This window comes from Spinacia oleracea, chromosome 3 (genome assembly GCF_020520425.1).
Source record: "Spinacia oleracea cultivar Varoflay chromosome 3, BTI_SOV_V1, whole genome shotgun sequence".
Taxonomy (NCBI): domain Eukaryota; kingdom Viridiplantae; phylum Streptophyta; class Magnoliopsida; order Caryophyllales; family Amaranthaceae; genus Spinacia; species Spinacia oleracea.
The window spans coordinates 67681798-67753886 of NC_079489.1; the positions used below are offsets into that span (position 1 = coordinate 67681798).

The window sequence follows — 72089 nt, forward strand, 5'->3', positions numbered from 1 at the left end:
CGTTCTTAGAGCGTTGAAACTATAAATTTCAAAATCCCTAATCATCCCACCATGAGTTCCAACCATTAAAGACTTAAAATTCTCGCTTTAACTAATTCAAATACTCGTTTCAATCAATTTATGAAATCTGAAAATTAATAAATCGATTATGAAATATTAAAATCTGAATTTCATGAATAAGTTATAAAAATAATAAATTTAATTAAATCAAATATAAATCATATTAATAATATATAATTAAAAAATTTAATTTACTTAAATTAGGGTTTAAGAAATAACCACGTAGAGGAGGAGAGAGGAAAGCTCCGGCGAACGCAAGGTGGCTGGTGGCGGCAGCGAGGGAGGTTGGTGTGCGAAGTGTGAGGAGGCTCGCGCAAAGCTGATGAAAATAAAAAAGAAGTAATTGAGGTGGAGAGCAAGAAACGACCAGAAAAAAGAACGAAAAAGAGAAGGGAGGAGGAACGAAAAACTACCGTGCAGCGGCGACGACGGTGGAGGTTTCGCGGCGGCTGTGCTGGTGGCGAGGAAAGACTCACGGAGCTGCTGTGAGAGATCTAACAAAGGGAGGGGGGGAAAATGGTGAGAAAAATGACGAAAAGAAAAGGGGGACGGCAGAGAAAGAGAGGACGACGGAGAAGGAGAAGAAGGAGCTTACCGGCGGCGACGAACGGTGGTGGTCCGGCGGCTGGCAGAAGCAGCAATGGGGCAGCGCGAAGGAGAAGGAGAGAGATGAGTTTTGGGTTTTCACGTGAGTTTTAAAGGGGAGGGCTTTGCTTGAGTTTTACGTGAAATAGAAGAAGGAGAGGGAGGATTGATTTGGGTTTTATTGTTTTGGGCTTTACCCAATTGGGCTAGGAGTAGGATTAAGGTCGTTTGAATCCGAAATGGTTAGGATTGTTTTCTAAATTCAAACGGTTTCGTAATTCGAATTCTTTTCAACGTAAGATTCTGAAATTATTTTGATTTTGTAAATCGTTAAAAATATTCAAAATGTAATAAAAATAAATATACGTTAATTATATATATTTATTTCTAAAATCCGTAAATTCTTATTTAAATATAACTAACTATACGTTAAAATATATAAATAATGTTTCTAAATTTACGGGGGATTACAATCTACCCCTCTTAAGAAGTTTCGTCCCGAAACTTGACACGAAAATTCACATATTTTTCCAAACTTTTCAACTTATTCTTAGTGGAGAAATATTTTGTGCCACTCATGTTCACTCTTTTGCCAACTTAAAGTTACTTTTAATATTCACGAACACATTTCCTTATGCAGAGAATCTATTTACGTGCATCAACATGTATAATTTGCTAAAATAAGCATAAGAATGCATAAAAACACCATAAAAATTATGTAAAAAGCACGAATTTCTATCGCATTCTACCCCCCTTAAAGAAAACGAGTTACGCCCTCGTAACTCACCTCAGAAAATAACTCTGGATACTTGATCTTCATTTCAGCTTCGGCTTCCCACGTTGCCTCTTCGTACTCGTGGTTCAACCAAAGCACTTTCACGATGTTGACGTCCTTATTGCGTTGCACTGGATATCATTACAGAGACTGGCTTGTTGGGAGCGAAACCTGTAGACTTTCCGATGGAGCAGAATCATAAATTTGCATTAGTAGAGGGAAAGGATTTGGTAGGCGGTGAAAAGTATAGGCGTTTAGTTGGGCGTCTAATATACTTAGCAGTGACACGACCCGATTTGGCATATTCTGTTAATATTTGTCACAGTTTATGTAGGCACCAGAGGAGGAACATTGGGAAGCAGCTCTTCGGGTTGTGCGGTATTTGAAGAAGTGTCCGGGTCAAGGGATACCTCTTTGTTCGGATAGTGAGTTGACATTGGAGGGGTGGTGTGATTATGATTGGGCAAGTTGTCCGTTGACACGTCGTTCGTTGACCGGATGGTTTGTGTTGCTTGGTTTGTCTCCTATTTCCTGGAAGACCAAGAAACAACATACTGTTTCTAGCTCTTCCGCAGAAGCAGAATATCGTTCGATGGCCGCATTAACATGTGAGTTAAAGTGGTTGAAGCAACTACTACAAGATTTGGGAGTTGCCCACAAACAAGGTATGAGTGTGTTTTGTGACAGTCAGTCTGCTTTACATATTGCGCAGAATCCGGTGTTTCATGAGAGGACGAAACATATTAAAGCAAACTGTCATTTTATTCGTGATGCGATTAAGGAGGGAATTATTTGTCCGTCATATGTGTCGACAAAGGTACAATTAGCAGATATTTTCTCCAAAGCATTGGGAAAGGTGCAGTTTGAGTTTTTCCTTGACAAGATGGGCATTCGAGATCTTCATGCTCCACCTTGAGGAGGGATGTTACGTACGATAATGTATGTACGGAGTATACGGAAGATATTGTGTTAATATATTGTAGAGTTCTAATTAAGTCAGGTTTCCTATTTAACTGTTTTAGGTTAAATATGATGTACTATATATTGGTGGAGATTGAATGAGAACGTAAGACTTGAGCCGTATTTGACACTGCTCCTCCTCCTTTATATAGAGGAGATAGTACAACTACTAGTTTTTTTTATTTTTTAAAAAGTCGTTGTTAAGCAGGGGTATCTGGTGAAATGATCATAAAACATAGGGATACATGGTGAAAACATAAGAAACCACAGGGATATCTGGTGAAATAAAGTTTTTGAAATACAGGGGTATCTGGTGAAATAAAATTTCTAACGACCATTTAACGGCAGGGACAAGTCATGCGAAAAAATGAAACCTCAAGAATATTTGGTGAATTACTGAAACTGCTAAGGTATTTGGTGAGTAAACATAAACCATGGAGTATTTGGTGAAAAATCCGTTAAAAGTAACATCTAAAAATTTTGGATTTAAGTTTCATTGTATTTGGTACTACTGTACAAACAAAAAAGGCCAAATAAAATTGGACATATGGACCAATATTAGATAAGACGTTTACATCAAAAGGTAAATGTCATGTCCACTTTGTCCTTGTCTTCACCAAATTTTTACTTTTTAGTTCAAAGTCAATAAAACACGGGCCTACTCCCCTTTATACTTTAGGACAAAGTGGACAATGTATAAACTATAGTCTCCCATTTAATTTCTACATTTGCACATGCTTACCCCGCAAACAATGTCTTTTATTCCAATTTTTTTTTTATCCCAATGAATTATAAGGGCAATATAGTTATAACTAAAGAATGAGAGGACGTTGTTCAAAAAAAGGAAAAAAAAACGAGTATGGCATTGCGTATATAGCGGCTTAGAATATTTGTCAATAGGCTAAGACTTAATTGATAATTTGAATGAGTCTACACCAAAAATAAATAGGGTAGTAGTTGACTTGGCAAACTTAATTCATATGATTTAGTGTATGGCAATAAAAACAACAGCGTAATTATAATAAAGTACCTATATCGGACTAAAGATTGATAAATGACATTAGACACGATCATAAAAGTCATTTGTATTCATATGTGAGTTATAATACATTGAGGAGAATAAATATCAACTTATAAAATTGAGAAGTTATACTATTAACTAGCAATTTTACCCGTGCAATATGAAATGCACGAGAGCACTATATAAAGTGTTTGAAAAACTAAATCGTTCGACATATAACTTTTAGGTATCACAAAAAAATAATATATATATATATATATATATATATATATATATATATATATATATATATATATATATATATATATATATATAGTGTAAATAGAACCATTTTATGTCTATTGGCCTTTCTTTACATTAAGGTACGATTATTATAAAATTAACGACAATGTTTTTTTTTTTGAGGGATAATGTAACATACAATATAATTTCTCTAAAATAACAAAGGAAAATAATTAGCAATTAAAATAATCAAAACAAATGATAACATTTGAGATTATACCGTAGAAAAAGAGGACATACATAAAGTAAAAACATTTTACCTTCCTTTAGAAAAATGTATGATGATTGATAATATAGTTTGCTGTGTGAATGATATAACGAATAATAGTTGGTAGTCAAATTTATTTATAAGGGATGTATGAAAGATGAGAGGTTGATGGTTACTGGGAACAAATGTGTAGTTTTCTTGTATTATTATTATTTTTATAAGTCAAATTTAAAAATAAGTAATAACTTATCGGTACTAATCTAAACTATTATTGTTATTGGTATGAAACAGTAATTGATTAATCACAATTATGTTAGCTCATTGATTAGTGATTATACATTTATACCTACATTTTTATTATGAGTGTCTTTTGAGTTGTTTATGTTTTTCTTTATATATATGATCGTGTTTTGATTTTTCTCTATTTTAGTACAAGTATTAATATATATATAAATTAACATTAAAATGAGTGAAAAAAAAAGAAAATGAAAAAAGAAGGAAGATGATGAAGAAGGTGACCATGTCATTGATGACTATGGTTTGAGTTTTTAAATAATAGGATAGATTATTTAATATGAAATCTCCTCTAAACTTATAAATGAGCCGATATCTCTTGTAACTTGTAAGAGTCTTAAATATTTTATGGAAAGTATATTCCCCGCAAGTTTCTTCTTTTCCTACCTTTTGAATCATAATATTAATTATAACATTGATGTAAACACAGAATCATAATATTAATTCATCATTTTGTCATGTGACCAAAAAGGAGTTCATAATTAACCCATATAATTCAAGTATTCCGTAGGTTAATTAGGGGCTGAAATGTTTGACTTATCCACAATTTTAAGAGCTTTGCTTAGGATGCCCATGCAAATTGGCTGCTCACTTTCTTTTTTCTTCGATTTCTTATTTTTTTTTATTTATTATGGCTGTCTTTTGCAATATCATTGACTTTTATGGAGACCTTTTAAAACAAACATTTTGATGTGCATAAATCACTAGAGCATGTTTATAAAACATCTAAAATTTGGACTTTAACCTAATTAAATATAATATTTTATCTTTTATCTATTCCTAACACCAAATTCAACACCAACAACATTTGAGCATGTTAACAAACACCAAAATTAAAAGGAGGTTGCTTTGAGAAACTTTCTCCCCAAGTATTCTTTCGGTGCATGTTAGCATAACGTGCGCCGACGCCATGGCAAGGAAAACTGGGGCAAAATCTCCAGCAAACAAGCATGGAAATGGAACTGGAACTGGAAAACCTCAAGGTCCTTCTTCAGATTCACAAGCGCTCAAAACACGCTCGTTGGATGAAGTTTTGGGGGTAGAGGCGTTGGATTTTGGATTGGAAAACGAGGTTTTCACTCTAAAATCTTCATTGCGACAACTTCAAGTTCGATCGGAGGTTCGAAATTCATTCAATGAATTCATGGAGGTCGTCCATGGAACGCAGAGTCGAGCTCGATCTTCAAGTTCTCGTCCAAATATGGATGTAGGTATGATCTCTATTCCCATATTGCAACATTTCGAGGATGAAATAGTTGTTGATAGTAATTTGGATGATTCATCTGGGTTAGCTGATGATAATATCATGCCAGTTCAGATTGAATTGGATTATATTCAGAGTGAAATAGATTTTTGGAATTCTGCAGTTGTGTGCTATATTGTAGGAGCTAATCCCCCAATTAATGTGATGGAGGGCTATGTTAGGAGGATTTGGGGGGGGGGGGGGGTTTGAAGGTGGATAAGGTGGTGTTAGTGAAGAAGGGAGTATACCTGGTTCGATTTTTGTCTATGGAATCAAGGGATAAAGTTCTGCAGGGGCATTATTTCTTTGATAGCAAACCCTTGATTGTGAAACCCTGGGATCAGGATTTGGATATGGACAAAGAAGAGGTGCAAGTTGTTCCCATCTGGATTCAATTGAAGTTGAACTTCAAATACTGGAGTGAAAAAGCATTATTCAAAATTGTGAGTCGGGTGGGGAAACCAATTAAGAGAGATTATGCTACCACATGTAGAGATAAAATTCAGTTTGCTAGAGTTATGGTGGAAGTTCCTATGGCAAAAACCTTACCTGACCACTTATTCTTCATGGATGAACATGGAGAAAAGGTTAAGGTGGAACTGAGATATGAATGGAAGCCTACTCTATGTAATAAATGTAAGATGGTGGGGCATGCTGAAGCAGAATGCAGGCAAGGTAAGAGTAGGAAGGTGTGGGTGCAGAAACAAAAAGAAGGGGATGTTCAACCTCAGAAAGTGACTATAGCTACTGAGGTGGATCAGGAAGGATTCCAAAGGGCTTTGAGACCAATTAGGGTCAAAGCTGATTCAGTGGAACCAACTCAGATTGCTAATCCCTTTGCTATACTGCAGAATGAAGAGATGATTGAAACTGGTGTTAATTTGACAGGTGAGGGAGGGAACTTGAGTAGACAGGAGGGTAGACAAAGTGGAACGGGGGACCCTTCACCACCTCATGGATAGAGTACTTAGCTGGAATGTAAGGGGCATCAACTCAATGAAGAAACAGGATGAAGTGAGAAGGTTCATTCAGAAGTTTGATGTTGAGTTGGTTGGGCTCCTTGAGCATAAGGTGAAGGGTGCTAATCTTGGCAAGCTTTACCAAAGAGTATTTACAGGCTGGTGTTTTACAGGAAATGTTAGTTTTCACAAGGGAGGAAGAATAGTGGTAGCTTGGAAACTTGGAAGTTTTACTGTGAGTGTTGTAGCTGTTACAGCTCAGTTGATACATTGTCATGTCACCCCTATTAGTGGTAAAAATGGCTTCTATTGCACCTTTGTATATGCATTTAATGACAGCAAGCAGAGAATTGAGCTATGGAGAGACTTGAAGGTGTTAAACACACAGGATCCTTGGATTATGTGTGGAGACTTCAATTGTGTTATGGCTAGTGATGAGAGAATAGGTGCACCTGTCAGGCAAGCTGAAATCACTGATATTAATAATTGTATGCATGTTTGTAGTATGGAAGATGTGAAGAGTGTAGGGAACATGTTCACTTGGAATAACAAACAGCAGGGTTCTGCTAGGGTGTTTTCTAAGTTGGATAGGGTATTAGCTAATCCAGCATGGCAGAGTGAGTATGTTGACGCAGGAGGTGTGTTTTATGAATGAAGGTGATTTTGACCATTCCCCTGGTTTGCTTACAGTTTATCCAAGATCTGCAGGAGGGAGGAAGCCATTTAGATACTTTACAATGTGGAAGTCAGCTCCTACTTATAATACCATCATTCAGGATGTATGGAGGGAGCAATTACCTGGAAGTAAGATGTATGTCTTAGTGACTAAATCGAAGAAGGTGAAAGTTGTTCTGAAAGAGCTCAATAAGAAGGGTTTTGCTGACATTCAGGCTGCTGAAATTAAAGCTCATCAGGCAATGTTAGAAGCTCAGCAAGCCATGCACTCAAATCCTGCAAATCAACAGCTAGTTGATCTAGAGTTAGATGCCATCAAGGAATACAAATTGCATCATCAAGTGTATATGGACTTTTTGAAGCAAAAAGCCAAGCTGGATTGGATCAAAGCTGGTGATGAGAACACTTCTTTATTCCATCAGAGTATCAAGGCCAGAAATGTTCAGAATCATGTTTACAGCATTCATGATATATATGCATGGAAAATGGCAAGATACTCCAGAGTCAGTTTCTGATGCATTTCTTGAGTATTATAAGCAGTTACCGGGCACAACTCAATCTGGAAGAAGATCTGTAGTCAAAGAGGTGGTGTTGGCTGTGTAACACCCTAATAATTCCTTGCTTTTATAAAACCATTTTCCAACTTAAAATAAAGGAATTACTAAAGCATTACCGCCACCGTGATAACGGTTAAGGCTATTACCAGAATTACGCAGCGAAATTAAATGTCAACTAACTTTTAAAACCATAATTAATGAAATATTGAGGCCTCCTACAATTTGGAACCATAATGGCCCAAAACCCAAAATATAAATAATTCAAACATTTCAAACATAGTTAAAGTATTAAATTAAAATAGTTTCAAAGAACGAAAGCATGCAACTCTCTTAATCATCCCAAGCCACATGATTTCGATCGTACTTGATCTACCAACCTGCTATATTATTCTACTCCCCAACAATGCAAGTGCAAATGATGGATCATCATAGGGTCATTAAGGCAAAGGCCATGACCAGAAACACACAAAGCACGTAGTCAGCAAAAGCTGAGTACTTACAAGCATAGAGTAAATGAAACTAAAACATGCATCACTCACTAAGTACTAATCAACATGCAAAAGCCATATAATACTTAACAAACAATCATGAGACACAAGACTCGACCCTTGACTCGACTCTTGACTCACAATGATTAGAATAAGCTTCGAACGGGCCAAAAGAATAATCCACAAAGGGAAAAAGGTGATGGGAGCCAACCATACACCAAATATAATAATAATAAAATCGGGCCATACCGAGTGTCGGGCCATACCGACGGAATTCTTACGCATAATATAAATGAAACAACGTCTTGTATCATTAGTAGGAGTACGAGCTTTCCGGAAAGACTCCCCCCATTGTTCATACTCAAGGTATATACGTTCCAAGAGTTTTGAAGCTTGTTCCGGTTGCACTTTACGTTTATTAATATTTTAATAAAGGCGACTCAAGACTCGACAACATGCATACATACAATTAATAAACAACAACCAAAACAATCTTATTTTAATGCTTTAAGACTTGTGATCAACCAAGCAAGACACTTGTGATATTACTACCATGTTCCTCCTCACCAAAGTGAGACTCCACATCATGCACATTAACATGAGGGTTGTGCCCTTGCACGACAAATCCTAATTCATTTCATACATAATATTCCCAACTGAACCCTACATGTGCGGTGGCTTACGTGAGCTAACCCTTCACATGTGGTAAAATAAATAGTACAACGAGGTACAAATAAATGGCTCAAAGTATGCTAGACATCCCGTACAATAGCATACAAATAAATAATCAATCCCTTGCATGTGAAATAAACCATACATGCATAAATATTGAACAACATGATTGACGATGAAATCCGTACTCATAATAATTTCAACATGCTTGTTCAACAATTAATCCAATAAATCCAACATCACAAAACACATGCTCGTTCCCCAAAATAAACATGATTCCACCTAATGTAATTCACATCATCAACAATCATGTAATGCCATTGACAAAAGGTGTGGTTGCCCTAGACTTGTACGTACCTTGAATACCTAAGCGTAGGGGCCACTTTGCAATAACGAGCACTCAACTAGAAATCACCTCCTATCATCAAAATAATGAAACTTAAATTATTTCCATGTTCATTAAATTTCCAGCAACTTTATAAAAATTAAAACCTCCTTTAGACTTTAGAATTCAATCGTTTTCAATAATAAAATCGTCTCAATTTGCAAAATAAATCCCTAGTACGAAAACATACTTTTTCCGCCTTTAAAATCAATAAAAATCGACACTTTAAACCTTTATTCAAATCTGAAAATATAATTGATTATCATAATTAAAATCATCACCTAATTATGCTAATCAATTGACTCATTAGGTCTTAAAACCCTAACTTGAAAATCCCAATAACACTAGTTTAATATCATAAAAATCAATGCTTTATTAAATAAACAAATCTGAAAATTAATCCTTTAATAATTAAAACAAACCTAATGAATCACAACACACAAATCCTCAAACCACAGTATTCATAACCGGTTCCCAGCATTTTAATTACTCAAAACAATATTAATATAATAATTTAAAATACGGAATTTAAATAGAATAGGTAAGGAAGAAGAGAATTATACCAATCCGGCTTATAGCACGGAACAACCACGAATTAATGTGATTGGGCGAAAAAGAAATCGAATACGAATGAATAACACACACACACGACCGTGTGTGTGCGCAGCAAGGGCGACGAGCGCGAGCGAGGAGAGGGGGCGCGCGCGCGCTGGGCGCGAAGGAGAGCGAGAGGGCGAGCGGATGTAGCGCTGTGCGCGAGGGCACGAGCGAGAGAGAGGGGCAGCAGGGGTGTGCACGAGCACACGAGCAAGGGGACATTAAGGGGTGCACGAGTGCACGAGTGCACGACAAGGGACAGCAGCAGCGCACGACTCGCTGCGGCTGCGGGCAAGAGAGGAGAGGCGAGCGCGAGTGTGTGGGCGAGGGCGGGGGAGCACGGGCGAGCACGAAGGCTCGAGGCCGAGGTCGTGCGGGTGCCGAGCAAAGAGGGGAAGAGAGGAGTGAGGTGCAAAATCAAAAAGGGGCTTTATGAAATTTTAGGGGTTCATTTAATGATGGGGGAGTCTATTTATAGGCTCCCTAATCCCTTGATGGGCTAGGCTTAGGATATTTGAGTTGGGCTTAGGAATTAAATAAATTGGGCTAGCTTAGGATTTAAATTAAACTGTTTGGATTGGGCTTGATTAATAAAACAAACTGGACTTTTTATTTAAAACCCGAAGCTTTAAAAATCATTTGCAACTCATTTAATTTCCCGACTCAAGAATGAAATTCGTTTCGTAATTAATTAAAATAATAAATACTCTAATTAATTAAAATACATTAAATAAAATGCATTTAAATATTATTTAAACGATAATAAATCGTAAAATGCATTATAAATATATTAAAATATATTTATAAATATTATAAAAATACGAGGTATTACAGGCTAGTCCATTGATTACTGAACATCACAGAACTCTCCTCAATGCACCTTACACTAGAGAGGAAGTGAAGAATGCTCTATTCTCCATTCTTGGAACTAAAGCTCCTGGACCAGATGACTTTGGTTCTTTCTTCTATAAGGATTCTTGGCATATAGTGGGAGATGAGGTAATTGATGCAGTTCTTGATGTGCTGAATAGTGGTAAGCTTTTGAAGGAGATTAATCATATAGTCATCACTTTAATTCCTAAAACAAAATGCCCCAAAAATGTTAGTGAATTTAGACCTATCTCATGCTGTAATACACTTTACAAATGTGTTACTAAGGTGATGTGTGGTAGGTTAAGACAGGTGTTGCAAGATTTGATTCTTGAGAATCAAGGGGGGTTTGTGCATGGAAGATATATTGCTCATAACATCATGGTAGTGCAGGATTTAGTAAGGCATTATGGAAGGAAATCTGTTAAGCCTAGTTGCCTGTTAAAAGTGGATTTACAAAAGGCTTATGATACAGTAGATTGGTGTTTCCTGAAGGAGATGTTGGAAATTTTAGGATTCCCTACTACTTTTACGGAGTTAGTGATGACCTGTGTTACAACCCCTATGTTTTCTCTCATGATAAATGGGACTATGCATGGGTTTTTCAAGTCTAAAAGGGGTTTGAGACAAGGTGATCCCATGTCACCTTTGCTGTTTGTTATATGCATGGAGTATTTGTCCAGAATTTTGCATAAGTAGATTGATTTGCCTCAATTTCAGTTTCATCCAAGGTGTAAAGATGTAAAGCTCACCCATCTTTGTTTTGCTGATGATCTTATCCTGTGTTGTAAAGAGGAATATCCTTCCATTTATTCCTTGCTCCACTTGCTTTATTTTCCAAGACTTCTGGTCTGATGGCTAACAAGAGTAAGTCTGCTATTTATTGCCATGGCATGCCTGAGTGTGATGTGAAAAGAGTAGTGGATGCATCTGATTTTACTAGGAGTACTTTGCCTTTCAAGTACCTAGGAGTGCCAATATGTTCTAAAAGGATCTCTGCAAGTCAGTGTGATGTATTGGTGGACAAGATGACAGCAAGGATTAAAATGTGGAGCACTAGGAATTTGTCCTACACTACTAGAATGCAACTGGTAAATTCAGTTCTTTTAAGCCTGCATATGTACTGGGCTCAGATTTTCATCCTTCCTAAGAGTGTTCTGCATGATATTGCTAAGATCTGTAGAGCATTCTTATGGAGTGGGCGGGCATATAGTTCTAAGCCAAGCTCTGTTGCCTGGGATAGAGTTTGTTCACCTAAACAGGTTGGTGGTTTGGGTTTTAGGGATGTGATCACTTGGAACATTGCTAGTTTGGGGAAATATGTGTGGGCTATCACCACTAAGCAGGATAACATTTGGATTAAGTGGATTAATTCAGTTTACATCAAAGATGGGGACGTGTGGGAGTACCAACCAAGTGCCTCTGCAAGTTGGTACTGGAAAAGGATATGTGCAACAAGAGATCAACTGAAACAAGTTTTTTCCTATGTTGAATTCAGGAATATGGCTCAATATTCTGTCAAGCAGGTTTACAACAAGTTAGTGGGTGATAAACCTCATGTTCAATGGGATAAGGTGGTTTGGAACAGATTGAATGTGCCAAAGCATAGGTTTATATGCTGGCTTGCAGTGCAGAATAGGTTACAAACTACAGCCAAGTTAGCAAAAATAGGGGTGAGCTCCTCTGCTGATTGTTTAATTTGTAAGCAAGCTGCTGAAGTTCATGAGCATCTGTTCTTCAGCTGTCAGTACAACCAATTGTGTTTTCAAGATCTGGCTATATGGCTTAACATTAGAAGCACCAATACAGGTCTACAAAATGTCATCAATATCATCAAGAGAGGGAAGCATTCCAAGTTCAGGAATCAAGTATGCTATGCAGGGGTGGCAGCTCTAGTTTACTTGATCTGGAAAAGTAGAAATCAGAGTTTTTGGGAAGGGTCAGTTCCAACAGTTAATTCTGTTATGAGTAATTTGAAACGAATTGTAAAAGATAGGATTAAATCAGTCATGTGTAAGAAAGTAAGTAGAAGAGATAATACTTGGTTCTTGAGTCTGTAGTAGTTAGTGGTTCCTAGAGCCTGCTGGCTGTTAGGTGTTGGTTGCTTTCTGCTGTTGGCAGTTTGTAGTAGTGTGTGTTCATCTCTGTGTGAGATGGCTAAGCTGTATTGACGTTGGTTGGTAATAATTATAATAGCTTGCTTACCAAAAAAAAAAAAAAAACAAACACCAAAATTTTACAAGTATGCATCATTTTTCACCATCTCTTTTACAATTATAAACAAAAAAAACAATTGTTTGATCCCTATATTTGTAACATGTCAAACATTTTTTGTATCAAATTGGTTTTTCATTTGGTATTCATGAACCCTAAATGTTGCATGATTTCACTCTTTCTTTTCCTTTCTTTCTCATCTCTTTACCTATTTGGTGCAACAACAACAACAACAAAGCCTTAGTCCCAAAATAATTTGAGGTCGGCTAACATGAATCGTCGTAGGATATCGTCATTGTCACCAATCAAACCAGAGAGGAGCAGGAAGCAAAAAGAAAAAAACAAGGAAGAATAGTGGAATTAATGAAAGTAACATAAGAGAAAAATGTATACATATATTATAGAAGAAATATTGTAAGAAATAATAAAAATAAGTAAAGTTTAAATAAATGAATAAGTAAAATAAGTACATTTCAAAATAGCATGTAAAATTAAAAAAAATTAAAAAGAATTTTAAAAATAAAATAAAAAATAAGAATAAAACATAAAATAAAAAATAGAAAGAAACAGAAACATGAAAGTTGTATAAGTCAAATGAAGTCATCAATGTATATTCTATCCCTCCACTCCGTCTTATCCAACGCCATATTTTCCTCAATCCCAATAAAACTCATATCGTGCTCAATCACCTTCCTCCAAGTTTTCTTAGGTCTTCCCTTACCCCTTGCAATTCTATCACTTTGCTACCCTTCAATCCTCCTAACCGGGGCATCACTTAATCTTCTGCTTACATGTCCAAACCATCTTAAACAATTTTCCATCATTATATCTTAAACTCAATCGGTGCAACCCCTACTTTCTTCCTAATAATCTCATTCCTCAAACGATCCTTTCTTGTATGCCTACACATCCAACGTAACATGCGCATCTCCGCCACATTCATCTTGTGCACGTGACAATGTTTTACTGCCCAGCATTCCGTGCCGTATAACAAAGCCGGTCGAATTACCGTGCGGTAAAATTTTCCCTTCAATCTTTGGGGCATGCCTGAATCACAAACCCTGTGGCACCTTTCCACTTCAACCAACCTGCTTTGATTCTATGGGCCACATCGTCATCCAATTCTCCATCCTTTTGGATAATAGATCCTAAATAACGGAACATTTCAGAGCCTTGGACAATTTTCCCATCTAAGGTAATCCTATTTGGTGCATTTAAAAAAGTTAGGGGTATATTATATTTTTGAAAACATAAGAAGTATTTGGTGCGTTATGTGAAACCTCTAAGATATTTCACGAAAAACCTTAAATTTAAAGTTTAAACTTGAACAAAAATTGATCCTCATTTCTAATTAGTTTGACAAGTTTTTTTAATTTGATCTTACTAAGAGCCTAAGTTTCTTTCATATCCTACAACCTTTAAAAGCAAAAACTTAGTTTTCACTATTCATCCAATAGTGCATTGCCTAAAGTGCCCTTAAGCTTCTCCCATTTAGCATTTGTGCCATCTTGGTCATCTGTTGCCACGTTGCTTTTTGGGCAGCCGTAACCCCCTCTGTCTTGTTTTCTTTTCTCTCTCCCTTGCCTCTCCTTCCCCTTCATCCTTTTCTCTCTTAAGATTCACTGCCATCTCCCATGGCGTCGGCGCGGCCCCGCCGTTTTACCCGGCAAAAAATCTATCGGCTCTCTCTCCCTTGCCTCTCCTTCCCCTTCATCCTTTTCTCTCTCAGGATTCGTTGCGATCTCCCATGGTGTCGTTGCGTCCCCGCTGTTCTTACCGGAGAAAATCTATCGGAGATGTGGAAGGCATGAATTGAGCCACCAAGCATACAACATCATGCAAAAGGTTCCAGTTCATTTCGTTCCACATTTCTAGGAGATTTTCTCCCGGGTTTTGGCGTGTTCGTTTCCAACATCGCTGCGATCTTTGGATCTTGGTGCGTTGCTCTTACATTTTTTCTGGTGTTTCACTATTTATGATCTGATATGGTAGTTTCCCCTGAGTTCCTTTATTTATTGAACACGTGTCCTTGTTTTTTCCGTCCTAAAATCGCCCTAAATTGTTCCAGATCTGGATTTTGGGTTGACGTATTTGAATTTTACAATTACTTGAGTTCATTAGTCTTTTCCAGATCTGTTTGCTTTAGTTACTGATATTATTACATTTTTTGTGTTTTCCAGATCTGTTTCCTTTAGCACCACCAAATTGTAGTGAAGTTCTTAGTTCTTATTTGTTCTTACTGATATTATTACATTTTTTTTTATTGTCGTTGCTGTTTTTTTTCGTGTGTTCTTAGCAAACCCATTTATTAGAAAAGGGGAAAACAATTTACTTTGTTAGTTGTAGATAATTATGGACCATATTATTTCCCTAAATAAATGAATAAATTCATTGCCATTTAGAAAAGGGGGAAACATTTTAGTTTGTTAGTTGTAGATAATTATGGGCCATATTATTTCCCCAAATAAATTAATAAATCCAGTGGCATTCTATAAATTAAAAAAATACCCCGTAGTCATAGTTTTGATAGTATAAATATAATATAACTTGAGGAAATGTTCGGTTTCAATCCCGAGTAAAGTCTGTTTGGGTTAATGTTCGGTTTCAATTTGAGGTAGATGGTCATTTAGATGCTCGTTTCCTATTTTAAATGCTCGGTTTCAATTTGAGGCGAATAGTCATTTAAATGCTCGTTTTCAATTTTAAATGCTCAATTTCAATTTGAGGTGAATGGTCCTTCAAATGCTCGGTTTCAATTTTAAATTAATAAATGTTAGTCTTTTAATGTTTGGGTTTGGTTTTGTATTGTTATGAATGTACACTTTTTTCTAAGCTTTTACACCTTCTTTTGTTGTGTTTTGAGGATATTTTTTTTTGGTGTTAGCACCCGGTTCACCCTTAGGGTTAATCCGGATTCGGGGCGAGTTCTGGGTGGTTAGGTTCCAGTCCCCTCCCAATTGTTGTTGCGGGGGATCGAACACGAGTTCTCCCTACCAAGTTCAGCCCCAATCACCACTGAACCAACAAGCAACTGGTGTGTTTTGAGGATATGAATATGTGGTGTACATTGGAGGGAATTGATGCACATTGGAGGAAATTGGGGGCGGTATGAGGGCTATGTTGTAGGCCTCAATTGCTGAGCAAGGACACTGTTTGTAACAGTGTTTTCAGCCTAGGTACTGTTCTTGGCCCTCTTCTTGATGTTTATTAGTTTTAATTGAAAACAAGTGTACTTCCTTATTCTTTTTGGTCCTTTTTTCGTCTGTAGTTGTATATTCTCAGTCCCAATGTGCTTAAGCCCATTAGTTTTTGTACTTTTTAACACCTCTGCCTCTTAATTTTAATATTTTAGTTTTGGATTTTTATTATCCAACCCGTTTCTATTTGGCTTATGTCATGTTTATATATATATAAATATATATATATATATATATATACATGGGTTCTTTTGCTCTTGGTTCATTAGGTATTTTCCCTCTTCTGTTTTTTATCTCACACTAGAAAGGTATTCTCTCCTCTTGTTTTTTAGCTTACCCACTTTTGTTGGGTGTTTGTGAACTCAAATTCTCTACATATAATGATATGATACCTAATGAAATGTTTCCCATGGACATTGTTTCACTCACTGCATATAATTAATGTTGGCATCCCGTTATGACTTATTGGTTGGATGTGATTTTCCGTATTCTTGTGTACATGTTCTCGAAAACATGAGCTGAGTATGTTGTTTGTGAAGCCCATGGTTCCGTTGTTTGTTTGCTGGCCGTGTTAGATTTTAGCTATTGGATTTTCTATTTGGTGTACATTTGGAGACATATCTTTAGTCTGTTATGAGCTAAACATTAATGTTGTGTCTTTGAGTGCTAGCAATACTGATTCAAACGGTTAGATCATTGGGGTGTTGTATGTTGCTGTGGTAGGGATTATAACTCGCACATAAATGTTCCAAGATTTTCGGAGTAGGGTCTGGACTATATGCAGGGATTTGTGTCTTCTATTTGTATGTTTTGTGTTGCGTGTGTTATATTTACATTTATAATTTTATACTCTGTTTTGTTGGCTAGAATCAGTTAATTAAGAGATATTATTTTTTTTGGATTTTGAGAATATTTTGGACTACAAGCTTGTTTATTAAGAACTTTGCTATTGTTTGGATGAAATTAATTTCAGGTGGTTTAATGAGTACTGGTCATCTGTGTTTTAAGTCACAATTTGTCTCAAATTTTTCCTGGTGTTATCAATAATCACGGTTTTCAATATGCTAATTCCTCGTTTGTGGCTTAAGATTTTGGATTGGGAACTTGTTCTTAGGAGCCGACTATTCTTTTGTTAGAGAAAGGTTGTAGACCTTAAATTTGGAAAATTGATTGTTGTTTCTTTTTTCTATCTGTTAAAATATATGGCACGCCTAAGTAATTTCTGAGGTATACTACAAGAAATTTATGTTCTCCGTTGAAATATGTGGCACACCCAAGTCTTCAATGCCTTACTTGACTATGTTTGCTTCCCTTTCAGAGTGTGTTGTTTGTGGCTACGGAGGTTGTTCTGTTCCATCTGCTGGCAACTGCCACAAGGTACCGCTTTGATCTGCTGCCTTACTTGAATTGTGTCTTTCCCTGCATCAATTAGTTGCTTCAGTTTCAGTATCTTGATTTCATTTAGTGTTCTGGTTGTTTTATTCCGTGTGTTGTTTGTGGCCGTGGGGGTCTGCTTTTACTTCTTAGTGTAAAGTTGTCATTTAGGCTTGTTGTACTACCGTGTAAGTGGCGCTGAGTCTAGGATTGTTACACGTGTGTTTGATTCGAGCATTTGTGGTTTATTCGGACTCCTCTTTATTTTGTTGCCTCTCCTTTCCAGTCCACGCCTAGGGTTTGTGTGTCTTACACCTTTCACCTCAGCTGCTAGCTGTGAAACGCGAAAATTAGGGGGATCTGAACCAGAATTAGGAAATCATACGTTACCCATCCATTCTACAAAACCCAACTTCTAGCTCTTTCAACCTGCTGCAACCATGTCCTGTGCTTACATTGTTAGTTTGTAACCCACTTGTACCAGGGCCATTTTATAACGATGTGCAATTCATGCTTGCCATTCGGGTTTATTTCATGTCAAGGTGGTCTGTGGTTTTTTGGTGGGCCCAACAGATTTTCGCTATCGTATAGCCTCCTTTTCCTTACCTAAGCTATCTTTCTGTTGCTGGCTTGGTTGGCTTCTTGGTTGCCACGTCTAAACTCATGTTTTGCAGCGTTACAGGTCATGGTTTCAGCATACACCAAGTTCTTGATCCCTTTCCACCCTCTGCCTATGCAGATTGCTCAATGCCTGAACTTCCCTGAGCTAGTCTACCAGTTTCTGGATATCTCTAAAACCAACTCCACTGTGGTAGTTAAGACAGATTGTGGTCCTATTGCATACATTTATGTTGGTGGGCCAGCTGATAAGGTAGCAGAGTCATGTGAGAAGGCAGCACAAAAAACCATGCGTGACCTCATGAGGAAATACAAAGTGACTGTTGAGGATGTCACATCTTTGAAGAGGCAGATCTTTGCTCGCTGTGGTGGGTTGTTTAGTCTAAAGAGGACTGAGTTCCAACGTATGGAGCAAGGGGAGCCAAAGGCTGCTTTGCCTGAGGAATTGGCTGAGGTTTTCGCTGCTAGCGTTAAGCAGGTGCCTGTGGACTTCATATCCATTTTACGCGCTGTGTTCAGGAAAATCACGGTCCGTAGCACTCCTATCGAGATTTTTGAGCATTCACCTTCTCAGTTCACTGCATGGTTCACTGTCACACCGCCATCAAGCCCCTTTGACTATGAGTGCATCTTTAGCGATCAGTGCTCAACTCTTGCAGCTGCTAAACAAAACCTTGCAAAGAAGGTCGTTCACTATCTTATGGCTGTCTATAGTTTCGAAGTGGTTGATGCAAATTACAACCCTTCTGACTCAAGGTTCGGTTTTGTGCTCTGCACTTTAGAAAGAGAGAGTTACTTGACCTTAAAGGAACGTGTTTTGGGAATTCAGGAGTTGCTGGAACCTTCGTTGTTACTTGTGGAGCAGGATTGTATCACTCCTCGGGCTTCGGCGTACCGAATCCCTTCTATTCTGTCTGTCCCGCTCCCCCCTAAAAAGCCCAAAGCATACCTCGCTATTTCAGGGCCGTCCTTTATTGCTGCATCAAAGACTAAACTGCCAGTTTTTTTCTCGGTCCCTTCTGAGCTCGACTTTGTCTTCAAGCGGCAGAAAAACGCCTAGGTTGTTCTGACCCTTTAGTCCTAATAGGTAGATGCATAGTGCATAATTACCTTCTTAGTTTGTGCACTTAATAGGCCATGTGTTTTGCTATCAAGCACTTATGATGCCTTTGCTGCCCGCCTTTGTCACTGACAAGCCAGGCTATGAACATTGGGGTCTATGTAAGCTTTTGTGGGTTTCTAAGGGCCTTGGGGTTTTTGTAAGGGGTTTGTGTAATCTATAATGTAATTCTTAAAGGCCAAAATGAAATAAAATAAGTCCCTTTTGAAGTTATGCGCTGACCTTTATTTTCACTTCAATGTTACCTAATTTGTGAAGTTTTGAAATCACACAATGTTGACTGGGAATATGTTGTTTACTTCTGATGTCTATACTTTGTTTGAATTAAAAAACCCTTAGTTATAGAGGATTTTTAGTTTGTATTTTAAGTGTATAAAATGAATTTTTGGATCTCACTAAAGTGAAATTGCCAATGTAGCTGGATGTAATACTGACTAAAGTGAAATTGCCAACATAGCTGGATGTAACACTAGTTTTTCTGATTATCTCCTTCAGTCAGAGGAAGATTTTTGCATAACAAGTGCTCTAATATAAATGTTGAGTTTCTGCATAACAAGTGAACGGATATAAGTGTTGATTTGATTCATATAAAATTTATGTTTGTTTCATAATCAGACATTTCCACTTTTAACCGAACTCATATTGTTGTTGGAGATGTTGAGGGCCTCCAAGGATGTTACATTTCCGAATTGGGTTGACAGACTGACTGACAGATTAGTAGCTGCTAAAACCATAGTATTCAGATTAGTAGCTGCTAAAACCATAATATTCAGGTGGCAAATTGGGTTGAAGCTCTCTATTTTCTTTCTTGTATACTTGAAAAGGTTTCTTAGTGTATTCTTTCACTTTGATACTTACCTTGAGCACAAATACATCATCATAGACGAAATGCTTCTGTGTGACTGAACTGCAAACCATTTTGTATTCACATGGTTTAGGAAGTTCCAACGTTGTCCTTTGTGATTATAACCGGTGTTTCTTCGTGCAAACAAATAGGGTAGATCTTCTAATTAGCTCTTGGAAGTTCACTTAGGTATTTTAGATATAAAATGATTTTACTTGTTTGTTTGCTGGTTCACTGCCCTTACTGGTTTATACTCATCTGTAAGTGTTCGTGTTCTAACTGCAGGTCACCACTTGGCTTGTTGTTTGGTGTTTGAACATGGTTGTCGGAACTGCATAAATCATGGGTAATTTCTTGCCTTTTGTTGTTTACCGTGCCGTGGTTACTTGTCTGTTCAGGTGTTACGTGCGTATGCCTGACATGTCTCCTGTTTATTATATGGTGCCTACATATTATGCTCACAAGAGAGGCTCTTGAGCTCACCACTCCCCGGTGCAAGACAGAACAAACGTCAACGACCTACTGAAAACACGAATGATCCTAGCTCGCATAGGTAATGCGTTCACTACGAACAACTGCTCACATTTTTTTTCATTCCCACCCTTCTAACACGAATTGTGACCAATTTAGCGAAGCTGAACATATTAGGCCAGGCTCATCCAGTCAACATGGAATACAATGTCACCTGCCCAACCCACAAAGTAAGGCACCTATATCTCTCCTGTTGCATACACTTACCAGACCCATAAGCTTAACCCCGTTAGTTTTGTCCATCACTGCAGGGCCTGTTCCACATCCTTTATCACAACCAGCAGACACTTTTCCGTATTACTCAACACACTCGGCACCTGGTACTGTGAGCCGCATGCACCCTTCTCCAAGGCTATATACGAGTAGCCTCACCCCGCCTGCGGAAACCCTTACTCTTGCCAGTCCGCATAGGTACTGCTATCATGTCTGTCCCTTCTGCATCTGCATTGCATGGAAACAACCTAAATCCTTGTTTTGTCGTCTATAGTGGGTTGGGTGAAACTGGCCTGGGACCATCCCACAGACCCCGGAAGGAGCGCCGAGTAACACGGAGAGAAAGTAAATATATTATAACTTAGTTAACTTATATTTGTTGACCTTCATGGATTGAATCCCTAACCCTTACGGTCATTCTGTAAAAAAAAAACAGAGGTCCCTCTAGCGGTTATTGGTGAGCATATTCCCCACGAACCATTAGCGCTGCCTCTGCCTCAATATTTCCCTAAATGCAATGCAAAGAATTTTTCTTATGAGTCCTTGCATTTCTGTTGCGGCAATGGAGAAGTCGAGATAGCTTCCAATGCTTATCCCGGCGAACTTGTGCGGCTATTCACTTCTCAAGATGAAGATGCCCTGCATTTCAGGAAGTAAGCACGACTATATAAAAATATGTTTGCATTTAGTTCACTTGGTGGGGGGGGGGGGGGGATGCAAAAACTAAAAAAAGATCTATGTCTTTAAACTACATGGCCAAATTTATCATTACGTTCCGGATTTTCTCCCTGGTAAAGACAACCCTATATATTTGCAACTTTATTTTTATGATCCACAACATGAAGCTGAAAACCAATTAGGATGTTTCCTAGAGATACGTGAAGATGTTATCAACATCCTCATGAATGTTACCCAAAGGAGTCCTTACGCTAGATTTTTCCGCTCTTTGAAAGAGATGGAAATCAGAGAAAACACACATACAGTGCTTAATAAAAACACAGCCTGACCAACGTGTGTATAACGCTCCTACATCTTATGAGATTGTTGTCATATGGCCTGAAGTCACCTCCTCAAGTGAATCTAGCAGCCCACATATTGTTGTTTCCGGAAAGTTTAATGAGTCTCATAGGATTATGCATTTTTATGGCTGCTATGTGTGAGGGGGTCGAAAAAGAACGAGGCTAATGCGTGACCTTGTCCCTCGTGGGTGTGACGTTTCTTTTTTGTCAAATCAAGTGTAATTGGATTTCCTGTGAGTTTACACCCAATTGACTAGTAATATAGGAGTCGCCATTCAGTTTTTAACGACAATGAGAAAAACTGACAAAACCCGGTTATCGTGACATAAAGGGAGTGCAATTATGTTTGACCACGACGGCCGTAGGTTCCCTTGTGATCCCTGGTGTGGGGATCTCTCAACATACACCCGCAAGGTAGAGATTGAGGCTTCGGGGGACTGTAACTACCGAGAGGAGTACTCGCTCTTCGATAACTCCAGAGGCAGGATATCCTTACTAGCTCAGCATAAATAATTGAAGGGACATGCGTTAACTATTAAACTAATCTGAGTTGATTTTAACAATATGCAACATATAGTACTAGATCGAGCGCGATCATCTGGTTTAGATTGTTTTAAGGGACCTAGCATGATAATCCAATTTCCCAACATATTATGTTTATTAGGCGTGATAGAACAATCAGATTTGATTAGTTTAACGGTTCATAAAAGGGCGAGGAAAGCAATTAAACCATGGAAAAGGGACACATTACGACGCACCCTTGAGAGGTACGTCACGGTTCTCAGAAAACTAACCACTTTGACTTTGCTATTTCTCCTTTTATTTAACGAATCTCAAATTATAGGACAGGATACGTTCTGTTCGATTTTTGGATCGATTGCGACAGAACGCGTGATCAGTTTTGCAGCGTGAGGCTTAGGCTTAGGGGTTTAGAGTCAATACTCAGAATAATAATTGTGTGTTGTGTCCTTTTCACGTCGAACTTAGGGCCCTATTTATAGAAAAGAGTTCGTGGAAAGATAGAATTGTAGAACTCTAATCCACGAGGAATTAGGAAAGAACACGTCCCAGGTAATTTCAGCGCCCAGGGCTGGACGCCGAAGATTTCGGCGCCCAGAGCCAGGCGTTGAAAATAGGGTCTGGGCCGTTTCTTTGCCAGATTAGGATTCTTAGAATCTGGAGTGTATGAGACTTTAACCAAGTCTTTTAGTGCGTATTAATTTTATGATGGAATGCATCTGGGCCCGTTACCAACTCTAGGCTCGTTAGGATTTTAATTAATACGTAACTCTTATTTTCGAATCGTATTAGGAATAGGATTCTCTCGCAATTTCTATCTCATTTAGGATTTATGTTGGAGTGCAACACCTAATTCTGACAGGTTTCTATCTTTTATGACTTGCCATTTTTAACAACTACCCATTACGACAGTTACTATTTTTAGCAGGTTTCCATAAATAGCAGGTTTCGGGTGAAATGAAAAGGGGAATTGAGATTTGTTATTTTATAGGAGATGCGTTGTCAAGTGGAGATTTATGTTCTCATCATCGAACCTTCCCTTTCGGGAATGGGGACAAAAGTAGGTGTCTACAGTTAGCCCCCACTTTGACTGAGTCTTGGAGTAAGACGATGGTCAAAGTACTAGACGGAGTGCGTCACACAAGTCATGGTGACCTGCTTTTGCGAGGGTCTCACGAGCCCCCGAGTGATAACATTTGACTTAAGGGTCATCACTTGAAGTGTCGACATATCCCTCACGTGTCATTGGGATTTGTCAACGGATAGTATAAAAACTCCCTCACTTTGTCATTGGAAGTATCTAAAGAGGCGTAGAAACTCCCTCACTTTGTCATTGGGAGTAGCTACAGATGTTTTCGAAATCAAAGCTATAAAGTGTAATTGGGCCTGGCCAAGCCCAACCATGAGGTAAAAATGTTTTTAAAGATTCTCATTTTCAGGGCTAGCTAAACGAGAAAACCCCTTTGTTTTTATGGGACGTAAAACGAAGGAAAATCCAGCACATCGTCCTTTTTTGGAAAAACGGAAAACCAATCCTTTAATTTTTGGAAAAAGGGAAAACCGATCCTTTAATTTTTGGAAAAAGGGAAAACCAGAAAAAGTTATCGCTGCAGCGACTAAGGACCTGCGCGGTTAGTGACGCAGACCCCGCCGGCTGAAGATGGCTAGCCTGTCCGCTAAGGGTGGACACCCCGTCCGATAGAAGTGGACGAATCTGTTTTTGAAATTTGAAAATAAGGACCTACGTGGTTTGTGACGTAGACCCCGCCGGCTGAAGACGGCGAACCTGTCCGCTAAGGGTGGACACCCCGTCCGATTGAAGTGGACGAATCTATTTTGAAATTTGTTTGTGCTTTTTGAAAATATGGACCTACGCGGTTTGTGACGTAGACCCCGCCGGCTGAAGATGGCGAGCCTATTTTAAATTTGAAGACTTTATTTTTCGAAAACTGAGGACCTGCGCGGCTAGTGACGCAGACCCCGCCTGTTGAAGGTGGGCGAGCCCATTTTTAATTTCTTACTTTCTTTTCATTTTGCCTATGTAGAAGGGCTTTTGTGTTTACAACCTGTTGGTGGGTCGCAGTATTCCCTGATTAAGTGTGTCCTATAAGTGGGCCCACACTGTGTATATTTCTGTTAACGATTTTTTTTAAAATACCGTTTTTTTTAGGTTATCCAAACACGGGACTGTGTATAGCGTAGTCCGGGAACATGATTTTAACCTTGCACACTCTTTGTTGGAGTATATATTTTTTCGCGAGCCCCCAAGCAATTGGGCTCCTCGGTCATTTTTTGCCAAGAGAGGTACGTAGCTTATAACGTCTTTTAATCATGTCAGGGGTCATGCTCGTATGTGTGAGTGACCTTTATAGTGGTATGCTATTTTGACGAAGTCGTGGAGTGCGACTTCCAGTAAAGAAATCGGCAATTTTCAAGTCGAATGGATACGGCAGGGCCCTATAGAAGTCAGGCATGTTTTTGGGTCTGGGATCATTTTCGGCGCCCATGCCTGGGCGTTAAAGATTTCGGCGCCCAGCGCTGGGCGCTGAAAATGATTTCTGGCGAGGTTTCTTGATGACACAGTTGGCTTATTGTTCGTTCGTTTTCTTTTTTTCTTTTGAACACGTTCGTGAATGTTCGATACTTAGATAGATGATATGTATGTGCGAACGAGCGTTCATAGAATGGCCGTTGTGTGCGGTCCATTAATCAGTTTGCTTGAATCATTTTTTTTTGAGCAATGACTGATTTTGAATAGTTTTCTTAGAAGCTTGATAGGGTTCAGGCCCATTCATGAAGTGGGCTCAAGCATCGTGCCTTTTCGGTCGTTCACACATTTGTTTCGAGATTTTTTATTTTGCTATGGTCGTTTCGTAGCTTGGAGCCCCAAGTATGCATGTTGGGATGCTTCCTTTTGGCGTACGATTTTTGTAGGTTCTTTCTAGAAAGATGCCTTGGGGTTCCGCTCGTGTAAGTGCGAGCTATCCCTTCCTTGGTAGGTAATGTTTTGCTAACTTTAATCCTTGATGTAGAAGTCGTGTGGCTTGCATTTTGAATTTGGGCGATAGGTAGTCTTTGTCTCTTTTACACATGCTCTTGGTTGTGTCTGCATTAGTGCAATATGCCTTACTCTTTTTTAGACTTGTACCGTGGGATGGTTGAACTTACGGTGCGACGTAGGCTTGTGTGGCCTAACAACGTGTCTTAGAACATTCCTCCAGGTGTTGGGATATCATTATTATTTTTTGCATTGGAGTACTTCATCACGCCTCGTTCAGGTGTTTGAACAAGTGTAGCGCCTTCTGCGTGGGTGTGCACGGCTTATTACTTCGTTCGATGCGAGGATTCATAGATGTTTCTTTCTTTTTATTTTCTTATATATCCTTGATTTTTCTTTCGCTTTTGCTTTGGAACGACTTAGACTGTGTAACGGGCGCTTGTAGGGCGAGCGTTATGTGCAGTAGTTTGATCGGAGTTTTGGTGACTCGTGATTTTCAGTTACCCTTGTTAGTGGGGTGACTTTATATATTCTAAGTAGTGCTTAGAATTTGAGAGGGGTTGTAGCCATTCTAAGGTTCGTTTTACACGATTAAAGCTTAGGATTGTGCCCCTATGACGTGTGTATAGCATTAGCGTCGAGAGTTTGCGATAAAATCATCATTTCGAGCATTTTTAGAGTGTTTTTCTCAAGCCCCCAATTGTAGCTACGGGATTGGCTCGGTGCTATAATGCTTGGCATACGTTTTTATGCATTCATGGTGACATACATCATGAATAGTTTGAACCAGACTCGTTTAGTGCGAGGTATGTTCGAGTAGTGATTTGCTACTTCTCTTGTAAATGTCGTATTTGTGCGACATTGCCATGGTCAAGGTAGTCACATGTTGAAGTGTGCCTTGAACAAAAGCTAGGTGCCTTTCTTTACCCATAATCATATTTAAAAATCTTTTTGACTCACTTCCAACATCGAGATAAACGCATACTAAGCTTAAACCAACAACACTTTATTATGTTCGAAGAAGTCTTTGAAAATTATTTGAAGTCCGAGTCCTACTGTGTACAATCCGAGGTGTCCTAAGTAAGTTGACTTATAGAAGGGTTCGTACAGGATTACATGAGTGAATCAAAATACTGTTTACGTTTTTTGGAATGCTGTCTAAGGATTTGCTGGAAGCCAGGGTGCAGGCGTCAAGATATACTTGTGCCCGTTTGGCTTATGCTTTAGGCTTTTAGGGCCATCTTTTCCAGAATTGCGGGAATATAAACCGTTTTCAAATTGTCTTAGATTTACTTGGTGTATGTCTGCACAAAAGGTCAAGGTATACTTAGTTCTTTTCCCTAGCTCTTTCATTTCAATTTTTAGCCCCCAGTTGCTGTTATGTCTTCCCATTAACGATGCTTTCAGATTTCGATTTTAGATGCCCGTGTCATATGTCTGAGTAGGGTGAGCCTTGGTTAAGTGCCAAGTCCTATTGACAATGTCCGATTTTTTCAAAAGGGGATTCGCAAGCATTTGAATTACCATGAACAGGTGCCCTGAGTTCGAAGGAACGATGGGGCGATGCCGTAGAACACTCCTCTTTATTGCAAGCTTACTGTCTTTACTACTTGTTGGCGATTATGACTGTGTCTAGTGATGAAAGAAGGTCTTTAAGAGAACGACTATGTCTGGTGGTGAAAGAAGGTCTTTAAGTGAGTTAGTTCGCTTTAGGGAGGGTCAAGTCGAGTACTTTAGAGGTCATGGACGCTTGCGCTAGCCCCCATTCAATTGAGGCAAAACGATCTTTTGAGTCTTGGCTAAGTGCCAAGGAGTGTGAGTGCTTCTTCTGGCAAGGGTACGTGCCCTTATTATTTTTCGATGTGTGCTCGTTTTGGCATCTTGATGACTTGGATTCTTCCTTTGACTTAAATTTTTTCTTTCGACTTGGGTTGCAAGTAATTAAATTTCAATAAGGGACCCTATTTCTTATTCTTGTTATTCTATAGGCTCTAACATCTTTGCAAATTGGTTGGACCGAATCATGGATTGCCTACGTATCCGCCTTAAATAGATTTAATTTGGAATCAGGTCTTGCGTAGTTCTTAGCCTAGAAAATGGTTTCTTAGAATGCCGATTTTAAACAAGTACGTTCTGAGGTGGAAACATATTATTTGAAACGGTAGAATAAGTGAAGTTTATTATTATTTTAATCTGCTGCCTTGCCGTAAGCCAAAAATTTGTTTTATATTTTTTGAGTACATGTGTTTTTTGTGGTGGTACGTATATCTGAATACGTGTTGTACCCCTCCAAGTGTTCGTTATTGTTCCGTGTATGTGCGGATAAAATGACGAGCACTTCTGGACAAATTTTAGCAAGCAGAGAGATTCAGCGCCCAGGCTTGGGCGCTAAAGATTTCGGCGCCCAGCTCTGGGCGCTGAAAATGGTTTCTGGGCGGATCTTTTTTGGTGCGCTAAATGCTTCTTTTTCTTTTTAGACTAACTTTAGAGGCGCTTTGCAAAGTTTCTTTTTTTTATTATTTATTATTTTTTGTACTTATCATTGGTCTTCTTTTTTTATTCGTGACTCAAGACAGCTTGAAAGATGGGTTGAATGAGTTGTATAGGTATTAGTCAAGCACGAGGACTACATCAACCAAGGCCAATGAATAGCATGGGGACGGCTCAAGGGTATATCAACAGGATGTATCCAAACAAGTTATATGGTCATTATGCTAATGGTGGTGTAAGAGCAGGTTTGGGCTTTGGAAATGATGGGTATGACGCACGTGTCAATGGTCGTACATGATTTGCAGTTGACAATAAGTTCAAGAACAAGAGTCGAGGTAATGGTTTCTTGGGTTATGGCAATGAGAACATGGATGGTGAAATGAGCTGAACAGGGGCCCCAGAGCGAAGGCGTCTAAGAACATAAGGATTGGAAAGGGTAGACATCGTAGAATTTTATGATTTGGATTGGTTGACTCAATTCTTTTCCTTCGTTTACTTGGGTAAATTTCGCACTTTGGGAGGTACGGGCTAAGTATTTCATGGCTTGCTCTTTTCGCTCTCCCTTTTCTCTTTCTTTTTAAGTATTTCATGGCTTGCTCTTTTCGCTCTCCCTTTTCTCTTTCTATTTTTTCTTTTGCTTGGGATTTCTCCCCAACATAAATCCTTCAAAATTTCTTATTTGGGCTAAAAGGTAGATGGTTGTGGTCTTTGAGTCACGAGGCGAGACTGAGTGAGCCTCGTTTGGTAGGCCTATAGTGGACCTTTAGCTTTAGTAGGCCTAGGGTGGACCTTAAAATTGTCTTACTTTGCAAGCGTATTTAGTCATTTCTTAAAATGTGCAAATAGCGTAGATTCAAAATGTTGTTTTCACTTTATTGAAATTTAACAAAAGAATTACATCGAAGATAATTTTTTTTGTTTCTTTTCAGACTCCAGTTTCTGGGATTTAATTGGAAGTTGTGATTTAGACTCGAGCTTTCATTAATCTTTCTGATTATAACCCGTGTATGAATACAAGGAGGTGGCCTAGACTCAAAATAATGACGTGGCGTAAGACTATAATACTTGACCAAGCGACTCTCAGATTTAGGCTAATTGGACCATAACTTTCGTTGGTTGACACTTCAGATTTTAACCCTTGGGTGTTCATTTGTCATGCGCCATTTTGCATAATGTTGGCAAGGTAGTTAGTTGGGGAGATCGAGTTTTTATTTTGCAAGACTGGAATCATTAGTGCGGCTTCCCTCTTAGTGTGTATTGGTTTACCCCAATGGTAGCCTTATGGTATGCCGATTTGGGTATTTTCATGGTTGGTCATGTTGCATTCATGGAAAATCTTTTAGTCCGTACTTAGGGGTATTTCAAGGAGCGAGTGTGTTATTTGGATGGAACACTACAAGAGGGGGGGTGAATTGTAATATGGAACTTGCTAGCCAATTTTTGCGGAATTATAAAGAACATAAGCAAGTAGAGAAACAATGCAAGAGAGATTTTACGAGGAAACTTTCCAGGGCCCAACTGGAAAGAAAACCTCGACCCACTAGGGATTTCAACTCAAACTCTTTTCACTATAGGGCAACAACTCAGTTACAATCCTATAAGAAACTTGGCCATTACTTGAGTTCCTCTACGAACTCAAGTTCCCAATAGTTGTTCCCTCAAATAACTACGCTCTCACTGACTTCCCTAGAAGTCTCTCTTGACTCTTAGACTTCACTCAAAGCCTCTCTGCTTCTCTCTCATAGACTTCACTCAAAGCCTACCCAAATACATATCAGGAACTCACTCAAGTTCCTGCCCCATACACATCAGGAACTCACTCAAGTTCCTGCCCAAAACTTGATACAAGAATTCACTCAAACCCTTGACCAATTCCCCATTACAAGAGTTCACTCAACCCTTGACCAACTCTTAAAATATTGATGATTGATAATTGATTAGTATCCCTCTAGAATGTAGCACGTGAAAAACCAATGGGGAACATGTCACTCGTAGGAACTTGGAACTCGTAGGAACTGACTCAAAAATGTGGAATGAAAAACATATTCTTCTATAACATTATTCCACAGGCAACCCTTATGGAATGACACAAGTCAGACACTTTGGAATGAAGATATAAGCCTCTATTTATAGCGTGTACAAGACTTAACCATAATCCCACTAATTCCTCCACTAACAGTAAGTTTCCTAACTTCTAGGCACTTACCCATGATCAGTTAGTTGGGGAGAAAGCAGTCAAAGTCTTGGGCACAACTTATACCACGTTTACAGTAAAACAGTTAGAGTAAAAATAGGAAATAAAAAGAAAATAAATACTTGGAGAAAAAGCAACGTTTTATCAAAACATAATCCAGGAGATATTTTTCCAAAACTCACTTTTTATTTATTTTCTTATGCAAAAATATTTTACTGAAAACCTTTTCATAAACGTGAAATAAATACATGAGATTTCGTTCGTGCAGGAACTTTCATTACAAGTTCCAACACTCAAAAACTCATTATACGTATTTTAAATTTTGACTCTTTATTTTCCAAAAGCAGGTAAGATAAAAATAAATAAAAGATGAAATTAAAATCAGAATCCTAATTAAAGTTGATTTAATTTAAAACTTATCTTTATTAAAACTAAATCTTATCCTAAAATAACTAGTGCATATTATCTAAAACACTTAACCAAGTAGAGATTTATTAAGAAACAAAACTCTAAATAAATCCCTACAGATTACGATAATAATATGCAACATATTCACTGACTCTTAGATGTTTTTGACTCTAAGTTCCACGAGTTCCTTTTGACACCTTGTTCCATTACCTTTCACGCTACTACATACTTACATGAATCCTAGAAAATAAACTCTTATTTCCTGTCTTCATGTTCCATGCTGCTCCGCATGTTGGTTGTTCCACCTCTAGAACTTCTCGAACCATGTTCCCATCAGGAACTTATTTATGCCTGCTTGATCAGTTTCTCTGATTAGCTTTGGCCTTCTCTTGTTCCTGCTCTGGAACTCCTGGTTTTCTTAGCATAGAAACTTAAACATTTATTAGTTAAGTTTGCCTGTCATCATCAAAACCCTGTGGGTCAACAAATTCCCCCTTTTTGGTGATGACAAACCAAGCAAACTTAATAGAGAAAATAAATCCAACATGCATAGAAATCTTAAAACAAAATATTTACAAGAGTTAAAAGAATATACATAGTTGTAACATACTTGAGAAAAGCAGATATTTGAGACTAGGAACTCAAAATATTTTGCCTTCAATGTTTGCCTTTCTTTTCCCCCTTTTGGCATCATCAAAAAGGTTTAGCTAATAGTATTAATTTAATCCCATCACAGCACCATACTAACGAGAATGGTTAGTCAGAATCAGAGACAAAGCAAAATATCTCCCTCAATGTTGTACTGTTTAGACAATCATACTCAAGCGAATAGAATTCAAAGTGAAAAGAAATTATCATAAGCCAATGTTCCTTAGCAACAAGCAGAAAAGAAAGAAATAAGTTCACCCAAAAAAAAACAGAAAAGCAAAATAAAAATAATGAAAAATTATTTCAAAATACATAAACACCATCAATTTGTATTTTGCAGGGATAGGCAATTTATGAGGTAAAGGTTAGGCATGGCTCATGATTTTAATGAATGTATTCCTTTGTCACTTGTTTCTCTGCATGTCTCCTTCTTTACGGACTTTCAACTGAAGATCCTCGCCATAAAATACACCGTTGTTCCTTTCTTTCTTCTATTCTTCTTTAGCAGTACGTATAAATTCTTTGAAGCTTTTTGATAGTTCCTTGATTCAATTTTTGTAGGAACTTACATTTATGGTGTAAGTTCCCATGTGAATCTTGAAGGAACTACATAATTTTTGAGATAATTCTTTAAGGTATAGACAGCTTCATTTGCATTTCAACTTGGAAACTTGAAATGCTTGTAGGAACTTATGATCCCTTCTCTTTCTATTTTCACATATCTCTCCTTTTATTCCCCTCTTTTTTTTCGATTTCTTTTGTCTCCTTTTTTTTTTTTTTTTTTTTTTTTTTCATCTCCCTTTTTTTTTCAAAATGTACATTAACGCTCTATTAATCACCTTCCTCATTAGTTCCCCCTCAGTTGTTGCTGCATCGATTTCGTGACAAAGGAGGAATATTTTGTAGAGGGTTTTTGTATAGTGATGAATTTTTGAGAATGTTTTTGAAGAGAAAAAATAAATCAACGTGTGGTATTGATTTGGCTTTTGTGGTTTCTAATAGGTTGATATGGTAAGAGAATATTGGGAAACGTTTTTGTGAGGAACAAAACTTAATTGGTGCATAAGTCTTTTAGGATATAGGTGAAAGAGATTTTAAGTGTTTTAGGTGTTTATGATAGATTGAAACATTTAAAAGATAAAATTTTATTTTATTGGGTGTAACTTAACAAAAGATGGAACATCCTTAAGGAAAATTGAGATCGGCAAGGAGTCCTTTCATTAAGCAAATACGAAAAATTGTAAAGGAAAAAGAATAAACGAAGATTGAATCAAAAGAAAAAATATAAAAAATTGCTTGTCGTACTAGTAATAGGAACACACAAAACAACATGGCTTATGACTCTTCTTTTTACCTTTTCATCAGTTAGCACAAGTAATTATGAACCAAAATACGAGAAATTAGGAGAGTCCTTCACAATGTACAATTCTGATCTATGTTCACACACAAGAATTGCGTGGGATTAATTTTACCAAAAGCTAAATACTTACAGTTTTGCCATATTTGGGGAACTTCAAGGAAAATATATCCAGCTTGAATATACTGAGTTCCAGTCACATTTTCTCGTGCTTCTGATCAAGAGTTATAGGATGGTAAAATGCGACTTTCGGAGATTTGATTGGAACCTCTCGCTTAGACCTATGGATATGGCAATATTTGGTCTATTAGCGGTTAAATATTGGACAATTTAACAATCATACCTCTGAAGCTTTGTGTATGGCTCACAATCATCCCTTAGGAACCTTCATCCAGTCTTGCTCGTGTTCCTGTGGGAGTGTGATGCGTCTCTGCATTCTTACGCTCATATTACTTTATGAGTTTAGTAAAGTACTTACACAAAGATTTGTTAGTTGTACCAAAGAATATATAATCAGTGATAAATACGTACAACAACCAAATTATAACATGCATTCATATGAAGGATTTTTAAAGAAAATTCATGATGCATGAAGAATAATTCTTTGGAAAAATAAGCTATAATGCGTTTTCCTTTTACAGCACAAAATATAAGTGTGACACATTTACTTTAAGCATACATAAGTGCCTTATTTAAATATGTGTATGCGTTCCAAATCAACAAAACTCTTGTTAAAGACTATGTTATGCTCATGTCATGCTTCACTAAGTCTTGATCCTCCAAACAGTCCATGAGTAGATGAAATCATAAAGAAAGCATATTCACATAATGCATTGCAAAACTTGTACACTTGTATTAATAAGTTAACAATATAACGCATTAAAACATGCTATGATATGAATAAGAAAAATTTACCTTATATAAATTTTCACCATGTATATGATTTCTTTGAAGTGCTGGACTGATTTTGATGACTTTATGTTCGAGTTCCTAGAGTGCTAGTTCCACCATCTTGATGCCCTCACATCTTATGGAAACATTCATGTGTAATCGAATATTGTCAATCATTCTTCAGAAGTTCCTTGACATGCTTTTGTCATTTGATCATCTCAAATATCACTCTCTATTTAATTTTTATAGAAATTAAGAGAGTGGTTGTTGTGTTCTTTTATCATGTTTATATAAACACTTATGATAATGAAACCTTATAAAACAATTCGTTAGGTTCAACATTTATGTATATATATCACTAATAAATCAGTTTCTCTTGAAAACAAAATATGTTAATTTTAAAATCAGTTTTCAAGAAGGGACTTGACATTGTTCTTTATAAGAAATAAAAGAAGTCATCTTCTGTTTGGAACAACCTACGTCCCATATGTGCAACAACATAGGATTATATATAATTACCTTATAAACAAGCTACTGGAGAAAGAGTCTCCTAAAAATCAATACCTTTCTGACTGGTTGTTCCTTTCAAGAACCAACCTTCTCTGAGTTCCTTTGTCGATGTCATTGATAAATTGATTGAATGAATGTTGTAGTGCACACAGGAACTCGATAAATGAATCTGGCAATTTCTCTACTACTAGAGCAGTCGTGGAACTTGTTGCATGATATTGATTGATCGAGTTGATCTTCAGCTTCATGAACTGGAACTTGAACCTTAGTTTGAAGTTCCTCGACATGAGCTTATGTAGCTGGCTACTGTTTCTTTTAATAGTGACATATTTTATCATTAGAAACTCGATTAGTTCTACAGGAACTTGCGAGTTCAATATTGAAATAAACTTTAACCTGTTGCTGGGAATAGTCATGTTAGTTTCAATCACAAGTAATATATTCACTTATTTCAACGCACATTTTTATATTTGTTGTAAACTCTGGATCATCTTCAATAACCCCTAGAAATATCAAATTATTGTTAGGAACCAAATTGTGATCCACAAAGTATGTGTTCCCTCTTTGATTCCCTTCAACTATGACATTTATTACTGATGATGTAATTTATTTTTAAAATTACCAGAGAAAACATAATTTTGGAAACTCTAAACAAATGTGCATTAATTACTCGACAATAAAAATTCACAATGGAACAGGAACTTGACTTACCAACTTTTCATTTGGAACCAATCTTACCTTAACTGTCAAAAGTTATAAGTTTCCACTGTAGGTAGCAACCAAACGATAATAGTGAATTTTCTTTCATAGAACAATCATTGTCGAGATATAACGAGTTGTTCCCCCTTAGTTGTAGCCACCTCATTTTTCATGTTACAAGTAAGCTAGAACATGTTCCTATGGTCTTCATGACCATTCTCCATCTTGAGTTATTTTAATATGAGTAATCTGGGAAAAAATAACACTCAAGTGTAGTACTTTTGTGCAAAGTTATGATTAGCAGGTTAGTCTAAAATAAATATATATATACTCAAACATAATAACAAAATATGATGTTCCTGAAAAAGTTACTTCACGAAAGAAACATGAAACATATATTTTGTTCCATGGAACTTAGGTTAACAAGAACCAAGAACTTGTACATGAAAAACTTTGACACCAAAAATTTGCTATCAAATAGTTTATGCACCATTTATCAAGTTACTGTAACCTTGAGTTCGCTGATTGTTTCACCAGAACTTAGGAAGAGTTCCTTTGATCAATGAAACTTATTATTATGCATTTTATACATATTAAATTCCAAAACAAAACCTATAACACAAATAAGGTTAGTTTGCACAATAATTTAAGAGAAACAGGTTTATAAAAAAATTCAACATTAATTAACACAAGTAAAATGAGGGAACAACCTTACTAGCATTTCACATGATTGAGTTCCTTTGAGATGTTCAAAGTGACTTCCAATTATATAGTGCATGTGAGTTGATTCGTTGATATGACCCATCATATTTGGAAGGAACTTACATGCTGGTGGAACTGGAACTAGTTTACATCTGAAGTTCCAAGTTCCGAGCCTGAGTTCCTCTTCACTATTCCAACGAATCTAATGGATTTCCAACTCATTTTTCCTTGGTGTAATTCTGATGTTGTTCCTTTACTTCATACACACACTCAATCATGAGTTATAAACCTGTAAAAATCATTTCTCTTCTACTACGTTCCATAATCATGCATTAGTAGTAAATATATTTAAGTAGCATAATTTAGAAGATTAAAGTATACAAAAATTGTAAACTAACAAACCTGTAAACAATTAATGGTCTTGGGAACCTGACATGATTTCAGTTCCTTTCTTTTTAGCATTAGCATCTTAGAAAATGATTATTTTAAACTGCTGGATCTAAGATTCAACATGCATACATGTAATAAATATTCAATATACTCATAATACATGGAAAAATCGTTCTTTGGACAATAAATGATATAACATTAGATTATGTAGCCCAAAGAATAAAGTTCCCTTCGCAGGGAAACCAAGTTCCAAGAGTGGCTATATGCATTGTTCCTTTGTCTTGTTCCTTGAACCATTCTTATTAAACAAATAATGCATAAATGTAAAATAAATTTTAGAATCTGAAATTTGTCTCACAAAAACATATTTGAGAAGATCCAAAATCGATTAAACAAATTCAAAATACATTTGAATAATTTTCATAAAACGTTGTCAGGAACTTGAGTTAAATAAATAGCGTATGCATATAAAGATCTCAAAAATTAGATGTTTACCTTAAATATATCATTAAGGATCTTTTAGTTGCAGCCTTTATCTGTTCCTTGGAATGGTGCTGGAATGAGTTCCTTTATCTAGAAGTTCCTCTTCGGATTTTGATCCTTGTTCCGAAGTGGGGTGCTGATGTAATGTATCTTTAATAATGTCACACCCTCATGAGTTACTAAGTGTAACTCGTGGGTCAACAGTGATCCAGTGAGTTCCTCAATACTTATATTCATAGGAACTCTGACATATTAATGTGCATCTTTGTTTGTTCCTGTACCAATTTCTTTGTCAAGGGAACCCAACAGATTTGGGTCCCTTCTTGTTAGTAGTCACTGTTAAGAAAATAATCAACACAACAACTACTACCAAGATACAATAAGCCTTCATATAAATGATATTCAATATATTCATGAAGCATATAAAATAATAGTTCTTAGGCAGAGAAAAAATAAGTAGGATATTTTGTTGCCTAAAAATTAAAAACTCCGAGTTCCACAGATATGCATTTTTCAAAATACGTTTCCTTGACATAATTTTAATGTACTGAAGTTTGAAAAAATAAATTGAAAAATCATTTATTAAATATAGATTTTAGATTTTTCAAATTTAATTTTAAATCAAAACAAAACAGAAGTTCCATTAGAAACAATGCAAGGAACACGCAATAAATTAATGTATGCACACAAAGAAGGTCTAAAGGAATAGATATTTACCTTATAAGATCGCCTATTACACCTTGACTGACTTTTATTCAACAATAAAAGTCAGATCTGCCTTGTTCCTTTGAATGGGTAGGATCGAGTTCCTTTCATCAAGTTTCTTGTAATTGTTCCTCCTTCCAGGAACTTAACTCAGCAGGGTTGCCTGCTTATCAGCGAGTTCCGGCTCTGATACCAATTGTTATTTGGACGGAACACTACAAGAGGGGGGGTGAATTGTAATATGGAACTTGCTAGCCAATTTTTGCGGAATTATAAAGAACATAAGCAAGTAGAGAAACAATGCAAGAGAGATTTTACGAGGAAACTTTCCAGGGCCCAACTGGAAAGAAAACCTCGACCCACTAGGGATTTCAACTCAAACTCTTTTTACTATAGGGCAACAACTCAGTTACAATCCTATAAGAAACTTGGCCATTACTTGAGTTCCTCTACGAACTCAAGTTCCCAATAGTTGTTCCCTCAAACAACTACGCTCTCACTGACTTCCCTAGAAGTCTCTCTTGACTCTTAGACTTTACTCAAAGCCTCTCTGCTTCTCTCTCATAGACTTCACTCAAAGCCTACCCAAATACATATCAGGAACTCACTCAAGTTCCTGCCCCATACACATCAGGAACTCACTCAAGTTCCTGCCCAAAACTTGATACAAGAATTCACTCAAACCCTTGACCAATTCCCCATTACAAGAGTTCACTCAACCCTTGACCAACTCTCAAAATATTGATGATTGATAATTGATTAGTATCCCTCTAGAATGTAGCACGTGAAAAACCAATGGGGAACATGTCACTCGTAGGAACTTGGAACTCGTAGGAACTGACTCAAAAATGTGGAATGAAAAACATATTCTTCTATAACATTATTCCACAGGCAACCCTTATGGAATGACACAAGTCAGACACTTTGGAATGAAGATATAAGCCTCTATTTATAGCGTGTACAAGACTTAACCATAATCCCACTAATTCCTCCACTAACAGTAAGTTTCCTAACTTCTAGGCACTTACCCATGATCAGTTAGTTGGGGAGAAACTTGGGGAGAAAGCAGTCAAAGTCTTGGGCACAACTTATACCACGTTTACAGTAAAACAGTTAGAGTAAAAATAGGAAATAAAAAGAAAATAAATACTTGGAGAAAAAGCAACGTTTTATCAAAACATAATCCAGGAGATATTTTTTCCAAAACTCACTTTTTATTTATTTTCTTATGCAAAAATATTTTACTGAAAACCTTTTCATAAACGTGAAATAAATACATGAGATTTCGTTCGTGCAGGAACTTGCATTACAAGTTCCAACACTCAAAAACTCATTATACGTATTTTAAATTTTGACTCTTTATTTTCCAAAAGCAGGTAAGATAAAAATAAATAAAACATGAAATTAAAATCAGAATCCTAATTAAAGTTGATTTAATTTAAAACTTATCTTTTATTAAAACTAAATCTTATCCTAAAATAACTAGTGCATATTATCTAAAACACTTAACCAAGTAGAGATTTATTAAGAAACAAAACTCTAAATAAATCCCTACAGATTACGATAATAATATGCAACATATTCACTGACTCTTAGATGTTTTTGACTCTAAGTTCCACGAGTTCCTTTTGACACCTTGTTCCATTACCTTTCACGCTACTACATACTTACATGAATCCTAGAAAATAAAATCTTATTTCCTGTCTTCATGTTCCATGCTGCTCCGCATGTTGGTTGTTCCACCTCTAGAACTTCTCGAACCATGTTCCCATCAGGAACTTATTTATGCCTGCTTGATCAGTTTATCTGATTAGCTTTGGCCTTCTCTTGTTCCTGCTCTGGAACTCCTGGTTTTCTTAGCATAGAAACTTAAACATTTATTAGTTAAGTTTGCCTGTCATCATCAAAACCCTGTGGGTCAACAGAGTGGCTCGAGAGGACTATGATGGTCGTGACCCAATGTGATCATAAGCCTTGAGGCCATTAATTTTTTCTTGCCAATGGTATTGACACCTTAGGTTCACTTTGGGGGTTGTGCGACTATCGGGGAATGATTTTCAGAATGAGACTGTTTCCATTTTGCAAATACTATAATATATTCTTTTTATTGGTGAGAGAGAGTATTGAGGCCGTAGATTCTTAGCAAGGGATGACAATTACATATGGGTGCTTATTGATTTAAATGTTAGGAAGGGAGACTCAATATGGTTTAACCTTTTAACTTGCAGAACAACACCAAGCATTAGGACCGATTCTATGGATAAGACAACTAAGACTTAGGATTTAGATTGTACTTTGGCATAGCCTAGTCTAGACTCGGATTTATTTTTTTTATTTGAACATTATTTTTTCTTGAAGACTTTATTCGAACATCATTTTTTGAATTCTTTGCCCATGTGACATTCAAATTTTTTTAAATTAGCATGCTCGGTTTTGGTGTCGAACATTGTCGTCATAGGAGGCCTAACAATGACACAAAGAGTCATTTATTTTTTATAAGTCGCTTTTAGAATCGAGTGCTTTTTCATACGCCCTCGCAACAATTTTTTTTTTTTTACGAAAAGTTTTTTTTTTGCTACGTATTTTTTATGCAAGGGCACCGAGGCTGCTGCGCCTGACCAAAAGGCCAGGCAGCAACATCAGCTCCCGGCGTAGGGCGTGAGAAATTTTGGCGCCCAGCCAGGGGCGTTGAAAATGCTTCCCTGGCTGGTTCTCGTTTTCTGTTCGCGTATATTCTTTTGTTTTATGCGACTTAATTTTGCGTGCTTGCCTAATAACGTCCTTTACGCGTTGTGCAGCGTTGTGGGATCCGTTATAGGCCATCCCGAGCGTCGCTTATTTTTGTGGCGATCGTTCGGGTTTGCGGAACACGTATTTCGGTATAATTCTTTGGCCAATTGGTTTATGAATGTTTGGGCAATTTTTAAGGTCGTTGGTTTTCTAACGTTATTTGTCACACACAATCACATAATTCGCTACACATAACTAACATTACATCTTGAGGCAAAATAATAATATGTCATGTAGTTTATGATAGGCTTCTATGGGTAGTATTTGCGCCGGCTTGGTACCGCTTCTATCGCAGATCCAACACATGCCCCGGTCGAGGTAGTGCCTTCAACAGACGAATTTCGCCCAAGAGGCCAATCACGATGTAAGCCAAGGGGGCATGCACCAATGAGAGGGACCTAATGGGCGAGCGATTAGGTTTGGGACGGGTGTACTACTAGCGAAAGTGCCGAGTGGACAACATTCGAAGCGTATGCACCCCCCGGTTGGCGATGGGTATCCTTAGTCCTAACTCCCTGAGGGAGCCAAGATTCGTTATGCGGTTCTGTCCGTTCATATTAATATGCTGATTTTCAGGTCGTCCCAACTTGATGGGGAAATAAACGCGGGGTAGGATCGTTTCACCTTTCGGCTATTTTGATTACCTACGAGCACGAGTATTTCCTTCACTATCCCCAGTGGAGTCGCCACTGTGAAGGGGTCGAAAAAGCATGAGGCTAATGTGATAGTCTAATAGGAACACGCACAAGAGGGGGGGGGGTGAATTGTTTTCGGAACTAGAATGAGTTCCTTTCTTTTTAAGGTAATATAAAGAACTGAAAAAGACAGAAACGAATGTTGATCAATTTGAGGAAACTTCTTGACACTAATCAAGAAGAGAAAACCTCAAAACCCTTTTTATATTAAAATAATTCCTCGATTACTCTCTGATTCTTTTCCTCTCTTTCACGACTTTAACTCAAAAACCTTTACAATATTACTCAATCTCTACTCACTCAAATTACAATTTGTTTTGAAAACTCTAGTTAATAATAAAGCTCTTCTGATATTTGTGGAACTTAGGAACTTGAATATTGCTAGGACACAAATCAATTTTATAATCGCTTTTGAAAGCGTTTTTCTAGATAGGAAAGTAGGTAGAATGTTTGTGTAATTTTACCAGAAGGAAAATGACTCTTTATATAGAGATGATCCTTAGGGTTAGTTCCCTTTAAATCTCAACTGCCCCCACTCCTACAAACTTGGTCTCCACGATCCATGACTTGTGGGTCAAGGGAAGACCTCTTCCTTTAAAACGGTTTTTAAGAGAAAATCGTGGTTTAGACTTTGTCAACCACTAAAAGATTTGTAAAATTATTTAGTGAAATCAAATCAGATATTTAGGAGAAGTTTTAGGAAAAGTAAAACTGTTTTAACAGAAAGGATAAAAACAGATTTTATTAAAGAAAATAAAACGACACTTTAGTTATGTAATTTTCCCTTAAAACTTGCTGTTAAATATTTTGATAAAATCTTAATAAATATTAAATCAAGCATCCTAGTTCCACAATTTATCTTTATAGTTGTTATTATTTTACACACAAATCTAAGAGTATTTAACTACCTAGGTTCGTGTTTTGCTCTTTTACTGGAGCTACAACTCAGCAGCTGCAATGGTTCCTTCTCTGGAACAGGTGAGTTCCTCTAAAGGGACAGAGGAACTCATCACATGAAAACTTCATCCTCCTTTGCTTTGTTGTTCCTCTGTTGTGTATTAGGTTGGAGTTCCTAGCTTTGCGCATTCCACCTCAGGAATATCAGCAGCCATCTCAAGTTCCTCTCTGGAATAGAAACACTTTACTTGTAGACACACCAGAAACTTTAATCAGGAAGTTTGCTATTTGTCATCAACCAAAATCAGGGTCAACAATATTCCCCCTTTTTGGTGATGACAACATCCGCAAACTTTTTACCATAAGAGATTAAATCACATGGGGTTGATGAAGTGTGGATAGTAACAAAAAAATAAACAAGATAATAAAATTGAAAGCAAAAAAAAAAAAAAAATTTAAAAAAATTTTACCCTTACAGTGGATAGAACATGAAGAGTTCGAGTGTCAAACCAAGTTTGATCTCCTTAAGAAGTTTGCTCAGTGATCTTCCCCCTGTTGACATTAACAAAAAAGAGCAATGCAGATACATATATTCCAAACACAGTGCCCTACGATCAACGTTTGGCAAGTCAAGCTAGCCTCAAAGTATTGTACCTGCTTACACAACATAATAATCCGAGAAGCAACAACCATATAAACAGCAATATGTAGATTTTCAACCAAGCAAGTTTGAAAAATTTAAGCAAAGAGGGAGGATTCCCATTGTTTAGTTATACAAAACCAAAAAAAATTGTTCCATAACAGCAGTTAATATAAAAGATATGAAGGGTTGTTTAGGCTTGGTTAGGAGAATCTGAGGCAGCAGTTTCTTCCACCACAACTTCCTCAAAGGATTCAAGGTTGTTGATTTTCTGCAGAATCTTAGTGCGAGTGGTGTTGGCTTGATCAGCATATTGTTGGAGGTTGGTTTGGAGTGTTTGAACTGCATTGACCAAGGTGTTCAATTGTGTCTGCATCTGTTGAACTCGAAGGTTAGATCCCTCCTGTAGTGCATTTAAGCGCATCACTAAATCCTGGAGTTCCTGAAATTTTTCAGCAGTAACTGGTGGTGTTCCAAACCCAGAGGAACCAGTGAAACCAGCAAAACCACCCAGAGAGCCTGGAGTTTTAGTAGAAACAGCTTGAAGAACAGGAGTGGTTCCAGTTCCTTTGGTGAAAGGAACAGACGCAGGTTTCTTAGGAACTGGTGATTTGGTCCTAAGAATCTTTGTCAGTTCCTGTTTGTCCTGTGGAACTGGCTTAGTTCCTGTGTCCTCTTCCTCCTCTTCTTCACAGGTGATATCCATATAAACAGGTGGAGCAGGAACTTTGCGAGGTCTGGTAGCAATTCTCATACTTTTTCTATGACCCCTCTTAGGAACACTCTTTGTTTTTAATGACACAGTTTCCTCGAAGATAGGAACTTCAGGTTCTACCTCCCTTTTTCCAGAGAAACTTAACACCTTATCCACTACAACCAACTTCAGATTTCTTAGGATTTTTTCTTGAATAATTTGAGAAGGGGTTAGGGGTTGGGATTCATAGGAACTCAGGTCAACTGCGAAGTTGTTGAATATGGCAGTGAGTAGGGAACCATACCCAATTTTGTATTTACCAGAAATGCAGTGGGCTAGGTGTTTGATCATGATGGCTGGAAAATTGATTGGAACATCAAACTCAAGGCAGTAGATTAGACATGCATCATAAAAACTGACATCATCCCTCTTTTGAGTCCTAGGAACTACCCCCCTCCAGACAAGGTTGAAAAGCAATTTGTGGAGTGGTGAAAGAAGATTGTGGTTAGTGATAGATGATTCTTTGAGATTTCCCCCTATGTTTGCCACAATTTGATTACTATCAACTTCATTTATTGTGATTGTGGTTTTCTTTTTCACATATTCCTCAAAACCCTCATTGGGTACACCAAACAGATTGGACAAATAAGTTGCATCAAAAGAAATTTGAGTTCCATTTACAATGCTGGAAACAACCCCATCTTTGCACTCGAAATGATCACAGAATTCATTGACAGCTAAGGGATAGATTGGTAGTCTTGCATGTATATCAAAGAGGCTTACCCATTGTTGGTGATCAAGAATCCCAACGAGCTGTTCCAATTTTTCCGATTTGCACCACACATAGTTGATCGCAAATCCACCAGTGAGACCCTTTGCCAGTTCCTCTAGCTTCTCTGTTTCCCCCTGAGTTTCAGCCTCCTGTTCCTCAGACTTGTCGATTTTTTGTCTCTTGGTTCTTGTGGAAGATCGACGGCCAGGTGGTGGAGTGGGACTTTGGGTTTCCATTGGTTGGTCGGTCCAATCGTCGTAGGTGAGAGCGAGTACAGGGGGTGGTTGAATTTGGAGTGGTGATGGTGATTTGGTTGGTGATTGAGCGGGTGAGGTTTCCATCGGAAAAGGAGAGTTAGGGTTTCTTTTTCTTTTGAGTTGGAGAAGTTTGATGGTGTGATTTGAGGTGCTCATGGTTTTAGGCGTTTTATAGGTGTAGGGAATTTAAGAGGTTGAGTGGGAGAAACCGTGTGGGAGATGAGGGAATTTGAGAAAGGGGAATGGATGGAAGGTGAAGAGTTTCTTTTATATTGCTGATTTGTTTTTGGAACGAAAAAATAGGATTTTGTTTATTTAATAAATTAAAATCGTAACAACTTTTTAATTAAAAAAAATAATAAAAATTGCTTGGTTAATTTTCTAATATTTACTGATTTGTTAGGGAGTTGCTTACCTGGCTTAAGTGTTGAGTGAGTCGATCTTTTACGATGGTAAGCTTCAACTGTGTTTGCACACGAAAATTGTGTTTGAAATAATCAGTATCATACACCATTGTTGTTGTCTTTGTCTTCAGAGGAACTTCACTTTTGCATTTATCTTATTTTGATCATTCCGAGTTCCATCCTCATTTTCTCATGTTTTTCCCTGTTTAAGGGCTTAGTCAAAATATCAGCAATTTGATAATCAGTTTGACAAAAATCTAATTTAATTAAACCTTTCTCAACATTGTCTTTAAGGAAGTGGTGTCTAATGTGAATGTGTTTGACCCGGGAATGATGAACCGGATCTTTTGAAATACAGATAGCGCTAGTGTTATCACAAAATATAGGAACACAATCATAGATAATACCAAAATCTCTTAACTGTTGTTTTATCCATAGAATTTGTGAGCAACAAGCTGCAGCAGCTACATACTCAGCTTCAGCTGTGGATAGAGCAACAGTGTTCTGTTTCTTGGAACCCCAAGAAACCATGCATGGACCTAGGAACTGTACCATACCTGATGTGCTTTTTCTGTTTACTAGGTCACCTGCATAATCAGCATCAGCATATCCTTTCAGCTCGAATGATCCACTTCTTGGATAGAATAGGCACAGATCATCAGTTCCTTTGAGATATCTAAGTATTCTTTTTACAGCAGTTAGGTGAGACTCCTTTGGATTGGATTGGAATCTTGCACATAGTCCTACACTAAACGAAATGTCAGGTCTACTAGCAGTTAAGTATAAGAGTGATCCAATCATACCTCTATATTTCGTTTGATTTACACTTTTCCCATTAGGATCTGTTTCTAATCTGGTGGGAGTTCCCATGGGAGTGTGATTTACTTTTGCAGAATCTAGCTCATATTTCTTTAGGAGTTCCTTCACATATTTTTGCCGGTGGATCATGATTCCTTCTTCTGTTTGTTTGATTTGTAGACCAAGGAAAAAGTTGAGTTCCCCCATCATGCTCATTTCAAATTCACTGCTCATTAGATTTGCAAATTCCTTGCACATATTTTCATTAGTTGCCCCAAATAATATATCATCTACATAAATCTGAACAACTAATAAGTCAGTTCCTTTTGATTTTAGAAACAAAGTTTTATCTATTCTACCTCTTTTAAAATTATTTTCTAAAAGGAACTTTGAAAGTCTTTCATACCACGACCTAGGAGCTTGTTTTAGTCCATAGAGTGCTTTGTCTAATTTGTATATGTGGTTTGGAAATTCAGGATTTTCAAATCCAGGGGGTTGTTCCACATATACATCTTCTTCTAGGAACCCATTTAAGAAGGCACACTTAACATCCATTTGATAAAGTTTAAAACCCATAAATGCAGCAAAGGCAATTAAAATTCTAATGGCTTCTAGTCTAGCAACAGGAGCAAAGGTTTCTTCGAAGTCAATACCTTCTTGTTGATTATAACCTTTAACAACTAACCTTGCTTTGTTCCTTATGATTGTTGCATGTTCATCCTTTTTGTTCCGGAACACCCATTTCAGTCCTATCACCTTTTGATGTTTTGGCTTGGGTTCCATGTGCCATACCTTGTTTCTTTTGAATTCATTCAGCTCTTCTTGCAGAGCAATTATCCAGTCAGCATCTTCCAAGGCTTCATTGTGGTTCCTTGGTTCAATCATGGAGAGGAAAGCATGAGTTGCACAGAAGTTCCTTAGTTGGGATCTCGTCTGAGTTCCTTTTCTAATATCACTCATAATGAGTTCTATTCGATGGGAACTCTGATGCTTCCAAGGTTTGGGTTGAAATTGTGCAACTGGTGTTGTAGTAGCTCCTTCTGTTCCTTCTGTGATCTCAGTTCCTTGTTGTGAGCCATAGAGTTCCTCGGGTTCAGATGCTGTTTCTGGTTCTTCTGGAACTGGACCTTCTGGTTGTTCCTCTTGAATTTGAACTTGTTGATTCTGTTGAACTGTTTCTTTAGCTGTTTGTTTGATTGGATGAACCTCTTCATCATTATCTGAGATACGGGACAAACCAATTTCAAAACTTTCTTGTTCCTGTGCTGCATCAAATTTGTTAGATTCATCAAAAATTATGTGAACACTTTCTTCTACACACATTGTCCTTTTATTATATACTCTGTAGGCTTTGCTATTTAAGGCATAACCTAGAAGCTCTGCTTCATCACTTCTTTCATCAAACTTTCCCAAGTTTCTTTTGCCATTGTTGTGAACAAAGCATTTACAACCAAAAGCTCTAAAATAAGAGATGTTGGGTTTTGTACCTTTTAGTAGCTCATAGGGAGTTTTGTTTAGGATAGCTCGAATCATAACTCTATTTATAATATAACAAGCTGTGTTAACTGCTTCAGCCCAGAAGTTCCTGGGTAAGGTACTGGCTATTAACATGGTTCTTGCCATGTCTTCTAGGGTTCTATTTTTCCTCTCAACAACTCCATTTTGTTGTGGAGTTCTGGGAGCTGAGAAATTGTGGTCCATACCTTGTTCCTTGCAGTATTCATCGAATTTGTAGTTTTCAAATTCTGTTCCATGATCAGATCTAATGTGGATCAGTTGATGACCTGTAGTTTTCTGGATTTTCTTTGAAAATGCAACAAACTCATCAAACGTTTCGTCTTTGCTTGTTAGAAATATGACCCAAGTAAAACGGGAGTAATCATCAACAATAACCAAAACATATTTCTTCCCACTTCTGCTTTGAATTCTCATTGGGCCACACAAGTCCATATGGATGAGTTCCAAAGGTTTTGTGGTGCTTACCAATTTCTTAGGCTTAAAGGAACTTCGGACATGCTTGCCTTTTGCACATGCATCACACACTTTATCATTTAGAAACTTGATTGAGGGGAGTCCTCGAACTAGTTCCTTTGATCTTAGTTTGTCAAGCAGTGAGAAACTAGCATGTCCAAACCTCCGGTGCCATAGTAGGGAATCTTCTTCAAAGGCACTGAGGCAGGTTAAATTGTTCCTGGGAACTGTATTGAGATCCACAGAATATGTGTTCCCTTTACGAGTTCCTTCCAAGATAACCTTCCCAGTGTGATTATTAATGATTTGACAATTTTCAGAAGTAAAACTTACAGAGTTTCCTTTGTCACAAAATTGTGAGATACTTAGTAGACTGTGCATTAAACCCTCGACTAAAAATACATTTTCAATTGCATAGGAACTTGATCTTCCGACTTTTCCAATTCCGACAATTTCTCCTTTCATGTTGTCTCCAAAAGTCACAGTTCCTCCATTGTAGGCTTCTAGTGAGAGGAATTTTGATTTGTCTCCTGTCATGTGTTTGGAACACCCGCTGTCGAGATACCACGAGCTGTTCCTCTTCACTAGAACCTGTAAAGAAATCAAAGATTAGTTACAGGAACTCGGGTTTCCTCGAGTTCCTTTTCAACTACAATGTCTGACTTCTTAACCCACTTTTTCTTTACATAATCTATGTTCCTTTGATCTAGTTCCTTCATTTTAGAGCATTCAGTGCTCACATGATTTCCACTGCCACACGAGAAACAGCCTTTTACACTAGGGAGTTCCACATACTTTTTCTTATGACTGGTTTTGTGATTGTAACCTAGACCTTCTGTTCTCTTGGATTGAGCATTCTCAATCCACTTGGGGGGAACTTTAGGTGGATGTTTCTGTGCCCTAGCCATGGCCAATTCCCTCTCTAGTTTCTCTTTCTGTTCCTTTGTGGTTATCAGATCTTTGTTCAACCTTTCTAAGTCGATGTTGAATACTCCCATGTTAATCTCCAGGGACTTTGTGGGATCTAAACTTAGGTTAAACATCTTATATTGACTGAGTTGCACTTGTAGAAGTATGTTCTCATTTCTAATTTTCTCAAAAGATTCATTAATGGTGGTATTTCTATCTAGCAACTCAAAGAACCTGCCTTGAACATCAGATCTAATGTTGTTCAAGTAATTTATGTGATCTTTACTGAGTTCTAAGGCTCTATCACTTTGCGCTTTCAAAATACTTAGCTTTTTATAATCATCTAGGGTTTCTAGCAATAGTTCAATTAGTTTTGACTTTGAGAGACACTGAAGAGTGGAGGAACTTACTTCTTCTGATGGAACTTGTTCAGTTCCTTCTGTTCTTGCCATAAGACAAAGATTTGCAGTTTCTTCATTTGGTTGTTCCTCATCATCTTCTGAATCAGTTTCTTCGCCCCATGCAGCTATCATAGCCTTTTTGAAGTTAGGCTTGTTGAAGGTGGATTTATTGTAGCGTTCCTTGACCTGTTCCTTCCCTTTTCTTTTGTCGTTTTCCCACTGAGGGCACTCACGAATTTGGTGATCAGTTTCTCCACATTTGAAGCAACCTTGCTCAGTTTTGGAACTGACAGTTTTCCTTGCAAAGTTCCTTCCTTTCTGGTTGCCAGGTTTGAAGTGCCTGTAGAGTTTTCTCATTCTTCTGACCAGCATAGCAGCCTCCTCTTCATCTGGTTCCGAATCATCGAGTTCCTCAGCTTTTAGAGCAAGCCCTCGGTTTCTGGAGCTCTCAGGAACAACAGCTCTAAGGTGCAGTTCATGAGTCATCAAGGAACCAGCAAGTTGTTCAATGTTGAATTTTGTGAAATCCTTGGTCTCAAACAGTGCTGTGACCTTTGTTCTCCAACGATCATCTTGAGGCATGCTCCTTAGGATTTTTCTCACTTGTTCATCTGTGGGAATGATTCTACCGAGGGAAACTAATTCATTTGTTATGTTAGTAAAACGAGTAAACATCTCTTGAATAGTTTCTTTTGGAAGCATTTCAAATCTCTCATATTTAGACATTAACAGATCAATTTTGGAACGTTTAACTTCGTTAGTTCCTTCGTGGGTTACTTGTAGTAATTCCCAAATTTGTTTAGCGTTCTTGCACCCCATGACCCTATTGTGTTCATGGGGTCCAAGTCCACAATGCAAGATTTTAACTGCCATAGCATTCATCTCATATTTATCAAAATCTTCTTTAGAGAATTCAGACATTGGTTTAGGAACTACCTTGTTTTCTGCATTGGTTTTTGTTACCTCGAAGTCTCCAACTTCAATCACACGCCATACATGGTAGTTTTCTGCTTTGATGAATATCTCCATTCTGTTCTTCCAGTATGAGTAGAATTTGCCGTTGAACATAGGTGGCCTTTGCGTGGAGTAGCCTTCTTCCAGTTTCTCTTGTGTATTCATACTATCAGGAACTAGACTCAAACAGGGTTTCCTGTGTTTTTATTGAGTACTGGCTCTGATACCAATTGATAGTCTAATAGGAACACGCACAAGAGGGGGGGGGGGGTGAATTGTTTTCGGAACTAGAGTGAGTTCCTTTCTTTTTAAGGTAATATAAAGAACTGAAAAAGACAGAAACGAATGTTGATCAATTTGAGGAAACTTCTTGACACTAATCAAGAAGAGAAAACCTCAAAACCCTTTTTATATTAAAATAATTCCTCGATTACAATAATATAACAACTTGAGTTCCACTCAATCTCAAGTATCTCACAGTAATCTGCTCTGATTACTCTCTATTCTTTTCCTCTCTTTCACGACTTTAACTCAAAAGCCTTTACAAGATTACTCAATCTCTACTCACTCAAATTACAATTTGTTTTGAAAACTCTAGTTAATAATAAAGCTTTTCTGATATTTGTGGAACTTAGGAACTTGAATATTGCTAGGACACAAATCAATTTTATAATCTCTTTTGAAAGCGTTTTTCTAGATAGGAAAGTAGGTAGAATGTTTGTGTAATTTTACCAGAAGGAAAACGACTCTTTATATAGAGATGATCCTTAGGGTTAGTTCCCTTCAAATCTCAACTTCCCCCACTCCTACAAACTTGGTCTCCACGATCCATGACTTGTGGATCAAGGGAAGACCTCTTCCTTTAAAACGGTTTTTAAGAGAAAATCGTGGTTTAGACTTTGTCAACCACTAAAAGATTTGTAAAATTATTTACTGAAATCAAATCAGATATTTAGGAGAAGTTTTAGGAAAAGTAAAACTGTTTTAACAGAAAGGATAAAAACAGATTTTATTAAAGAAAATAAAACGACACTTTATTTATGTAATTTTCCCTTAAAACTTGCTGTTAAATATTTTGATAAAATCTTAATAAATATTAAATCAAGCATCCTAGTTCCACAATTTATCTTTATAGCTGTTATTATTTTACACACAAATCTAAGAGTATTTAACTACCTAGGTTCGTGTTTTGCTCTTTTACTGGAGCTACAACTCAGCAGCTGCAATATTTCCTTCTCTGGAACAGGTGAGTTCCTCTAAAGGGACAGAGGAACTCATCACATGAAAACTTCATCCTCCTTTGCTTTGTTGTTCCTCTGTTGTGTATTAGCTTGGAGTTCCTAGCTTTGCGCATTCCACCTCAGGAATATCAGCAGCCATCTCAAGTTCCTCTCTGGAACAGAAACACTTTACTTGTAGACACACCAGAAACTTTAATCAGGAAGTTTGCTATTTGTCATCAACCAAAATCAGGGTCAACATAATGCGTGACCTTGTCCCTCGTGGGTGTGACGTTTCTTTTTTGTCAAATCAAGTGTAATTGGATTTCCTGTGAGTTTACACCCAATTGACTAGTAATATAGGAGTCACCATTCAGTTTTTAACGACAATGAGAAAAACTGACAAAACCCGGTTATCGTGACATAAAGGGAGTGCAATTATGTTTGACCACGACGGCCGTAGGTTCCCTTGTGATCTCTGGTGTGGGGATCTCTCAACATACACCCGCAAGGTAGAGATTGAGGGTTCGGGGGACTGTAACTACCGAGAGGAATACTTGCTCTTCGATAACTCCAGAGGCAGGATATCCTTACTAGCTCAGCATAAATAATTGAAGGGACATGCGTTAAATATTAAACAAATCTGAGTTGATTTTAACAATATGCAACATATAGTACTAGATCGAGCGCGATTATCTGGTTTAGATTGTTTTAAGGGACCTAGCATGATAATCCAATTTCCCAACATATTATCTTTATTAGGCGTGATAGAACAATCATATTTGATTAGTTTAACAGTTCATAAAAGGGCGAGGAAAGCAATGAAACCATGGAAAAGGGACACATTACGACGCACCCTTGAGAGGTGCGTCACGGTTCTCAGAAAACTAACCACTTTGACTTTGCTATTTCTCCTTTTATTTAACGAATCTCAAATTATAGGACAGGATACGTTCTGTTCGATTTTTGGATCGATTGCGACAGAACGCGTGATCAGTTTTGCAGCGTGAGGCTTAGGCTTAGGGGTTTAGAGTCAATACTCAGAATAATAATTGTGTGTTGTGTCCTTTTCACGTCGAACTTAGGGCCCTATTTATAGAAAAGAGTTCGTGGAAAGATAGAATTGTAGAACTCCAATCCACAAGTAATTAGGAAAGAACACGTCCCAGGTAATTTCAGCGCCCAGGGCTGGGCGCCGAAGATTTCGGCGCCCAGAGCCAGGCGTTGAAAATAGGGTCTGGGCCGTTTCTTTGTCAGATTAGGATTCTTAGAATCCGGAGTGTATGAGACTTTAACCGAGTCTTTTAGTGCGTATTAATTTTATGATGGAATGCATCTGGGCCCGTTACAAACTCTAGGCTCGTTAGGATTTTAATTAATACGTAACTCTTATTTTCGAATCGTATTAGGAATAGGATTCTCTCGCAATTTCTATCTCATTTAGGATTTATGTTGGAGTGCAACACCTAATTCTGACAGGTTTCTATCTTTTATGACTTGCCACTTTTAACAACTACCCATTACGGCAGTTACTAGTTTTAGCAGGTTTCCATAAATAGCAGGTTTCGAGTGAAATGAAAAGGGGAATTGAGATTCGTTATTTGATAGGAGATGCGTTGTCAAGTGGAGATTTATGTTCTCATCATCGAACCTTCCCTTTCGAGAATGGGGACAAAAGTAGGTGTCTACACTATGACCCTCTTCAATATCCACTCTTATTCCCGTGTGGTGACTTTGGTTGGAACCAGGGGCTGAGGAAGATGTCCACTGGTGGAAGGCACCAACTGCGAACCCAACAAGATCCATTCGTTTCTTGTGCTATACACACTGCTGAGGAACTCTTGTCGGAGGAGGCCATACGTATGTTTTGTATTGTTTCCCCATTCTACTGTCTATGCTTACCTATGGTTCTTTTAGCTGTTGTTCGGTTGTTTTGACCTATCATTTTTTCTATTCAGTTTACGGTCATTCTTCCGGCCTTTCATCTCCACATGGTTCATCGGTTGTTAATTTGTTATAATTTTGTATTTATACCATGCTCCGCTGGGTATTTTTGATATACAAATGTAGGCCACTCTTAGATCTTGTTGTGTTCAACTCTGTTTGGTTTAATACGGTCTAATTCAGATACCCAGTGATTGTTCTTATAATGCTATGAATGGTGATCGACGTATATAGTTGTTCCTTGGTAATTCAGACATGCACATAGTTTCAAAGACCTTATCTTGCTTCTATCCCATTCCCTCTGAAAAAGTGCAAGTTCTGGATGGTTATTATAAAGCCTTCTATTGTTGCAGCATTTGATTTTGAGATACCAACCTTTTTTTCGGTTCCATCTGAACTCGAGTGTTCATATTGGTGAGTTGTCATCTGTGTATCTAACTGAACTTTTCATCCCTATAATTCCTATGCTACATGGTTCCATATACAACCCCATATGTGGTAAATGAACTGCTCCTGAGCATACATATAATGTTTTTCCTATAGGATTGCATGCATATTCTCTTAATAAATAAGTATACATCATTAGTCTATAATTGTTTGGTGCACACCTTGTTTTGTTCCTTGTGTTTACAGAGTGACATAATGTCTACTATCCATTTCATACATAGATCTTAGCATATCGTGCTGATGTTTATTTACAAGTCATTATAACTTCACCTACTTACATGGAATTGCAATATACACCCTTTGCTTTTCCTCTTGTTTACAGTTTCTTATCTTCCATACGTGCTCCTTTTGTTTGCAGGTGCCAATGAGGCCATACTAAGGCAGATAAACATATCTCAGCAAGAGAATACTATGCGTATAAACTCCAAATCCGGCCAAATAATATGCTTCTCAGAGTTGGCCGTTGTTTTCCGCAATATATCGTGGATATGTACGTGAAGATTGAAAACACTCGCCTAGATTTTTCCGAAGGAACCAGGCCACTATACGGGCATACCTATACAAGGGGATCCTGGACACCGTAGAGAGCGGGGAAACAAATGCAAGAAATGTGGGGCATCGTGTTGTGCTTCCCCCAACTTTTATTGGTGGACCTCGGGATCTTAAAAAAATGTATTTAAACGCAATGAAACTGGTGCAACAATATGGGAAGCCATATTTGTTTGTCACAATGATGTGCAATCCTAATTGGCCAGAAATAAAGCAAGAGTTAGGCATCGGAGAAGCAGGGAAAAACCGGCCTGATCTGGTTTCGAGAATATTTAGGGCCAAGTTGCTAGCCCTTAAGAAGCAGATAATGGAGAAGCACGTTTTTGGAAAGGTTGTTGTAATGATTTACGTGGTTGAGTTTCAGAAACGGGGACTTTCTCATGCACATTTCTTGATCATTCTCAAGCCTGACTTCAAAATTAAAACTCGTGCTGATTATGACAAGTTGTATGTGCTGAAATCCCCTCTGTGGACAACCCCCGGCTCAGGAAGATCATCCTCAAACATATGATGCACGGGCCTTGTGGCTACCTAAACCCTCAATTCCCTTGCATGAAACATAAGGGCCATACAGGCCATTGTAAAAGTGGGTACCCCAAACAATTCTGCCCTGAAACGACAACCAGTAAAGATGGTTTCCCGTTGTACAGGAGAAGGGACACAGGTGATGCAGTTTCCATCCGCAAGGCAGATCTGGATAATAGGTGGGTCATTCCCTATAAACCATATCTATCATCTCTGTTTTATTGTCATATACAATGTTATTAGAATCGCGATCCGGATCGTAGGATCGTACGATCCTACGATCCAGAATTTACAAATCGATCCGGGTCGTAGCGGAAATCGTAACTGCATCAGGATCGTTAGTGGAATCGTTCGGGATCGTTCAGAATCGGTAGGATCGTATTGAATCGCGATCCTATCAACGATTCTAACGATCCAGCTTTTAACCTTTTAAACGTAGCCCGAGTTTGAGAGAAGCCTGTTTGAAGCCCAATACAAAACAAAAGAAACCTACGCGACCTTTCTCAGTCGTACGATGGCACCCTTGAATCGTCTTCTCCACCTCGCCCCTCTTCTTTGCTCGAATTTAAGCTCCATAGTCGTATCCAAAGCTCAGATTGAAGCTCCAATCAAGCATCTGGCATCACCTCTCTTCAGTAAATGAATCAAAGATAAATTTTTGCTTCTTGTTCTTCACATCTTCAATTCATATATTCATATATTCTATTAAAATTCTCGACAGTTTCATTTAATTAATTGATTTTATTTTCGTAATTTTAATTTGATTTATGTTGTTGATTTGTTTACTTTCGAAAATTTAGTTTTTAAATGTGCTGTTTTATTTTTCCGCACTGTTCTGTTTGCGATCAAGAGTTTGTATTTTACTCTGTACAACAAATTCAGTTGCCTGTGTCACTTTATTTTTACCTGTTAATTGAGACACTACAAAATGAGCTTATATTACCTAATTACCATGTTCTAGCGTGTTGCTCCCAATTACCATGTTTCTTTGTTGGTTAGTTTAGTTATTGTGATTTGTTAAGCAATGGATTATGGATGAGATTATAGCATAAAACTGAGGTAAGTCTAAACGATCCCTTGAAGGAAAACCAAAATAATGCACCAAAAGAAGGACATAATAGCCTTTTGATGTCTAAAAGGAGTGAATTGGCATGTGACAAACATAATGCCAGAATTTCTTCTTAACAGGAATAGCAAGTTCTGACTAGAAAGGCTAATGGTGTTTTTTACGTTTTGGCCCAGTTTGTTTTTATTTTATTTTATGATAGTACGTTAATTACAGGTTTTGAATATGGCAAGTTCTATCAGATAAAGGGAAAATGCATTAAGCAATTATGATGATATCAATCTCATGGGAACACCAACATCGGGGCATTAAGCAATTTTGTTGACGACAGAAATTTTGGCTACGCATGAAAATTAGTTTATTAGATTAATTACTATAAGTTGTAAACATAATGCCTAAAAAATATTTTCCTTGTATATTTGGAATTGTAAGCTTTAAAATAACAGTCGTAGAATTTTGTTAACCATGTACCAATCTACGACACTAATATCGATCTTATGTGAATAAAAGTGTGTTTTTGGATCTTGTTTTTATTAGAAAATCATGTACTAGTCACCTTCTATCATTTCAATTGCTCAATTTGTAAAATTTGTAGGATCTTACGATCCTACGATCCGATTCTACCCTCCCCCACTGATCCCAAGTGGGATCCCGATCCTGACAACTTGGTCATATAAATGTTGAGGTTTGTTCAAGCATCCAAGCAGTTAAATACCTCTACAAATATGTGTACAAGGGTCATGACAGGATCTCGTTCAATGTCGTGCAACCTGGTGAGCAGAGGTATGTGGATGACATCGACCAGTTCCAATCGGGTATATGGGTATCTCCTTATGAGGCTGCATGGAGGATTTTGGGGTTTGATTTGTATGAGATACATCCGGCTGTCCTTCCACTTCAGGTCCACCTACCTAACATGCACACAGTTCAGATAAGGCATCATGAACGACTTGATGCGCTTGTTGCAGCTGACAGACAATCTCGGACTTCTCTGACCGAGTTTTTTCGGGCAAACGCTGCCACACCAGATGGCACATGCTACTGTATGGCCGGTTCATAGAAAAATATAGATGGGATGGTGCTGCAAAGCAGTGGCTCTTGAGGAAAAACAAAACTGTTGTCGTCGGTAGTGTAGACACCTACTTTTGTCCCCGTTCCCGCAAGGGAAAGGTTCGATGATGAAAGCATAAAAACTCCACTTGACAACGCATCTCCTATAAAATAAACGAATCTCGATTCCCCATTTCATTTCACCCGGAACCTGCTATTTATGGAAACCTGCTAAAAATAGTAACTGCCGTAAAAGGTAGCGTCTAATAGTGGCAAATCATAAAAGATAGAAACCTGTCAGAATTAGGTGTTGCATTCCAACATAAATCCTAAATGAGATAGAAAACCGCGAGAATCCTATTCCTAATAAGATTCGGAAATAAGAGTTACGTATTAATTAAAATCCTAACGAGCCTAGAGTTCGTAACGGGCCCAGACGCATTCCGTCACAAAATTGATATGCGCTAAAAGACTCGAATTAATCTCAAACTCTACGGATTTTAGAATCCGAATCTGACTAAACAAAAACTGCCCAGACCCTATTTTCAACGCCTGGCTCTGGGCGCCGAAATCTTCGGCGCCCAGGCCTGGGCGCTGAAAATACCTTGGTACGTCTCTTTTCCTAATTCTTTGTGGATTAGAACTCTGCAATTCTATCTTTCCACGATCTTTTCCCTATAAATAGGCCCCTAGTTTCGACGTGAAAGAACACACAACAACACATAATATACTCTGAGTATTGACTCTAAACCCCTTAGCCTAAGCCTCTCGCTGCGAAACTGTTCACGCGTTCTGTCGCAATCGATCCATAAATCGAACAGAACGTATCCTGTCCCATAATCGAGATTCGTTAAATAAAAAGGAGAAATAGCAAAGTCAAAGTGGTTAGTTTTCTGAGAACCGTGACGCACCTCTCAAGGGTGCGTCGTAATGTGTCCCTTTTCGATGATTTAACTGCTTTCCTCGCCCTTTTTATGAACTGTTAAACTAACCTAATATGATTGTTCTATCTTGCCTAATAATTATAATATTTTTGGGAAATCGGATTATCATGCCAGGTCCCTTAATGCTATTTAAAACAGATAATCACGATCGAATTAGTATTATATGCTGCATATTGCTAAAATCAATTCAGATTAGTTTAATAGTTAACACATGTCCCTTCAATTATTTATGCTGAGCTAGTAAGGATATCCTGCCTCTGGAGTTATCGACGAGCGAATTACTCCTCTCGGTAGTTACAGTCCCCCGAACCCTCAATCTCTACCTTGCGGGTGTATATTGAGAGATCCCCACACCAGGGATCACAAGGGAACCTACGGCCGTCGTGGTCAAACATAATTGCACTCCCTTTATGTCACGATAACCGGGTTTTGTCAGTTTTTCTCATTGTCGTTAAAAACTGAATGGCGACTCCTATATTACTAGTCAATTGGGTGTATACTCACAGGAAATCCAATTACACTTGATTGAATAAAAATAATCGTCACACCCACGAGGGACAAGGTCACGCATTAGCCTCGCGCTTTTTCGACCCCCTCACAGTGGCGACTCCACTGGGGATATTGAAGGAAATACTCGTGCTTGTAGGTAATCAAATAGCCGAAGGGTGAAACGATCCTACCCCGCGTTTATTTCCCCATCAAGTTGGGACGACCTGAAAATCAGCATATTAATGTGAACGGGCAGAACATCATAACGAATCTTGACTCCCTCGGGAGTTGGGACTAAGGATACCTTTTTCGCCAATAGGGGGGTGCATACGCCGCGCATCTTTCCCACTCGGTACTTGTGCAGGTAGTACACCTATCCCGAACCCAATCGCTCGCCCATTATGTCCCTCTCGCCTGCATGCCCCCTTGGCTTGCACTTGTGGGTTGGCCTCTTGAGCGAAATTCGTCTGTTGAAGACACTACCTCGACCGGGGCATGTGTTGGATCTACGATAGAAGCGGTACCAAGCCAGGCGCAAATAAACTACCCATAGAAACCTATCATAAACTACGTGGCATATTTAATTTTCAAATCCATGTTTGTAATGTAGTTATGTGTAGCGAAATATGTGATTGTGTGTAACAAACTATCCTAGAAAACCAATGACCTTAAAAATTGCCCAAACATTCATAGACTAATTTGCCAAAGAGTTATACCGAAGCACGTGTTCCGCAAACCCGAATGATCGCCACGAAATAAGCGACACTCGGGATGGCCTGTAACGAATCCCACAAACGCTGTTACGCGTAAAGGAGGTTATTAGGCAAGCACGCAAATCGAAGTCGCATAAACAGAAAACAGAAAACGAGAACCAGCCAAGGACGCATTTTCAACGCCCCAGGCTGGGCGCCAAAATTTCTCACGCCCACTGCTGGGCGCTAAAGTTGCTGCTTGGCTTTCTGGTCAGGCGCAGCAGCTTCGGTGCCCAAGCAAAAAGAAAGTACGTAGCACAAAAAATGTTCATCAAAAGAATTGCTACGAGGGCGTAAGAAGAGCACTCGATTTCAAAAGGCGACTCGCGAAAAATTAATAACTCTTTGTGTCGTCGTTAGGCCTCCTACGACGGCAATGCTCGGCACCAAAACCGAACATGCTAACAACTATGAATGTCACACAGGCAAGTGTTTCGAAAATCCAAAGAATGACCAAAACATAAAAAAAAACCCCCAAAAAAGTGTACCGACAGAAGAAAGAGCGAAAAGGTGAAAAACCAATTTAGAGAGTCGAAGTCTAGACTAAGTAATGCTTGAAACTTTGGGAACCTAAACTTTATCTTATCTTATGCCTAGGACTGGTCCTGCCACTTGGTGCCGATCGGGGAATCAACGGCTAGTGTGTGTCGAAGATACATCACCAACACCAGGTCTAGTAACTCCAAGCTACGTCCGTCGTCCCTCATTTCAAGGATCTCCGCTTCCCCAACCTCGATTCGCACCTCCAAACATGTCCATCGAAGATTTGAGAGACCAGATGGTCCAAATGACCTAACTCATGGGCCAACTGAAAATGGAAAACGAAGCCTTAGCGGCTGCGCAAGCCAAAAATGACCTCGAAAACGAGAAGAGGATCGAAAAAATGGTCCTACAGCAAACCATGGGGAGGAAATACTTCTCCCTCGAGCCTGAACCTTTTTCTGGCAAATTACCAGAAAAGTTCAGTTCATCTGACTTACCAAAGTTCAAGGCCACGGATAACCCCCGTGATCATCTACTGAGCTTTGTGAACACCATGAACTTGAAAGGCGTGGACAAGTCCATGTACCTACCTGCCTTTCCTTTGTCCTTGGAACCTGTGCCGCTCAAATGGTACTATCACCAGGACCCTAAACTCTTCCCCACTTGGGAAGACTTTGTCAATGTCTTCATCAAGCAATACTCGTCGAACATGGATTTCCAAGTTACCATGCGCGAGCTGGAAGTTCTCTTCCAAAAGAAAAATGAGGGTTTCACAACCTACTTTGCTAGATGGAGGGACCAGGCGGCCCAGCTAATCAATAGGCCTCCCGAAACAGAATTGGCCCAAAAATTCATTGACAACTTAGACCCGGCTTACAGACAACACCTTAGGTACCTGGGACTCGACACTTTCAAAAGGGTTTATGATGTGGGAATAAAAATCGAGGACGACCTCGCCAAAACCATACAGAGCAAACCTGCATATAAGACCAACACCTATAATCGGGGTAACACACCCCAAGCCCAAGAAGTCCATGCTGTAGAAGAGGCTCCCGCCCGAAGATACCCTATAAGATGGGTCCGAGACCGAAAGTTTGCCCCACTCGGGTCAACTTTGGTACAAGCCTTTGAAAGACTAACCAATCAAGGAAAGTTGAGACCTATAGGCCCCACCCGTGACCCTCCTGTCAAAAACAAATATTGGGTCGAAGGTACTTACTGCAAATTCCATCAAGGAAATGGGCATGACATTGAAAACTGCTGGCATCTAAAACATACGATCCAGGACATGATAGAGGATGAAGTAATACCTCTCCCTAACGTTGGCAAAACCAACAACAACAAGAGCCCACTCGGCTCTTGTCACATCTCTCTCGACCAACCAAAGAATTTCGACCCCACGGTGTATATTACACCTCAAGGTGCACCACTCGCTGTGGTACCTATGGATCGAATCGAGGGGGAAGTATGCGGTGTGTGGAACGATGATGCCGAAGATATTTACCTATCTCAAGTCTCGGGCCAGGACCTCTTCACTGAAACTTGGCCCGGGAATGCTCTCATTGACACCACCCCTCAGGAGCCCGAGGTCGACAACCTCACCCGATCCGGAAGGATATACCAACCGGATATTCACCCACCTCCTATGGACGACATCCCGGTTAGGCAAACTCCTGAGAATGGGCGGCATGCCACCGTCGCGGAAGTCATTGAAAATCCTCTCCTGAAACAACTGAAAAGAACCAAGGCTGAGATTACCATCTGGGATCTTATGTGTACTTCAAAGGAACATCGCGAAAAGCTTATTCGCTCACTTGACCTCATCTCAGTACCCACAGATATCACACCTGACTCATTGGTTAGCCATGTCACGAGAGATGCCGGGGAAAAGGCCATAGTTTTCACTGATAAAGACTTACCCAAAGAGGGGGGTGCTCACAATAAAGCCCTTTACTTAGTGGTTGGATGCAAAGGACAAAACATCCCCCTAGCACTCGTAGATAATGGTTCGGCGGTTAATGTCTGCCCATTGCGAACCGCCCATTGCTTGGGGCTAGGAAGCGATGACTTCCAAACCTCCTCACAAGGGGTACGAGCTTATGATAACTCCCGAAGGCATGTGTTGGGAAAAATTAACCTTACCATACAAACTGGGCCTGTGGCACGCACCACAGAGTTTCAAATAATCGACATCAAGCCCACTTTCAACCTCCTCTTGGGGCGACCTTGGCTCCATGACTTAGGAGGTGTGGCTTCAACCTTGCACCAAATGGTTAAACTTAACCATAACGGGGTAATACTAGAAGTCCGCGCCCCTCCGCTCGACGTCAGTTGTACCATGGTTGGAACGGCCGAAACTAATGACCTTTATGGGTTTCAAATGGAAGAAGCAATCCAGTTCATCGAAGATTATGATCCAGCATTCCTAGACCCGCATGCATCCCGAGTCATCCCTAGAATGCTGTTGGCTCAAGGTTATTTCCCAGGAACCCCATTGGGCATAAGGAAGAAGGAATGCACATTCCATCCTTTTCCCGACAAATCTACTCCCTTTGGCTTAGGTTATGAACCAACGGAGGAAGATATTGCTGACCGCCTATCTAGGCTACGCCTTAACAAAGCCAAACAAACCACCCTCCTTCCCCCATATCAAAGGACCCTTAACGGGATGTTTGTTCGGGAAGGAGAAGAACACCCATGCTGTGATTTCCCTGAACCCTTCGTTCAGGATGGCTTGCTAAAACCCGGATTTGAAATTTTCCATGACTGCCACACCTTCGATGAGGCACCCCACCTCACCAAGACTAAAACAGCTGAAATATTGGACAACCAGGCTCTATGGACATTGTTTAACGAATCGAGGCCTATGGAGAACGAGACTGTGATGACTACCCTAGCTTTACAAGATGAAGGTTTCGATCCAACCCGGTTAATCTCTCCTGCATCAACACTAGAAGAGGTCGGGAACGGATGGGTGAAGACATATCAGTGGGTCAACGCAAAAGGAATGGAATTCAAGATGAGTACCGGTGAAGGACCAAAGTTTTATGAGACTAAACCCCAGGCTTGAGCCACATAGAGCACCATTAGTAAAAAGCGCCTAGTAGTTCTTTAGATTGATAGAAAAAAATAATAGAGACTTTAGATGGTCCTAAGGCCCTTTAGAATATGGGTCAGTTTTATTTCAGTGTGTTTTCCTTACTTTCCAAATCAATAAAGGCGTAATATTTTTCCTAAAAATTTTATTCTAACACTAAATAAACACCAAATGTACTTGCAAAATAAAAAAATATAATAATAAAGAAGCGGCCCACTATAGGCCCAACAAACAAAGCCCACTCGGTTTTGAAATAATGCCATGTGAACCAGTTCCCGAAACCCACAAAATAAACCACACTATCCCATCCTCAAAACCTAAAAAGCCAACCAATGTCATCATAAGAGCCAATCCATGCAACCCAAAATCAAAAAGAAATCAAAAATTTAAAACAAATGCAAATGTTACCAAAAAAATAAATTCTTAAAACATAGAATCCACCAACAGCGGTTTCACATAGATTCCATCATACCCTCCACAAAGATCTTCATAAGTTCCGCACCCTAACTCCATTTTCAAAACTGTTTTGAGTCACCAATAGAAAAAATTAATCTGGACAAAAATGCGTTTCACGCTAACAGTCAAAAAACCTCCAAAACAGCCTCAAAATTAACTTTAACTACGAAGCAAAATATCAGGGCACAAAAAACGAAATAGAAATAAACGCAAGAACATGTGAAGCAAAAACGTCAACATTGACCGCCCAAGTTATTTTCAGCGCCCAGGGCTGGGCGCCGAAATTTCTGACGCCCCAGCCTGGGCGCTGAAACTCTCTGCCTGCCAAAAGCTTTTCCTTTTTTCGAAAAGTGCTCGTCATTTTTTCCGCACACAACGGAAAAATAACGAACACTTGGAGGGTACAGTACGTATCCAAATAGGTTTACCAACAAATTGGTCGAATTTTACGCAACCTATGGAAAACGGCAGATGAAAAATGGCAAATACTTCACTCATTTTACCGATTAAGTAATATGTTTCCACTTCAGGACATATCTACCGAAATCCGGCATACTAGAGCTTATTCTAAAGCTAAGAACTACGCGCGACCTGATTCTGACAAGATACGTAGGCAATCCTTACCAAGGATTCGGTCCAAACAATAATAAAAAAAATTATATTCTTTGTGTAAAAAGTGTTAGACATATAAACAAAATTGAATGGAGACTAAAAATACGCCTTTATTAAAATATAATAAGAAGGAAAACAAAGTGCTAGGAATAAAAACAAACACCACTGAAATAAATAGAGGGCACCTACACCCTAGCAAAGAACTACACTACTCTAGTTCTTCCGGATCATCAAATAAAGTCTTGATGAGAGCAATGTTCGCAGGATCCACCCCCATAGTCTTCTGCGCTGCCCCAATATCAATCTCCATAAGAACTGGCTCCTGGACACTAACTTCCAAAGATGCCAAAGCTTTTGAAACATTCTCAGTTATAGCCCGCTCAGCCTCAAGGGCACAAACAGTGGTGGGAGAAGGATTACTATTGTCAACTGGACTAGCCACTGTTTCTACAGGCGGCTGAGCCTTCCTAACCCATACATTGTTCCGGCGACGATCTCCGCGAGAGCTTGCATTTCTTTTAACAACAGCAGGCCCCTTCATGTTAGGCATTTTTTTAGGCCTGACACTGGAACGGGGAAGAACTTCCTTTCGCTTTCGATCAGGACGAGCTTTCACAGTCTTAAAACTATAGGTACGAGGTCTGGCAGAATAAGGACCCTCATACTTAACACGAATACGAGGTATCAAAAGCTCAGCCGGCTCCCCATTACGAGCCTCGGTCCTCACATCCTTGTCATCCGAACTCATCCACAAATTATAGTTTTCAGAAAGACCCACAAACCCATTTGTAGCTACAGCCCAACGCGGGAGACCATCATAATACCTAGCCCACGCTAAGACCCGTGTTTGTGCAAAGGTCGTTACCTTAGGTGGTACCGTATCAGAAAAGGGGATAGTCTGCCTTAAACCATATTGACGCATGACTCGGTAAGGGAAAATATAAATGGGACAAGATAGCCCCAACAAAGAAATATAAACCGATACATCAGACCCCCCTGTCATAGTAGTCAAACCCCACCATGGTACCACCCACTTAATAGAACAAATGCCATAAGTAAAAAAGGAGGTCCATTCGGCCTCGTCCTAGCCTTGGTGCAAGTATTTTCAATTACCCAAAGCTATAGGGCGATAATGTTTAGGATCGGCAGGAGCTTCCAAAAGTCTAAGCCGTTCCGCAAGCCAAATCTGCAAAAACAGGTACGATCGAATCAAAAGAATGAAAAGAAAGAAAAAAGGTTCCTGGGGCGCAGTTTCAACGCCCAGGACCAGGCGCCGAATATTCCAGCGCCCAGCCCTGGGCGCTGAAACTCAGCCCCAGGCAAAAAGAAATATATAAAAGTGGCGTATGTGTGCGCAAAGAAAAAAATAGATTACCTGCAGTAATAGGGGGCTTCCCTTAAAAATTTCGGATTTGGCATCCTTCTTCAGCTCATCCGCCCTCAGCAAAGTCTCAGCAACAACCAACGGCATAATAGAATAGCAACTTTCCATCTGGCTAATCAAGGGGATCAGCCTTATGTCACCGAACTCACCATTATTATTCGACAGCAAATAATGATTCAACAAGCAAAATACAAGGGCTCGAATGCTCAATTTTTGTTCGGTCATATTCTTACTAGGCCTAAAATGATGTTTTACAAGTTTTGCCAAGTTAACCTTATCGTCTACAACAAGTTCAGCAAACATGTTATCATCTAGCCCTAGGAAAGCCCTTATGGTTGTTTTACCCTCTTCAATAGTGCCAGGGGTAACAGGAGTAGCATTAGTAGGATAACCAAGGATCGCAGCAAATTCATCAGGCAAAGGACATATTTCATTGCCCCGAAAGGAAAAAACATGATGATCGGAGTCCCAAAAGTTTAGGGTAGCATGCAGAAAATTATAATCAATATTAATTTGTTGTAAGCCTAAAAGTGCCTCTAAGTGGTATTCTTTTAACAAAGCTTTTTCTGTGGGAGTAAGGGCTCGTAGCCAACGCCTAACAGTCCGTTGGAGTGAGAAAGTAGGGGTCGACATGGCAAAAGCAGTAAATAAATTAGAGCACAGCAAAAAGAGAGAAAGAATTTGAGAGTGGTGGAAAATAAGGACGTATCTAGCCCCCTATATATAGCTGAACGCACCCAATAAACATCCTGATCCCATTCGGAAACGTGTTTAGAAATCCGAAAATCAAATATTACCAGGAAAGAACTTTCAGCGCCCACCTCTAGGCGCCGGAATTTTTAACGCCTGAGCTGGGGCGCTGAAACTGCAGCCCAAGGCCCAGATTTCACAAAAACACGGAATAGGAAAGGACTTAAGACCGTGTTGCTAAAACACGAGGCCCTATTGCAAGTAAGATCAAGCCCAAAGCACCTTTAGCTCCCAAATAAGCAAAAAAATAATAATAACAGTGAAACTTGGTCGAAACTTAGACTCATCTCAGAAAACGCTCATGTACACTTTTCAAAGCAAGTTAAATATCATGGTCATTCTTCGAAACACCAAAAATATGTGTCGTCAAGTCATTGGTTTTCCAAATAGAAAATGTCTGTCTGTCAAAGGGATAATCCGGGCCAAGCCAAAACAGAATGTCACCTGAAAGCTAAAGTCGCACTCCACGGCTTCACTAAAAATAGCACACTACTATAGGAGGTCGCTCGCACATACGAGCGTGACCCCAAACATGATTACAAGACGCGAAAAACAACCCACGAGCCCCAACACTTGGGGGCTCGCGAAAAGTGGACTCCAACAGGGAGCGCCAATCAAAATCACATTCCCAGACTGCGCCACGCACCATAACATGTTTGGATATCTCAAAAAATATTGTTAAACAAAAATACACAATGTGGACCCACTTATAGGACACATCTAATTAGGAAATATTACGACCCACCAACAGGTTGTAATCACAAAAGCCCTTCTACATAGGCAAAATAAGAAATTCAAAATGGGCTCGCCCACCCTCAGCGGGCGGGGTCTGCGTCACTAGCCGCGCAGGTCCTCAGTTTTCGAAAAATAAAGTCTTAAAATTTAAAATAGGCTCACCATCTTCAGCCGGCGGGGTCTACGGCGCAAACCACGTAGGTCCTTATTTTCAAAAAAAAAAAAACAAAACAAAATAAAATTTCAAAACAGATTCATCCACTTCTATCGGACGGGGTGTCCACCCTCAGCGGACAAGGTTCGCCACCTTCAGCGGGCGGGGTTACGTCACAAACCGCGTAGGTCCTTATTTTGAAAAATAAAGACGTCCACTTCTATCGGACTGGGTGTCCACCCTCAGCGGACAAGGTTCGCCACCTTCAGCGCGCGGGGTCTACGTCACAAACCGCGTAGGTCCTTATTTTCAAAAACATCAAACAGATTCGTCCACTACTATCGGACGGGGGGTCCACCCTCAGAGGACAGGCTCGCCCACCTTCAGCGGGCGGGGTCTGCGTCACTAACAGCGCAGGTCCTTAGTCGCTGCAGCGATTACTTTTATTGGTTTTCCCTTTTTCCAAAAATTAAAGGATTGGTTTGTTGGATTTTCCTTCGTTTTACATCCTATAAAAACAAGGGGGTTTTCTCGTTTAGCTAGCCCTGAAAATGAGAATCTTTAAAAAACGTTTTACCTCGTGATTGGGCTTGGCCAGGCCCAATTACACTTTACAGCTTTAATTTCGAAAACATCTGTAGTTACTCCCAATGACAAAATGAGGGAGTTTCTACGTATCTTTAGATCCTTCCAATGACAAAGTGAGGAAGTTTCTATACTATTAGTTGACAAATCCCAATAACACGTGAGGGATATGTCGACACTTCAAGTGATGACCCTTAAGTCAAATGTTATCACTCGGGGTCTCGTGAGACCCTCGCAAAACAGGTCACATACACCATGGCTTGTGTGACGCACTCCGTCTAAAACTTTGACCATCGTCTTACTCCAAGACTCAGTCAAAGTGGGGGCTAACTGTAGACACCTACTTTTGTCCCCGTTCCCGCAAGGGAAAGGTTCGATGATGATAGCATAAAAACTCCACTTGACAACACATCTCCTATAAAATAAACGAATCTCGATTTCCCATTTCATTTCACACGAAACCTGCTATTTATGGAAACCTGCTAAAAATAGTAACTGCCGTAAAAGGTAGCGTCTAAAAGTGGAAAATCATAAAAGATAGAAACCTGTCAGAATTAGGTGTTGCATTCCAACATAAATCCTAAATGAGATAGAAAACCGCGAGAATCCTATTCCTAATAAGATTCGGAAATAAGAGTTACGTATTAATTAAAATCCTAACGAGCCTAGAGTTCGTAACGGGCCCAGACGCGTTCCGTCACAAAATTGATACGCGCTAAAAGACTCGAATTAATCTCAAACTCTACGGATTTTAGAATCCGAATCTGACTAAACAAAAACTGCCCAGACCCTATTTTCAACGCCTGGCTTTGGGCGCCGAAATCTTCGGCGCCCAGGCCTGGGCGCTGAAAATACCTGGGTACGTCTCTTTTCCTAATTCTTTGTGGATTAGAACTCTGCAATTCTATCTTTCCACGAACTCTTCCCTATAAATAGGCCCCTAGTTTCGACGTGAAAGAACACACAACAACACATAATATACTCTGAGTATTGACTCTAAACCCCTTAGCCTAAGCCTCTCGCTGCGAAACTGTTCACGCGTTCTGTCGCAATCGATCCATAAATCGAACAGAACGTATCCTGTCCCATAATCGAGATTCGTTAAATAAAAAGGAGAAATAGCAAAGTCAAAGTGGTTAGTTTTCTGAGAACCGTGACGCACCTCTCAAGGGTGCGTCGTAATGTGTCCCTTTTCGATGATTTAACTGCTTTCCTCGCCCTTTTTATGAACTGTTACACTAACCTAATATGATTGTTCTATCACGCCTAATAAATATAATATTTTTGGGAAATCGGATTATCATGCCAGGTCCCTTAATGCTATTTAAAACAGATAATCACGATCGAATTAGTATTATATGCTGCATATTGCTAAAATCAATTCAGATTAGTTTAATAGTTAACGCATGTCCCTTCAATTATTTATGCTGAGCTAGTAAGGATATCCTGCCTCTGGAGTTATCGACGAGCGAATTACTCCTCTTGGTAGTTACAGTCCCCCGAACACTCAATCTCTACCTTGCGGGTGTATATTGAGAGATCCCCACACCAGGGATCACAAGGGAACCTACGGTCGTCGTGGTCAAACATAATTGCACTCCCTTTATGTCACGATAACCGGGTTTTGTCAGTTTTTCTCATTGTCGTTAAAAACTGAATGGCGACTCCTATATTACTAGTCAATTGGGTGTATACTCACAGGAAATCCAATTACACTTGATTGAATAAAAATAATCGTCACACCCACGATGGACAAGGTCACGCATTAGCCTCGCGCTTTTTCGACCCCCTCACAGGTAGGCCAGCTTTTGTTGCTCCATCTGAAGGGGAACACTATTTTCTGAGGTTATTGCTCGTGCACGTCCCTGGCCCTAAGTCATTCGAAGATCTCTTAACAGTCGGTGGGTATAGATGCGCAACTGTTCAAGAAGCAGCCCTTAAACGCAACTTTCTTGAGGAGGATGACGCAGTTGATCTTTGCTTAGCTGAAGCGTGTGCCTTACAAATGCATGTTGCTTTGCGTAGCCTCTTCCCGGCTGTCCTGATTTTCTACCAACCAAGTAACCCCAGTGCGCTCTGGCTAAAGTATTACGCTGCACTGTCAGAGGATTTTAATCGCCATTTCCCACATTCAGAGGGTAAGGTCAGGCAACCCACAGCCAGATCAATTGAGCAATGTTTGGAAGAAATGGGTAAATCATTCAAAACCTTTTGTCCTGGACCACTTGATTGAGCCTTTAGATGATGAACTTGCAAGAACAGGAGACATCATTGATGCCCTCGATGCACCAATACCTGACCACTACATCCACTGTTGTGAAATCCTAAACCCGGCCCAAAAAGAAGCATTCACCTACATCATTGAGCATGTGAAACAAAATAAACCTGGTGCGTTCTTTATAGATGGCCCGGGTGGAACAGGGAAAACCTTCTTGTACAACGCCCTGTACGCAGATATTCGACTCATAGGTCTGATTATGCTTCCAACTGCTACATCAGGCATAGCCGCATCCAATATACCATCCGGAAGAACGGCGCATTCCCGGTTTAAGATTCCCATCGATACTGAAGCTTCCCTCGCCTGCGATGTGCCCAAATAAGGTAGTCTGGCTGCATTGATAAAGGAGACAACGCTGATCATATCGGACGAGGCTTCAATGGCCAGGAAAGAAAATGTTAAGTCCCTGGATTTACTGCTTAGGGACTTGTGTGATGGAAACCAGCTCGTTGGAGGTAAGTTTGTTGTTTTTGGGGGCGATTTTCGGCAAGTTCTTCCCGTTCTTCCCCACACAACACAACAGGAAGCAGTAGGTGTGAACTTAGTGAGTTCTTCCTTGTGGCCTCAGTTAACAAAGTTTCGTCTGACAGAGAACATACGAGCCCCAGAAGATCCACACTTTTCAGCATTCTTGCTGTCCCTGGGAAACGGAGAACTACAGACTGCTGAAAATAATTATGTCCAGCTACCGAGCGAAGTAGTTTAACCTCTAGAGCATGGTAGGGACCCGGTCACAGAGTTGACCTCACTTACATTTCCCAAGTTAGACCTCCACAACTTTACGCCAGACATATTTACAACAAGGGCAATACTGACTCCGATGAAAGATGATGTTGATTCCATCAAAACATAACTTATTAAGAAATTCCCAGCCCAACCTATTGTGTATAAAAGATTTGACATGATGCTTGATGATAATTGCAATGTTTATCCTATGGAATTCATCAACACATTGTGTCCCGGTGGGATGAGCCCTCATGAGCTCGTCCTAAAGGAGGGCAAAATAGTTATTTTGCATTGGAATATATTGCCATCACCCGGCTTGTGCAATGGTACGCGGCTAATCTGCAAGGGGTTTTCCCCAACCTCATTGAGTGTGTGATTCTAACTGGCCACCACAAAGGGAAGCATGTTTTAATACCGCGTGTAAAACAAAGGCCTTCGCCCTCCTCTAAACATCCAATTCTCTTTCAGAGGAAACAATTTCCCGTGAACTTCAGCTTTGCAATACAATAAATAAATCTCAAGGCAAAACATTAATTCAGGTAGTTGTTTACCTGCCCCGTCCATGTTTTTCCCATGGCCAGCTGTATGTGGCCTTGTCCCGTGCAAGGAAAGCGAGCCTAGTCACTCTCATTCCACCGAACACTCCACAACAGATAAGTGGAACACATGTTGAAAATGTCATATCTTATGAGGTCCTGCAGATGGCAGGAATTATCTAAGCTACTGCCTATACATGTAAGTTCTTCAATTTATATACTTGATATGCTTTTTTTCATAATAGATTACTTTGTATTTCTTACACTTTTGACTTGCTGAATATCCCCTTTGGTGTAGTTTGGAGGAACTCGATGCACGGGTCATACACATGCCTTATAACCTCGACCTCAACTGTCGCAACTCAAAGAGGTAATGAACGTTCCTGCTACTAATACTGTCATGAAACGTTGTCTTTTTTGAATCATTATTATGCTTTTAGCATTTTTAGAAAAACATTGGGGAATTAAGGTGCTTGGTGGCACTATGTGCCGTATTTGTTTAGAATTTGCACAGTAGCAGCATGATTATTGGTTTACATAACTGATTACAGTCATTCTCATTGTTAGCTAAACCGAATGCTTTTTAAATCCAATTTGGCTGTTCATAGGAGGTGTAAGTATCATTCAGTTTTACTATGTTGCCTGGTTTTGTGGTCATTTGATACTCCCATGTCATCTTACGTGAGATTCACCCTTCTGAAACTTTATTTGACAAGACAGTTGTCTGCACCAGACCTGATATCCATGCTGCAATTGTTTGCACTCAATAAGTGAGAAAAGTTATAATATAGAGGGTATGCACCAGACCTGATAGCCAAGTTACAATTGTCTTTATACTCAAGTCATTTTCTCATAAATGTACATCATGAAAAAGCAATCAATTGATCGTGAACTTATCAAACTTACGAATCCAACGAGCCATATGATCTTGCAAAATGGACTACTAAATCCAGTTTAAGACATAAACAGCATAATATGCTATGCAAAAGAAAGAAAGGAAAAGGTCTGAACTTAGTTCAGGAAATGAATTCCCTTTAAATTTTAACCTGCAGTAGGTTCCTTCAATTTCCTAACTCACCTCACCAAAGTACAACTAAGTTGAATACCTTATAATCATGATGTTGCACTTTCGGGTATTCTTCCTGTAAAGTCATTTATCTAAAAGTTTCGCGTTCAGTTACATTTGTGCCTGTTAGAAGTGAACCTGGTGATCCAAACAGGGATTGTTCACTCTAACTACCATGTGTTATATGTGGTTCAGGACTCGGTCCATCGAAGGAACTTTTGAAGGTTGTTATCTGTGGTTTAAGCGTCGCACTTTTGAAGGCATTTCTGTCGTGCCCAGCCATTTCTGAATAGGTACCGTATATTTGATGACGTTGCCAGGTATATTCGGGTTCGTATTTTCAAGCCATTATGCGCAAGGTTTTTTGTTTACTGATGCCTACTGTGCCCTTATGAGTTTAGAGTTTTTGTACCTTCTTTGTACAAGTTGTATCCTTCATTGCTATTTTGGGCTGAACTTCTTTGTTACAAAAACAAAAAATGTGTATAAGACCTTTTGCAGCATATGTTATGTAGTACTTCCCTGTTCATTCCTTTTAAACTTTTACACTGTTTGGTAAACTGAGGAAAAAATAACCCCAAAAATCGGCCAAAATGGGTACTACACATGTGTGCTGGCTGATATGAATTGCATATTTGCTGGATAGAGTACCTCTACAACATATAATATTTCTTCATTAGTACTTCATGGACTACTAGAGTATGGTACATAGAGTGTGCTGAGGTTGGTCAGCCAAATGTCATGGTATGGATGTGCACTGTTATGAACAGTGTAACAAGTACATGTTACTATTTACACCACTCCTCTGCTCTTTTCCAGTCAAGACCTAATGGTTCACCACACATTTCCCCCTTCCCCTATATATATATATATATATATATATATATATATATATATATATATATATATATATATATATATATATATATATATATATATATATATATATATATATATATATATATGTGTGTGTCTTTCTGTCTATTCTTCCCATGATTGTTCTGCATTTATTTGTCATTCTTTTACTACATAGTCACATATATTAAATGCTTTAGGACAAGAAACATGCAAATATTTTTCATGCTTAGTTTCTTTGTTCATCTAATATACTAACATCCTTGTCTCTCATGCTGTGAAGGACTAAAGATGAAACATGAACGTGAAGGAAATAATGCAATTGGTCCAAGTATGAATTCAATGCTAAGTATAATAAATGCGATTCAGTATTAATTAATTATACAAGTTAATAATTCAGTGAGATCAAGTGAACTGTATGCCTAGATAGAGGCCGCTTCAGTTCAAGT

The 72089-nt window shown here is 38.8% G+C and overlaps 2 protein-coding genes across 2 annotated transcripts; both read left to right on the plus strand.

Annotated features, from left to right (window-relative positions):
• The first annotated feature begins 6424 nt into the window (after positions 1-6424).
• On the plus strand, positions 6425-12815 carry LOC130469759 (uncharacterized). The gene is made up of 5 exons (XM_056839217.1): positions 6425-7025; positions 7078-7565; positions 10596-11284; positions 11425-12652; positions 12753-12815. Exons 1-5 carry the CDS (start codon positions 6425-6427, stop codon positions 12813-12815), a joined length of 3069 nt encoding a protein of 1022 aa, XP_056695195.1.
• Positions 12816-16320: 3505 nt separating this feature from the next.
• LOC130469095 (uncharacterized) lies at positions 16321-19342 on the plus strand. The gene is made up of 3 exons (XM_056838076.1): positions 16321-16350; positions 17361-17419; positions 18091-19342. The coding sequence occupies exon 3, from the start codon at positions 18102-18104 to the stop codon at positions 19092-19094; it is 993 nt and encodes a 330-aa protein (XP_056694054.1). The 5' UTR covers positions 16321-16350; positions 17361-17419; positions 18091-18101; the 3' UTR covers positions 19095-19342.
• The last annotated feature ends 52747 nt before the right edge of the window (positions 19343-72089 follow it).

Excerpts from the sequence above, each read along its gene's own strand:
- LOC130469095 (XM_056838076.1), top strand. The coding sequence starts at position 18,102 with ATGGTTTCAGCATACACCAAGTTCTTGATCCCTTTCCACCCTCTGCCT.
- LOC130469759 (XM_056839217.1), top strand. The coding sequence starts at position 6,425 with ATGAAGAAACAGGATGAAGTGAGAAGGTTCATTCAGAAGTTTGATGTT. Across the intron at positions 7,026-7,077 it reads TGAGTATGTTGACGCAGGAG|TTTATCCAAGATCTGCAGGA; the intron begins GTGTGTTTTATG and ends GTTTGCTTACAG. Across the intron at positions 7,566-10,595 it reads AAATGGCAAGATACTCCAGA|GCTAGTCCATTGATTACTGA; the intron begins GTCAGTTTCTGA and ends GAGGTATTACAG.